Raw genomic sequence first — 72,089 nt, 5'->3', positions numbered from 1 at the left:
TAAGAAAAGAAAACAACATCTTACCTTTCCTAGCATTCCCAATACAGGCTGCAAGGCTGGTTCCTGGAGCAGCTAAGCCATCCCACGAAGAGTAAAAAAAAATACCACCCCAACCAAGAAAACAAACCCAATAAAAGACAGTATTTTGTGGCTGAAGCGAACTGTTTGGAGATGTCATCATCCCTGTGGACAGCTGGATCTCCGGGCCCTGTCGTCTGCATGGTGAGAGGACAGGATGCGGAGGGCACCGTCTCCAGAGCTGTGCCCGTCCGAACCCCGGAAGCCCTGGACCCCAGGCTCCAGCCTTCGCTCAGGGGTGGGCACATGGGAAGAGGATTCCACAACGGGCAGCTGCCACGTGCCCGTAGTCGAGGGCACGCACTGAGGACTTCTCAGAGGCAGGTTGAAAGCCTGATCTTTTGCCCTCTCCTTACTTCCAGGGCTGATACATAATGCATCAAAAGGTGGAGCCAGGCTTCATCCTTATTAATCCCTCAGGGATGGGAAATCGAAGATTAGTCTTGAATTGGAATGGTGCCGATGGTCTTTTGAGGAGTAAATCTATCCTGAGCAAACACATAGAAAGGGGAAACTTATTTTCCATCTTGCCAAGGGCCTAGTTTCAAGGAGGTTTCATTCTAGCTGTGCTCCATTCACAAAATTACAATTTTCAGCAGAATACATTTTTTGAAAGATTTATATGACAAAAAAGTCACATTTGGTTTGTATGTTTCCCTTTCATACTGGGGAAGAAACTGCTCCATACAATTTCTCCAGCTAGCAGTACTCTTTCTATAACACTTACTATTTAAGTGCATGCCGAGACCCATGAAAAATAACCTATTTATTCCAACTTTCAACAAACTTGTTCCCTCATTTCTAAGTATATGTGGCCCCAGGATTGTAAACTCCTCTTTGTGGATGTAGGGATCTGTGCAAAGCAGCTTGCAGGTTCCCAGCTCACATTGGAAATTTGCTGCCACAAGGTAAACCAAATTACAAGATTGATGGACTCTGAAGTATATTTTCTGTTGTCGTTGCTATTATTATTGAAGAGTGCTCACAGGAGTGCCATTCTACAAATAAGCAGTAATGCCTGCCCTGAGGAATGTATACTTAAGCCTTTGCCTGTATAGCAACTTTCATTCTAGGAACTCAGTCCTTCAAGCATTCACAGGTTTCCTATTGCAGTCATAAATACATAGGTGAGGAAATCAAGCCATGGAGAGCTGAAGCCTCTTCCACAAACCTTACCACAGGGCTCCACAAGGCTGCCTTCAGGAAGCTCTAGTCCTAGGCACGCAGGTGCTGCTACTGCTCGGGAAGAACAGAGTCCGGCATGTTGGCAGAGCACAGCACAGCTCTGCATCACAACCTGCTGAGATCCCAGGGCATGGGGCAGCAAACCCTGTTCAGGCTGGAGAGTCACGCTTTTGTATGGCACTGCCTCACTGCCAGACTCAAAGGACCTGCAGATCCTGCACACCTCAGCAGCCCTGGACAGCTCTAGTGTCCAGAAGCCTTCTGTAAGTGATGTAAAAAGTCACACTTCTTTGACAACGATCTTTATAATGTTCAGATTTTGTACATTTGAAATATATCCCTAGGCAGTTTGTATTGGGTTTACATGGCAAAGTTTTAGTAGCGGGGGGGTGCAGAAGTGGCTTCTGTGAGAAAACACCAGAAGCTGCCCCCATGTCAGACAGAGCCAGTTCCAGCAGGCTCCAAGATGGACCCACTGCTGGCCGAAGCTGAGCCCATCAGCAACACTGAGATGATATAGTTAAGAAAGAGTGAAAAATGCTGCACAGGAGCTGTGTGAGAGACGATTGGGAAAAATGTGAGAGGAACAACTCTGCAGACACCAAGGTCAGTGCAGGAGGTGCTCCAGGCACCGGAGCAGAGATTCCCCTGCATCCTGTGGAGAAGACCATGGTTGAGGCAGGCTGTCCCCCTGCAGCCCATGGAGAACCATAGTGGAGCAGATATTCACACTGCAGCCCATGGAGAGCCCATGCTGGAGCAGGCTCCTGGCAGGACCTGTGGCCCCATGGGGAAGTCATGCTGGAGCAGTCTGTTCCTGAAGGACTGTACCCTGTGGAAGGGACCCATGCTGGAGCAGTTCTTGAAGAACTGAAGGTTCCAAAAGTGTTCTGATGCTGCTCCATCAGCTGCACTAGCATACAATGCAAACAGAACATTGAGCACTAGATACATAAAATCTATCCGCACCATAACTCATGAACTGTGAAAAATATGTGGGTGGAGAAGGAATCCTACTAATTTGTTTCAGCCATGCTCAGTAAATTCACTCTTAGTGAGTCCTAGAAGCTTTGGTCAATGTATGTACTCTTGCAGTTTTCTTCTCTTTCTGCGTGTGTGCATACAATGCACTCATTGGCCAAGCCAAGCATCCTTAAAGCATCTGAGCTGTAAGATTTTTATTTGATTCTTGAGTGGGACACAAAAGCCTTTGCTGACCGTCTCACTGGCATTTCCACACCTAAACAAAGCCAGGAGCATGACAGGCACTTGTCTGGTTTTCTGTTACTGACTGCCTCTTCCAAACCTGCTTCTGTGCATCAGAAGCTCCTTGTATTCTCTCTGGGCCAGAAACAGATGAATTCTCTGAAGGCGGGGCTGGAATTTGCAACTCCCTGGACTGTCATACTGTTAAAACTGCCACTGTCCAAAGTGGTCTTACTCTTCCCATGGCATCTCCTCACCTCAGCAAACAAGCCAGATCTGTGAGCTTTCATCTGGGAGCCTTGCTCCAAAAAAAACCCCTTGCTGTCAAAGCTCTCCAAGCAAGTTTCACAAGTATAAGTTATAAATAACATTGCTTGCTGTGATCTTAACAAGTAAAAGAAAGAACAGCTATAAACTTTCCCTGAAAGAAAGCACAGTGTGTTTCTGCAAGCTGATCCTGAACAGAACAGCACAAAGCAACTTCCTCCTGCAGCCTTGTGAGAACATGAAGGTGAAGGTCACAGATACTGGTTAAGAAACTCACGGGGATCGTGCAATGACAATATAGACTAATTCTATATCTGCACCACACAGGATTAAAATGGAGCTCCTGAGGCACTGTTTCCAGTTGTTAACTGCCACAGGAAACCATGATACCACAAGCCTTATTTGCAAGTATATGTAGTTCAGTCTTAGAACTTGTTCATTGCCCGCATGACTCTTAGAAGGAGGTTCCTCTAAAGTCAGACTGCTCTGGCAGTTAAAAATCATCTTATAATTTCCTGCAGTTGATATTCTTTTGCTCTTTTGCCAGCATTATCCCCCAGCTCAGACAGCTCTCCCCTCTCCTGTCAGGTTTATAGAAAACAATTATATCTTGCTGCAAGTCAGAAGGAAGCTGCTTCTCTCCTCCTTCTCCTGCTCCTCCTCTAGCAGTGAGTGAAGATTAGTGACAAAAAAAGTCAAGGCCACATCAAGCATCCCATCTTGTTTCCCCTCATAATCATAGATTCATCACAAACTGTCGGCACAAGGACTAGGCAGAAGCATACTCTGCTCACAGATCTACCAACATCCCAGAAGGAATGACAGGCATATGAGGGTCAGCTGAAAGATCACCCCACAGAGCAGATGTTGGCAAAATAAGGAAAGAGGGCCAACAACTGACAACTAAATGGTATGGATGATCACAGGGTAGTGCTCAAGCCAGTTCGCAGGTGCTGTTAAATTTGCTAATACAGCTTCTGGGATCTAGTGGAAGGTCATACCTTAAAATGAATCATCTTTCTTGGGATGTTATTCTTTATCAATAGAAATGTGTTTTTACAAGAATTGCAGAGGGTCTATTTCCTGTATAATGTCTACTTCTGCTCTTACTACCTTTCTGTAAATCCAGAGCAATGGGGGCATTTACTGGCTACTTACTGCTGATTGCACCCAAAGATCTCTTTGAATGGAAGAGAGAAGGCTCTGCTAAAGGGCAAAGTGCAGCCCAAGTGACATATGGACTGCAGCAGTGTGTGTCAGCCATCATCTACACAGAACTATCAAAGTGTGTGACTTTTAAGGGAAAGCTAAGAGCATCTGACTCCCAGTTCTTTTGCTTGAAAAATGTGAGCCCGTGATCAATACTATTGATGAATAGGTTCGTTATTTTAACTAATAGAGAAAGTTGCTACAGCTCATGTGAAGAGGTCAATATTTTGCACCTGACAAGCAAAAAAAAATATTAAAAGTATATTATTAAAAATGTTTTGGAAGTGGTTGAGTGAGAAATGAAGTTTTTTGCTATTTTAGCATCTGTGTAGTACTTTTTTTTTAGTACTTTTTCTTCTAAGAGAATTTAGTACTTATAGAAGAGAGAGGTTGACAGCCAAGGAAAGATAGCTATTCTCTTCATTCACAGACCAGGAACACTGGGAGCATCTGGCTTGCTCTGAGCTTTTGAAGATTACTATCCACTTTGAAGTTTGTCTTTTCTGTCAATGAAGCCAGCAGTTTTTCATTTCTGTCAGTGGAAACCATGAGGTACTTTGAAGTTTTCTTTTTCTGACATTATTAGCAGCACTTTAAATCTACATATTATAAAAGATACTTTTTTGGGAAACATTATCATGACCGTCTATGGCAATATTCAGTGTGTGTGTTTATTTTATTTCTGCGTTTCAGAGTAATGGCCTATTTTGCCTGTAAAGCATAGTCTGAAAGATAGATACAGTCTGACAAGTAATTCTGAGTCTTAGCTGTTGGAAGGCAAACATCATTTTAAATCTATGTAAGAGACTAATAAAGGAATTAATTATAACAATTAGCAAAGGAAAGAAAGGAACATTAATGAATATTAAAATTATAAGTAAATAGAACATCTTATCATGTGTTTTTATTCTTGTATTCCCACATATGTTATGAAAATGGAGAGAATGGTGATGTATGACCGCATTGATCTAAATTAGACAAAGCAGACAGTAATGTCAATGACTAAACCTAAGGTATCATGGCATCTGAGAATTAACTAGAAAAACAAATAGGGAAAAAAAAGAGAACATGAAGTTCTAAATAATTTTACTAGTTCAAATGTTGCATATTGCCGAACTGTAAGATGATGACTGTCATATCCCTCTGTTTAATCTAAGCCTCTTTACTTAACTGCAATACATCAGATTACTGCCATGTATTCTGTTTTAACATGGAACAGGAACACAGAAGTTTATCTTGGCTTCTAATGATATTTAGAAGCGTATTGAAATGCATTTTAGCTAAGTCAAAGGGAAAGCCATTCATCTAAGAACAAATAGTTCATGTAAGCGATGAGAGAATGAGAATACAGGAAATTTCATTTAAACACATGAAAACCCTTTTCATACTGGAGTATGTTTAAACACTGGAACTGGTTGCTCAGAGAAGATGAGGAATCTCCATCCCTGGAGATACTCAAAACCCTGGACATGTCCCTGAACAACCTGCTGGAGTTGACCCTGCTTTAATCAGGGAGGTTGAACTAGACAATCTCCAGAGGTGCCTTCCAACCACAGCTTTTCTGTGATTCTGTGAATAATGGCAATTTACTGTCTCACAGTAGGTCCCAATGTGATGCTGTTGCTAATGTAAATGTGGCTGGATGCAAAAGCAATAAAATACCATGAATAAGTAAGGAAATATGTAGGGCACTGATGAAATAAGTACCTGAATTCTTAGCTCTGTTCTGAATCCCAACCTCAAAAGCAATGTTCAAAAACTGGAATGGATTCAGAAAGAGGTACACAGATGATTAGTCACTTGGAAAAAAAACCCCAAACCCCACCATATTTCATAATCAGAACTCTTTCTGCTTGGTTTACTGATAAGATGGCTTGCTCACAATCCTACAAGTTTATGAAGCAAAGTTTTCCAGCAGATGACAGCTTTATAGTAGAATATAAAAAAAAGAAAACTGAATAGCTGACTCAAAAAAGCCAGAGTAGCAATAAGCTGCACTGTTTAACAAAAAGAATGACTTAGCATTTGAATAAGTTAAATCCTGGGAGAGTGCTATGGTTTGTGTAATGCAGAAGATAACCTCGAATGATCAAAATAATTTCTGGTCTTAAAATACGCTATATCTAACAGCATACACTGACACTGAAGAGTCTGGACTCTTTCTTTCTTGGCATATCTATCCGAACAGTTGACAATCATGGCCCTGCTTTATTGGGAAATCTATATTGCAGAAGTCAATTAGAAGTGTTGTATGGTAGACTACAGATAGATTGTATTTAGAATACAGAAGGTCTATAGACTATAGGTACTCTATGGACAGACGGTCTTTGTATCTTTAAAAGAAAATACCGAACCTCTGAGGGTACTGCAGGCTCAGAGCAGAGTATGTCTGACTACACGTGTGATCACATTACGGTATGCTCCATTTCAAAAGCTGTGATTGTTATTACCAGATCACGTTTGCTTTGTATTATGACTTACACACAAAATTAGCCCAAGGATATTACAGGGTGTTGAGCTATTTGTGGAGGGGAAAAATGGGATGACCAGTAATGCCAAGACATGAATAAAAACGGAAGGAGTAGTTCAATGTATAGGGGCAGAAATTTAATGGCATATCAGGGTCACTCAAATTCTCTAGATAAGATCAGAGCAGGAAATGAATGCAAGGCTTATGCCTGCACAAAGAGGCCATTCTTTGTAGAGATACAAGTATTACACAAAGTGAGTGGGCAAAGTTTGCCTCCCACATTTCTTTCATTACTCATACCTAACACCTGCTAGTTAACTAACATCCATTTTTCATAGTTGCCTGCTCCGATTCCACTGAACATTAATGTCAGTAAAACAATCTCTCACTTCATGTTACCTTGAAGATAAAAATGGTAGTGCTGCCAAAGCCATGCAAACTGAATTCAGAGGTAATCAATGAGCTTTAAAGCAGGATGTACCCTATTCTCAACCCCTGATGGGAGGAAAAGTTGCCATCAAATTAGGGGAAAAAGAAAGCAGCTGTCTAACTACACCCAGCAACAATGTGTGACTGCGTAGGGCTCAAAATGAACTGTGCACTGGAAGCAAACAAACCTTCAAGCAGGCAGAGTAGCAATTTTCTAGTTTGGGATCTAAGTAGGACACCAGACTTCACTACCATTACACTTCCTCATGGAACAGTTATTGTAAATGCAAAATCACAGTTTTATGTCTTGCCTGGAAAACATCATACATAACACCTGAGGACACCTTCACACTGAAATGACCCTTGACAGACCAGTGACTCAGAGGGACTGTTGTCTAGCTAATTATCACCACCAGTATCTATAGCAGAAGAATATTCTCAAAATCACCTGCACACTTATTGAGCCAGCTTGCAAGAGCTTGGCACATTGCAGCATGACTACATGTGGCTTTGGTCTGGAGACCTAACACTCTAAATCAACACTACTCTGATGACTTCAGGGAGGCTGCAGTGACTTACACTGCCTGAGAGTATAAATATGTCAATCTAGAGGGTCAGAAAATGGATCAATTACTGTACCTTTTACTATATGGTATGGCATCATGTACTATACAGCAGAAAGGAAATTGCTGATGAGGTAGAGAAAAGGGTCCTATACACATCTGCATCTACTGAATAGAAAGAAATGGAGGATACCCTCATAACCTTTGCTTTCTAGTGTGGCCAAACAAAACGTGGTTAGACACATTTATTCTGTAGTCTCTAACCATACTGACAAGACTCAGATGAATGAGATTTGCCCCAAGCACAGTATTCTCTCTTTTTCATTGTCAGTGACTCTCCACATAAGCTGTCTTTCATGCCCTAATTCTTTATGCCGGTCTGTATGCATTCTGGGCTGTGGTGCTTTGACATGTTAATGAATTTTGCTGGGCTGTTAGTAACTCAAAGCTCCAGGACACTCAATGATATCATCATTACCAGCCTGTGTATGATTGTTTTGTCTTCTTGCCAAATTTTAGTCTAGCATTTGCAGCTGGGAAAAAATAACATGCCCATCTGGGAGGACAGGTAAGGGGTATTTAGCATGATCCCGTCATTACACCGACCTACATTGCTTGTGAGAGCTAAGGCACATGGCCTGTATGTTGGGAGTACAAGTTTAGCAAAGGCATTCACTTGCAGGGAAGGGACTTTCCATTGACTTTTTTTTATTGTTTTCCAGGTGAACTTTGTGCTGGGAAGAAGGGAGTGGAAACAAACCCCAAACAACAGTGTTTGCTGAATGTGGGTAAAGCAGGAACATTTAACACAGGTATTCCCAGGTAGCACCACCAGCTTGCCCCTGACCTGACAGGGAGCTGAAGCAGTGGGGCAGCTTTCATGACAGCCTACGCCTTTCCTTCAGAAACTGCCAGTGGCTCCTGGGTAAGTTTTTATTGTTCCCCTCTGGCAGTGAGACTGAGAGCCTAATTTCATTTTGCATCGGCCCAGACCCCCGTATCAGTGCTTTTATAGCAAGTCTGAACTTTCGAAACAGTGTATAATCATTAACATCACACCCTGCCATAGCCCATTGAGATGTTATCACCACACTTTTCTAATAGGAAGGATATGCAAGAGGTGGTATCCGGTGCCACGCAGTGACTTTGGCAGTCACAGCTCCCAGGCAGTATTATTAATGTATTAACTTTATGGTTGACTGTGACTTTGGAATAATATAAAATATATTTAACACAAAAACCCCCAGAGAACTCATTGAAATGCCTTGCTTTTACCTGGTGGTCATAATTCTCAAAGAGCTTTCTGATGGAGATGAGAAGTTTTATGCCCATTACAAGAGTGGGTAAAAAAGAAGCACTTGAAGGGGAAGAGATTTTCCCACCCATATTCAGTCATTCAGTGACGACGTGGGATGCATCCAGGTCCCCTGGGTCCTGTTCAGTGCACTTTCCCAGGTCTTGTGTTGCTTTGCACTAGCAGTCTTACAAGCTTGCCTCAATACTGCGAGACCATGACACACTGAGGTGCCTCCTAAGATCCACCACCCCACGGAACTGTGTGATATTCAGCATCATACAGAATTAGGTAATTAGTTTTAGATTCAGAGTTTAGTTTGTGTTTGCTGTTCAGATTACTGTGTAAGGAGCATTAAAGTCTCTCCCTGTATTTCCTGCAGAGCTAAGAGCCAGTCCAGGGTTCCTCAGCTGCACAACAAAAAGTGATTTTTTTCTGCCCCAAGTACTAGAGGAAAATAACTCTCTGATATCTCCTTTCTCTTCTTATATCTCTCCATTTTCCAAAAATACAATATACCATTGCTTCTTACCTCCCAAGATACAGTCACATGTTACACCGATGCAGCCCAGCTCCATGCCATCTCACACCAGTTCCCGTGAGAAGCCTCATCCCTTCCCTCGCCAGTAAGTGGTCCCTACTTTCCAGCCAGCATTGCTGTCACGAGTGAAGAGGAGCACCCTCACAGGGAAGAATTTCTTCCTAATATCTAATCTAAATCTACCCTCCTTCAGCTTAAAGCCATTACCCCATGCCCTTGTAAGCCAGCCCTCACCATCTTTCCTGTAGGCCCCTTCAGGTACTGGAAGGCTGCTCTAAGGTCTCCCCGGAGCCTTCTCTTCTCCAGGCTGAACAATCCCAACTCTCTCAGCCTGTCCTTACAGGAGAGGTGCTCCAGCCCTCTGATCAGCTTCATGGCCCTCCTCTGGACTTGCTGCAACAGCTCCATGTCTTTCTTATGTTGGGGTCCCCAGAGCTGGATGCAGTACTCCAGGTGGGGTCTCACAAGAGCAGAGTAGAGGGGCAGGATCACCTCCCTGGACCTGCTGGTCACGCCTCTTTTGATGCAGCCCGGGACATGGTTGGCTTTCCAGGCTGCAGGTGAACATTGCCGGCTCATGTTGAGCTTCTCATCCACCAACACCCCCAAGTCCTTCTCCTCAGGGCTGCCCTCAATCCATTCCTCGCCCAGCCTATAGTCGTGCTTGGGATTGTGCTGACCCACATGCAGGACCTTGCATTTGGCCTTGTTGAACTTCATGCATTTCACACGGGCCCACCTCTCCAGCCTGCCAAGGTGCTTCTGGATGGCATCCCTTCCCTCCAGCGTGTTGACCACACCACACAGCTTGGTGTCATTGGCAAACTTGCTGAGGGTGCACTCGATCCCACTGTCCATATTGCCGACAAAGATGTTAAATGGCACCGGTCCCAGTACCGACCCCTGAGGAACAACCTAAGGAATCACAGTCATTGCCATGCCTTGGCCTGGCATCACAGCTGGAAACTAAAATATGATGTGGTAGTTTTCTTAAATATAACTTTTAGATGCTTCTAGATTCTGGTTTAGTTGGGGGTTTTTAATATGAAAACTGAAATCAGGTGAGGGCTACAGATCAAAAGAAGGAAAACATTACAGTTCTAAAATTAAAAATACAAAAAATTTTCAGGAATAATCTGAAAAGCTGGAGAAAAATAATTTCATTTTAAGCCATTGCAACTAAAGCAGGAGCTGCCACAGTAGTCTCACTAATAAATTGGCAGTCGGGTCACCTCCATATCTGAGTTACAACAGGGCCATGAAAACACTGATTTCTTGCCAGCCTTTGGTACTGTCCTTGACTGTAATACCAGTTCTTCCTACCTCTGTACTAGTTTTCAGTCCCAAGTAAAGAGTCCTTTGAGGTTTTTTACATTAGTGAAAACAGCATGGTTTTTATCAGTAATAGCAATGATAATAAAATCTATTTACACCACTGGAATGTAAGAATAAGTCTATTGATTCACAATAAAAATCCAGCTAGCTCTTAGAAGTCAGTGTTTAAGGGAGAGTGTAAGAATATGACATCCATTGTGCCTTCCAGGTTTCAGCAGTCCAGAGAAGCTCCTCATCAAGAAGTTGCAATAGTAGTTATTTCTGTGGTCAGTGGTTTTATCTTCTACAAACTCATGGAGTGAACTCATCATTCAGCATCCAAAATACTCTATAGCATGAGTTCCACCACTTGGCCGTGTGCTATACGAAAAGTACATAAATTTGACTGTTTGGAATTGAACAGTGTTGAACATAACAAGTTGATTTTATAGCTCTGATTTCTGAATGATGAGAAACAATGAATAACACTCCCTACTTACCCTTTTCCTGTCACTCAGACTTTATAGACCCATATATTTTGCCCTCCCTCCCCAAGTTGTCTCTCTTCTACTTTGAAGTCATTTGGATGATACACTCATTCCTAATAGAGATGCCTTTCCTTTGATCTCTTCTGCTTCTCTTCTTTGACTTCCATATCCTCATTGTGACAGAGGGGCTTGAAGAGCTTACAGTGTTCAAGGTGTAGGTGCATTGTGGATTTATTTGGCAATGTAATGATGCTTTTTGTGTTGTTTTCTATTTCTTTCCTAAGAATTCCTAATTTTCAATAGTTTCTCTGCCTTTCTGCAAAAGAAAAAATGGGAGTGTTATGGGAGTCTCTAAGAAGAACTCCGCTATGGTGAACACTGACACAAATAATACATTACAATAATACCATCCTGACGGATGGTGGGATGATGCGCTGTCTGAACTAATGATTAGAAGAGTTGCATTTCCCAATTTAATGAGACACAATGATGTAAGCAGATTTGACAGTTCTTTCCTTGAGAGGCTGCCTGCCCCTTGTTGAAAGGCTTCCTTGCCTAATGTTTTAGAAGAGAGAGACGTCATTTACGTGGGTGTTTTCTTGCTCTGCAGGCAGCCAATTATTGCCTATCACATCTTACACAGCTGCTATTTTGCACACACAAGCCCAGGCAGATGTCAGATCCTATTTTCCCAACTCCGACCAACCAATCAAGGCAAACATGGAAAATGCAATATTCCATGCAATATTCCAGGTCTTGCAGGTGGAGTCTGTGTTACTACCAATTAAAATATTCTCCCCTATGTTATGGAGAAGTCTAACCCTTAACAGTAACGTAAGCGTGTAGCTAATGTCCTTCCAAGCAACAAGGTAAGGACTACATTTGTAAATTCTTAACACTTTGAAGTTTTAGCCATATGTGGAGAACTGGGGTTTATTTCCAGACACTGAATGTAGAAATGGGCTCAGATCAATATCTTAAATTATTCTTAGAGATTAAAAAGTACCAGTTCAGATTTCTGATCTGGGGGTACTTTGGCTTATAATCACTGCACTGTACTCTGTAATCAAGTTCCTGCCACAGATATTTTCCTAAGGTCTTGATTATATGTTATCAGCTGCTCTCTAGCTGCTGGTGAAGTTCTCCCTGGTGCCAATAAATAAACTTTCTGCAATAGTATCTTTCAATGTTAAAGACATTATTCTCAAAGTTTGTAGAAATAAAGAACCAGTGGCACTACTGACAGTCTGCAATAATTGTCTGATAATTAACAAGAATCTCAAATCCCTTTTTTACCATGGTCAGTAGTTCAGCCTGAGACAAATACCCAAAGCTCAACTTTTATTGCCAGACTTCATGAGCAACTCTCTGAGGGTTTTTCTAGCTCAGCATTTGTGTGGCTCTGAGAGAGCTGATCCCTCTGTGCCTCAAAGACAGCCCCTGCCTCGCTGGACCTGCACTTGCACAATGGTTTGCACCCATGGGTGTTTCCACCCATAGCATCACTGCTGGAACGGGCAGTGGCATGTTCTGTGGAAACAGATGGAATTGGGGAAATCGAACTAGCAGCCTCCTGTGTGTACCGTGTCCCACACACTGACTCGAGTGCAGCACTTGCAGATACAGGGGCTTGGCACTCAAAAGAGAGCTGGGTGGATCAAGTCCTTACAGACTGAGTGCATACACGTTGAGAAACCAATTTGTCCATGAACTTGAACTTTTGATTGTTCCACAGGGACATCAATATAAATAAGAGCGGTTTAAGCTGTTGTAATACACCCCAGCTCGTACTGAATAAAGTACTCTCTCTGGAGGGCACTGGGATCCATTTAATATATGGGAACATCTGCCATACCTCAGATGGAGTAGCTACATCATTTTCTATTTTGAACCTCAATGGAAGTACAACCATCTACAGTGAAGAAAACAGTTTTATGATTGGATGGGTAGGAGAAGTCCATTAATATATTTCCTTAATGTCATGAGTGACTGCGTGGTTTTCTCAGGCAAAACCCAAAAGGTTTCTATCAAAGTTTTTACAGACATTTTTATAAATAATGTTTACATATTCTGATTTTATCCGGAAATGAAAGTTGGCACATAGATGGATTTTTAGGCATTATCATGATAGCATCAGCATACAGGGATTTTATTTCATTTTTTCAACAATATATATTCCTTCTGTGCAGGGATTTTGCCAAGTAGCACCAATGATTCCCATGGCAAAATTAAATTAAAAGGGAGACAGATTACTTTACTGTCTGGCCCCACTGGCTGAGTGGAATAAAAAAAGCATTAGTTCAATTGTTATAACTGATAACAATCATGTATTACATAAAAGGTCTCTCTGCTGAGAAAATGTGATTTGAAGCTTGTTTTTAAATACAGCAAAGAAGGGAAGATCATTCAATCCTACCTGTAGTCATGTGCAGAGCCAATGTATGTAAGGAAGAAGTGTGACTGAATTGTATTTGCAGTGCTGCCTACTCTGATTTCATAAACTCCCCTCTCCCCAACTCTAAGGGGATATATACATTCATTACCTTTAGATGTTTTTGTTCTATGAAAATTTGTATTACAGGATTACAAAACTTAGGGTTGTAAAATACACCCTGTAAAAAATACAGGGTGAAAGTCTCCACATCTCTGACCTAAGTTGTCTTTTTGATTACAAACCTTTTTTTTTTTCCTTAAATACTAGTTCAGGGTACCTCTCTAAAATCAGCTGGAAATCCAGTTGGTTCTCAGAACTTAGGATGGTATCAGCTTTTCAACAGCCTTTTCTCTTTCTTGCATGGTCAACAGACTGCTCAAACCATGGTGGTTATTTTTATAGCTTGTGTCATCATGATCCATTGCATCTTCATTAAAGCAAGTAACAGACAGATCTTTGTAAAATTAGTTGAATCATATTGTCATAACTCTGGAGTAAGTCAGTGATGAGTCAGGTTACATGTGCGGTGGGAAGGGGCAGCTCTGATCGTCAGCAGCCCTGAGATTGGGACAGGCAGAAGAATCACAGATGTTCTTCTCCCTTTCTGACAACTGACAGACACCTCACGAGTTATTATTTTGACTAGATTACTTAGGTCTTACATGGGTTACTAGAGGTATACAGGGTAAGACCACATTAGCTGTGGTTATTGTCACAGTTAATCACATGGGATTTGATCTCCAACTGGTGTCAATCTGCCCAGGCTCATTGAAGAAATTAAGAAACACGCATTGATAGCAGCTGAGAAGCAGAAGTGTGTTGTACAAGATAAATAACTTGTGGTGGAAACTATTACATAACTATCCCAAGCTATTTCCATGCCACAGGCATGAATAAAATTGGAAGAAATGAATGTTACAAAATAAAGGCAACACTGGCATGTTTTGCATTACATGCTTTTTTTTATATCCAGTGAAAAACAGAAATTACTTGGTCTCCTGAACGTGTTTACTGGAGACATATGAATCCTGTCTGTCAGACAAAAGCATATAGCTTGGCCCAGGGAGAACAGACTGTCCAGAGTTCATCATTCGCACAGGAAGGGCACACTGCAATGACACATTGCGCAACCAGAGCACTTGAGGAGCTCTAGCTAGAAAAAGGCACCTGGTTCTTCAGTAGTACTTACAGAAAGACGTCCTGGAGCAAGTCCTCCCTCTCGAAGTGAAGAGTGTGAGGTACATGGCTGAGGGGATAAACACTGTCGTCTATAGACATATTGCACTGGTTTTATACCATAGACAATCACACACTGTCAAAACCAGCATCTGGTTTGCATCATACAGGAGTGTTTCCAGGACTGTCCCCTTAAAGTGGTGGAAAAGAGTAGATAGAATGGCTTCAAATGTCTCTGAAGTGAGGGTGAAATGCAATGACATTCGCGAGGATACAGCAAAGCAAGGCAACTGGTTAGGTCAGACCTTGAAGGGCAGGACTTGTCATGCCAAAGCTCAGCAAGAATATTGACAGTCATGGCGGATAGTAAACCTTGAGAATATGGTCTAGTAACCATATGAAGCTATTATTGCAGAAGGGAACACAGACTCAGTAACAATGCCTCGTTCCTTGGCTTTTCTTTCTGCAATAACAGCCTCAATCAAACACACTTTGTCTCTTGGCATCACCGTGTCCTTTGATAGCTGACGCCCTGCTAAGCTATGGGTGAAGCTGACAAACTCACAGCCAGAGAGCTTCAAGGTGGAGTGAAACTGTTGTACATTCATCAGCTGGTGAATATTCCCACTGCAGACTCTCTGCGCTTTTCCCAAGCTTTAAAATGTCATCTTCACTGGGAGAAATGCTTGCAATATGAATAGATTTTTTTTTATTTAAAAGAAATGATCCTTGAAATTCAGTAAATGTTCACCATATTGGATATTTATATATACATGGACGTTTACAGAAATATGTTATCTTTTCTTATGGATGAGATGGAACACTAGTTTTCTGAAGATAATAGAGCAACATGATTTTTTCTGAAAGTGTGCTTGCATATCATAAGGTATATTTGGCTATTGATACTGCTTTCCACTAGGATGAAAGGTAGTTATACATTCACATTTACTGGAAGGACACCTGTCATACTTGATGCCACTGTTAAAAATGACACCTTTTTAAAAAATCTGCCTCTTTTTGGAACAAAAATATGATTTGAAACAAAAGCCTGTGGACAAAAAAGGCCCTAATTGTGCTTTACTGCTGCCATCTTCTGACACGCAGGTTAAATTGCAGACTTTTGCAAGAATGAAGTTAGCTCAGACTAGTTTTTCCTAACATGCTTTCCAGTAAATGTCATTACATCAGTGATAAAACAGAGTAGGATTATAGATACATGCCTTTGACTTGCACAGAATATTTAGCGAAGGGAACCATGGCTGGACAAGTACACTCACATGCTCCAGAGACTCCAAGATAGGAAAGGCAGAACTTGAATTTTGTTATGAATCTTGTTGGTTAGATGCACTACAATAGGATCATGAAGCTACAAAGAAAAAGACAGTCTAATGTCCTCTTTTTAAATAATTTTTTTTTAATCATTATGATCTAAAGTTACCTTCTTGGTCAAAGGGTTGGGCTGTTGAACATGTTTCTAAAAGAAACTGAGTTCTAGTTGCTGATCATCAACCTCTCTCATCAGCTTTTTCTCAACTGGGAGCATAACTACCCAGTAAAACCAGCTCACCAAACAAAGGATTTAAAAGAGGAGAAGAAAAAAACCAGAAAAGCTGAAGCCTTCCTACCACAGGAAGGGGAAAAGTCCATGGATTAACTACACATATTTACTAGAGTTTCCAAGTAGTATTGACTGTGTAGGGCTCAGATACCCTACCTCAGATAAGGGATGATAAAAAATCTTAAGATAGGCATAGTTGGTGTGAATTTCATATGAATGGCATTACATTGAAATGTCCTTCATGATTAGACACTGCAGCTATATAGCTGCAGACTTTCATTAATTTGTGCTGGAGACTTGGAAGAAAGAGTAGCGTGGGATTAATCCATGCTTCTCAGCAAACCAAAGCCCAAGGCACATTCAATCATAGCTGTGACCAAATACCTATGGAGCAGCTCATCTCATAACCTCGAAAATGTGTTTGCTTTTGCAAAGGTGGATGGAGATAAGTGGGGATGGTTTAGTTTTCACTCTTAAAAGAGTTACTGCAGTTCTCAAAAAAGTTATTCTGGCCTCAGCGATGAGACAAGGCAGCAGCACGTCTGACATCCAGCAAGGGAGGCTTCAATCAGCCCTCGCACTGATGTGGAGGGAGACAGGACTGGGCCACCTCTAATTTCTCTTCAGTCCTGTTCTCCATGACAAAACCCAGTCTTCCCACTGATTTGATGCTGTTGGGGATCATGATGTGTTTACTATGAGTTTGGCTTGCACAAATTCGTTTATTGGAGGATGCTGGTAAACATCTGTTTTCATATGGTACCAGCTATGAGCTGTGGATGGTTTCTAGCAAGTGGTTCAGCTTGGAGCCTCCCAGGTAATGTGGTCAAAGGGGGATGCTTCATCTGGACACCTGATTACAGCAAGCACTAGCTCTGTATCACTCATCATGCTCGTCAGCCAGGTTATTTTAGGGACTGTTCTGGCACTTCTGCTTCACTGTATTTTTAAGGCTGTCTTTTATATCCTATTTTTTTACCACGTGTTCCTTCCTCCTCACCTCTTCTGCCTTTCTCCTCTGACATACCAAATGCTTTCTTTCCTTTGTGTTCACATTTAGCATCTGTATAAACAGAAAAGGAAATTTTGTAGATAAGAAATCTATGCACATTGGATTATTTCCCACCCTTTGTATGTCATATTACAAACTGCATGGAGGAAATAATCCCTTATGGATTGACACAGCCCTTGTCAGAGCCCAATTTTGTTTGGAAACAGTGGGTTTAGAGTTTCATACGTTGTTAATTTTAGGGTTAAGAACTTGGTAGAGATTTTGTAGGACGAGGGGTTAGTTTGCTGGAGATTCCTCAACTCCTTTGTTTAGCAGAAATCAGTTTCTACTTTCTTTTCTTTCCACACCAGTAAAATCTCTAGCGAAGTAATAATCCCACGTGATTTACTGGCACTTTGGACTGATGCCAGCTTTGTTTTAATCCCAGCTGCTGTTTTATCCTCCGGGTATCTCAGTTCATAGTGAAGTGCACAGCACAGTCCCCAGAATCACGTGCAAGCGCAGATTTTAGTATTTGTATTCGGTCCCTTTGTTTTGTCCCTCATGGCAGAGCTCTGCTGGTCCTCAAACTTGACCAATTTTATTACATTTAAACTGTCTTTAAACAGATGCATCCCCTGGGTGAAACTTCTTCCCTGATTAGTCTGGATGGGAAGCATCTGTTTTCCCTCTGGTAACGAGAGTTCCTAAAAATCAAAGCACAAAGACAGGCACTGGTCATGACGCGTGGCGTTGGCTGAAGCCCAGCAAGCATGTGGTACAGCAGCGGAACTTGAATTTGGGCAGGTTGACCCAAAGACATTAGCACAACCATCCTAAAAATGAAAAAAAAACCCCAAACCCCCAACCCCAAAGCAGGGTAACACACCTACAAATACAGTGAGCTGAAGCTGCAGCAATGCTTTTATCCTTAGTGATGGGGAATGTATCAATATTCTGGTAAATGTCGCAATCCAAAACACATAAAATGCCAAAACCCAGCAGTATTATTAGCCAAGAGCTACTGCCACTGTATCCACAGCAGCCCTGTGCTCCCTTCTGTTCCCTTCCCTGCCCAGGGTCTGGCCCTGCTCTGTCTCGGCATCCACTCCCTCCCCTTCCAGTGCCAAAACGTGCCCTGCTTCTCTGCACCGCAGTGGGGATGGGGAGGGGATGCAGCCAGGTCCCCCACACCTCTTCCTGCCAACACTGTGCCTTGCAGGACTCTCTGGCACCCCTTCAAGGAAAGGCTGAAGAAGAGTAGAGGTGACTTGTGTCCTAGAGCCATGGGAACAGTGGGAAGGGGAGAGTTGGGGGTGTCCTGTCCTCCAAGAGGGGATGTAGAGGAAGAAAAGAAGACCCTGTGCTAGGTTTGCCACCATGGGATGATATTGCCCAAGAACTTGTCTTCTTCTGAGAGAAATGGATGAGTAGAGTAAGAGGAATGCCAGCCCTTGGCTGTGGGTTTAATCTTGGAGAGAATCAGTTGGATTGCTCTGGAGATGCATCTGAGATAAAAGTTATATATATTCAATGTGAACTGGGGCCCGTCATGGGGCTATATAAATGTACCCTGAACCTACACAAGCCAGTGAAGAGAGCACTGGACTGCATATGCTTCTCATTTGACTCCAACCTGTCCTTTCAAAATCATTTTCTTCTTCACCTCTGGAAATAAGCCAGTCTTCTCTCTTTTGTGACCCACAAAATTGGCTCTTTCCTCCTCAAACTCTCCTGCTGTCAGATGTGCACCCTCTCCCAGACCACACAGGCCAATTACCCATTAACTGGTGTGCTGCAAGCTGGTCCCTGGGGACATGGTGAGGGAAGGAGAGAGGTGGTCTTGCTGCTGGGCATCAGCAGCTGTGTTGCTTACGAGGCACGTGAGGTAAGCAGGCCATTAGAAGACTAACGTCAGGGTGCCCTAGTGCCATCCTAAGAACATGGACACCATGTGGCCTCACATGCGTGGGTGAGGGAGGGAGGCTCTGGATGGACCAGAGTTGTGTTTCTCTGCCACCAAGAAAAACTCAAATATTTATTGATAAAAAAAATCTTGCAAACTACAGGCCTGATTATAAACCTAATCCCTTGCTGGGTCTCGTAGCTAGGAAACTGTGAGCTGGGGATTATCCAGGGCAGATGGCTTCAAGGGCTGATTGCTCCCAGGAGGAATGGGCATTAGGAGAAGATGTCCCAATATGAAATTTCACCTGTTTTTCATTTTCCTTAATTGTCAGGTGTGTTTTGCTGTTGTTACTTAGTCCATGTAGAAGATCTACACCCATGTCCCTGTGATTCCTCAGAGGCTGCCTTTCCTTACAAGCTATTATTTCCTGGTGTTTGTCTCCTGTCCTAGTTCTTTTGGTCTCCTCTCACATCCATTTCGCTGCAATGTTGAAGCAGTCAGTGAAGAGACAAGGTTAGCACAGACCTTGATGATGCGCAAACCTGGGAACCAACCAGTAACGCCTGCTTCGGCAGGAGAGTGAGTTGCAAGGAAATTTTCAACACAAAACTGTCATTTCAATAACACAGAACAACTCCAGAGTGACTCCCAAGCAAAGACTTCAAAGCTCTTTTAGTGAGGCAGCATCATGCCCACTTGAGAAGAGAGAAAGCCTGGGGGCAAGGAGGTGAGCTGTTTGCACAGCTCGGTACACATTTGGTACACAGCTCGGCATCGGAATCCAACCCATCTCCTCAAAACATGAGATTGTGAAATTCTGGGTTATGCCTGCTGGCTCAAGCACAGTGTGCTGGAGACAATTTTGGGGGAAAAAAACCCATGTTTTGTCTTTGCTGGAAGAGTTTTAAAGCAGCAGCAACTGCCATAAAATGATAACAGGAAGCAAAAATAGTTTCAGTCAACTTATAATTGAACACGTCCTCTCTCTCTCTTTGTTCAGATTGCTGTTTACAGAGTACCCCTGTGGGTTGCATATTGGCAGGGGAAGCTTTCGGCTTGTCCAACAGGCATAATTGTACTGGGCATCTTTGTGCATCTTTCCCTAAGATCCAACATGCTGGGTGCTCTCGTGTTTTGCTGCTTGTCCCCAGCTTTCTGCCCTTCTACAGCCATGCCTACCTGAATGGAAACATCCAAAAATTTAAAAATATCCAAAAATTTTGCATTAAAAAAAATAAACCAGCAGCACCAGGCTCTGAGGAACATGGGGAGAGTTACCACTGTGCAAACACATCCACAGACACAAACACTGTAAGCATCCGATTAAATGCCTGCCCCAAGTGGGCCAGAGCCAGATGTTGCTATGGTGGTGATGGCGGATGTCAGCTCCTCTAGCCCATCTGGATCACATGCCACCGTTTTTTGCAGATTCTAAGTAAATCGAGATTATCTGAAAGAAAAAAGTAATAAACTGTACATAAAGAAGGCCATAAGACAACGACCATTTTTTCTGGTACTTAAGATGAGGTTTGATGTGAAAATCTGAGTGGGAGTCAGACCCGTGAACCAGAGCAGATCTGCTGGAGACTGCCGGTGCCCCCTTGGGCAGATCATTGAGGGCTGGATCCAGGACGTCTGCGTCAGTGTCCCTGCCCACAGCATCCCCACACGCACGACTGTCTGCCTTGGAGGTCTTCCTGTCTGAGCTGATGGTTCCTTCTGGTTTAGCTGCTGCTTAAGTCCTCAGGCTGAAGAAACCAGGTGCACTGGCACCCAAGGGCTGGACTCCACCCCATCCTCAGGGGCACAGAGGCACTGCATGTGGGTTTTGACCACACCAATAAACTATCACACTGCTTCAGATGAGATCCTGAGACGAACCGAGCACCTGTAACTCAATCTACTGATACCCATCACCTCTCAGAAACAGGCGCCATGGCTGAGAAGCCGGACATTAAACAGACACCCATTACATGATTCATACACAGAATTACATTAATTTAATCAGATGCTAAGAAAAAAAGCCAGAAATTATGCAAGGTTATTGTCCGTGCCTTTCAGAGCGGCGCACTGAGCCCATGCTCCCTGGCACCTAGGGCTGCACGCAGCCCTCAGATCGGGGGACAGATGGATTATGTAGATGAGGACAAATGAAATGCTGTGTAGCTGCAGGAAGACACAGATAGAATTTACCCTGGAGCTGCTAGAATTAATGGACCAATGACAACCATCACTGAAAACACACCAAGCAAGGTTTCGAGCTGAAAGAATCCAAAATATATGGGGAAAACAGCATAGGGCTGCAGGCATGTAATCCCTTTGCTGGAAAACAGCCCCAGAGTTAGATATTGTTGTGATTCCTTAAAATCAGCTTCCCTTTTATGGCACTAAAATATTATTCGCATACCGAGTACATGATGACTTGTGGAAAGCCCTGCTCGAGTATATGCTTACGTATGTATTTACCTTTATGTGAGAATGAATTAGTAGAGTGTGAATATCTTCCAAAATGCTCTTCAAGGCTGCTGCCCTGGATCAGGCGTTAGGACAGAAGAGGTAGCAGTGCTTATACAAAAGGGATGTGGATCTCCATCACATCCTGGGAGGAATTAATGTTTACATGTAATCTTTGACAGATGGGGATAATAATGCTTTCATTTTATGGATAAAGAAGATAGATATTAGATGATTGCTGTGTATTACACAGTAGTAAAAGCTCTGTGATGACGATAAAATTCTGTTCTTTTAGGAAGGAAATCTCTTTTCTCTAGTTCAAGTGGAGAGCCTTGTGAAAGGGATGATTTGCAGAGGGGAGGCAGTAACAACACTGGCAGCACTCATTTCTGAGGAAGGACACAGGAGTGAATTACAGGAGGAGTGTTAGAGAGAGCAGGTCGTAGGACACTGGTATTTTAGTGAGACTCATTATTTTTTTAAAAAAATAACTCTGTGTTTAGAGACAAGGGTTGGGAAGAGCAATAAAACTTCATCAGTGTCCCAAAACTACTTGAGATGGGTTTTTTGATGCAACAAAATCCTGAAACACATCCACACAAGCACATGCTGTTAAATTAATCACTGTCGTGACCTGTGCCTTGATCATCCTTCTTTCTCCGTCCCCATCATTCCCGACTTCCTATCTGAATACAGCTTGCCTCATGTTTAAATTACAAACTCTGCAGAAAATAGAGTATGTATGTGAGGGGAGTTTATACCCAGGATGTTTATTACTGTACTCAATGTCAATTTATTTGCCCATTCTGACCTCCTTTCCTGGAGTTATCAATCCTGCCAGAATGATTGACACCAAGTGGGTCTGGAGCCCTACCGTAACATGGGAGAAATATGGCGAATTTTCAGCCTCTGTAGCAAAAGGGAAGCCCTTTCCCAGGGCTTTTTAAAGAGCTTCAATTCCCCTCGAAATAAGAGGCAGGAATGTGCAGAAGAGGCAAGAAATACCAGGTAACGTCACTACTGCAGGCACTAAAGGTGCACAGGGGTATCGGAAACAGGAAATTTAAGAAAATGCTAAGAGGGAAAGAGAAGGGGGAAAAGTGCTTCTGGAGGTTAGTGTTCATGTACAGCAAATGCTGCCATGGCCAACACACCAGCAGTCCCGGGAAGTTTATAGGATTTGATGATGCTGCTCCAGAGTAATAAAGTATTCTTGAACGCAACGCTGGTAGCTGACCGGTTTGGTGGTGCTTCTCCTGCCCCTGTGGCAGTCCCGGTTGAGATAAATGAAGGCAAACCAGTCTCTGAGCTGAGCTTTGTCAACCTGGTTTTATTTGTGTGCTTTGAAAGGACTCCAAATCAGGTCAGGATTAGTAGCAGTTGCTGGGATTTCAAAAAACGCTCTGTTAGCAGCGACCTACCAAGGAAAACAAAAAAATTGGCTCGTGCTCTTGCTTGTGCTTTTATTTCTATATAAAAACAAGGCATAAGAGGATTGAGACTGCTTCTTATAGCTCTAAAAGAAAAATATCTATAAAATGTCAACTTTAGCTTTCCCTATGTTTGCTGAAGAATTTGCAGCATGTCTCAGATAGTGGCTGCCCAACTCTTACCTAAGCTGGCAGAATTATCCAATCATTTAACAAAAGTATATTTTTTCCTACGTGTTTTTAGGCATTTCAATGAAACAGAATAAAAATCCCCAAAGGACATTAATAGTCTTAATGAAAAATCGTTACTTCTCTCAGCAAAGCAGTTTTCGTATATATCTGTATTACTCTAGTTATCCAACAAGTCTATTAGGACAAGCCCTGGAGTTATTATAAAAAGAGAGCAAGAGAATATTATTTGATAAAGAGGGGAAAACCTTTTAGGCCTGCTCCATGCCGCATAAACAAGGGAAGAAAGCAAACATAATTCTCTTTTCCCCTTGACAGGACACCCTTAGATGGAGCTCGAGACATTTACTAGAGATGAGATATGGGGGAAAAAATGGGTCAGAGCCTGAGAAGAGAAAGAAAGGAAAAAGAAAGTCATTTCTATTATGGTCTGTCTTTAGATCTCTGTTGTCTTCACTCTTATACACGACTGACACAGACAGTCTTGTGGCCCGTTTGCAGCTATTGGTGAAACGAGACCTGGACCCATAACTGATGCACTGAGGTTGCTCCAAGGGAAATTCAACAGGATGTTGATCATGCTGACAAATGGCAAATAAGGCTGAATATTAAATGAAACGTCCATTTAAAAACTCCGAAAGCAAACAATAAATGCTCTATACATCTAGGCTGAATGTGATGAGAGCATGACAGCTGAAAGGACCACTACACAAAAGGCACGCTGTAAAATGCTGTGTAGCAATTGACTAACAAAAGCTCCCATGCAGAAGGCACAAAAGAAGAGAATTCGGAGGAAATCATAGATTTCAGTGTAAAATCTCTGTTCATGCATTTTAACTCTGAGAATTGTATCTCAAAACACGAAGTTAACGCGCTCACCCTGATGGAGCTACTTCCACAGCTTCCCCCTGTCTCCTGGCACAGGAGACAGAGGGCCAAATTCTGCCTGTGGGTATGGGACTTGGTTACATCACTGAAATACTGCCATGGTCTATGGTGCTCCTTTATAATGGAAATCAACAGATAATGGCCAGGCTACCCTTATTTGTCCACTGTTGGGTTTTTTTTTTGTTTTTCAGGCAAGTGTACAGCCCCTGAGCTCTGCACAGGGCACTCTGCCCACAGCAGGCTCCTGCAGCTCTTCACTGCTCCAAAACCAAATGACGCAGGAGCTGACGGGCAAAAGAAAAATCCCAGACAAGTGCAGCACTTCTCAGAAACCTGCGGAGATGACTAAAAAAAAAAAATAAAAAAAAAAATAATAAGGTGGTCTAGGAAATAATTGGACAAGAATGAACTAAGTCGAGAGAAGAATTTGGCCCAGCATGGACATTAAGTAAAATCTGTGCTCTTGCAAGCCAAGGAGGGGTAGTGCCTGGGGTACCACCAGAGAGCTGTATTCTGTTGCGTTTGCATTACAATTAATTGCTAAGCATAACCCACTGATTCAAGCAGACTCTTCTTGGACAGACATAACACTTGGGCAGACCTACTAGCAGAGGAGAGGTAAATAGTTGTATCTCCCCCACCCAACGGCCTCCCCTTCCCATCCTCCTGCTTCCTGCTCCTGCATTGCATCCTTGGCAATGCAGGCAGCTGCCTGCGGCATGGCAGGGCAAGATGGGGAGAAGCCACAGCCCTGCATAGCAACCAAGCAGAGTGAGCATCCCACTGGGGTCCACCACTTGGCCACCATTGCAAACCCCCCCCAGCGAAGCCTCTCCCACCCATAAGGTGCTGTTGGTAGGGGGGCTGGCATGGGGTAGGAGCTGCCCCCAGGAAGGGATTTAACCCCCTCTGTGCACCTAGGCTACCTATTCCTCTGCGTGGCTTGCAAAATACAAGCAGCCAGGCAGGATCGTGGCAAATCATCCCATCCGCTGCAGGCCAGACATCACAAGGTACAACTGAAGAGTATCATGAGTGATTCCAGACTGTTCCTCAATAGCAGCTGGAAGGTAATAGCAACTGTATTAAATTAAATTTAAAAAAAAAAAGGAAGATTCAGCTTGGAAGACTCAGCCTCTTTCCAGGCCCACGTTCAATACCTGGAGAAAGCAGTAATTCCTGATCCTAAACACAAAACACACTGTGTTGGACTGCTACCTGCATACAAACTGCAGGAGTGGGAATTTAGCCACCAAGCAAGCAGAAGAGCTCCAAACTGAGAAGGGTTTAACTTGATGAGCATTTTTTTCCACATTCAGAAATTCTTTTTCCCCATTGCGAAATCTATTATTAATTCCCCATCATGCCTCTTTCTGCATCCTCTGCTCAACAAGCCTTTGAACTCCTTCTCCCCCCACCCTCCAGCCCCTTGGAGCTGCAGAGGGACCAGAGCGCGTCTGGGTGCAGGATTGGTGCAGTGCTCTGGCAGCAGCAGGAGAAGGCAGCAGCATCGCCAGGTCCCTGGGAGGAGCGTGCATCAGGGAGCCGACCAGCTTAGCGAGGCGAGGAGACAGCAGCTTGCATGCAGAAGTCGGTCTGCCGGTGTCTGCCACCCCTCCTGCTGTGCCAGCTGCTGAGGGTCAGCTCCTGGGGTTCTGCTCCGGGGCTCACCGGCTGCAGGGGAGGAAGGGAAAGCCGCCAAAATCATTCCCTGGCACCTCCTCTTGGGTGATGGGTGCAGCCTGCACTCTGCAGGGACGCTTATTAAATAAGCCTTGCAGTGCTTGAAAGTGTTGGGCACATCAGCCACAGGTCAAAACAGTTTTATATGAAAGGATGTTTTTCCGCTTTTGACAAACGGGAGATGTGGTAACTTGTGTGCTCTTCTTCTGCGGCTCAGAGACAGGAGCTCAGCTCCCGAGCTGCCAGTGGGTGCCGGCAGCGTGGCAGGGCAGCGTGGCAGGGCAGCGTGGCAGGGCAGCGTGGCAGGGCAGCGGTGCGTTTAACCTGCATGGCATCATTGAGCGGCTGGGTGAGCTCTGCCGGCTCCACCAGCAGGACGGAGGCAGCCAAAGGGTGGTGGCAGAGCTGCAGCTCCCCCCTTAACTCCCACAGGCCCTGGCAAAGCCTCAGAGCGGTGGTTTCAGGGGAAACAGCGGACACACCGCAGACCGCAGTAGAAATCCCCACTGCAATCCTCTGGGCTACACAAGTTTTCAAGAATAATCTGAAATTCTCTCTCAAATGCACTTGAAATGCATCATGTCTTAAAAAGAGATGGGAGCACCAGTAGACACATGGATGTAGGACAAACTAGAGTTGTATCGGTGCAGGTCTAAGGGTTACCACTCCAAGCGGTGACACAAGGCGCGGTGATGCCAGGACTTAGCGTCATCTCCCTCAGGCTGTCCATGCTGGGAGCTCCTGTGCAGCTCCTGTGCCCAGCGGAGATTCTCCACGGGCCACCTCCAGCCAGATTTCTAATGCTGGTAAAATGGCTTTAGCATATAACAGGGTCCTAATACCTGTTTTTCATAGCCTTTACATCTAATGCAGACGCTCTTCAATGACTTGCAAGCTGGGTGAATGAAAGCTTTATGAAAAAAAGGAAAAAACAGTTAGTTTAGTGAAAATAAGAAATGAAAGTCATGGCTGACAAAGCAAGCAAGCACTGGATACCACAATTCCCTAGGTCCCTCCTGGGGCAGGCAGTGTGAAGTTTAATGGGAACATGCATTTTTGCATGGTAATATCAACCTTTTTGACCCAGGGCTTTTTGCCAGAGTCTCCTACGTGTTTTGTGGGGGGGTTTCTGGGGTGTTCAAGAGAATTGAGATCTGCTAAAGAAATAACTGTAATGTCTCAGGTGATGTTTGTGATCTCTGACTGGGGTTTGAATTACAGGTGATCAATCAGTAGATTAGAGAGAACAAATTAGACTGAGGCCTACCACCTTGGATGGTTGCTGGCAGCTGCCTTCCAACATGCAGCCCGCGTGCTGGGAACTGCTTGGACAGACAGTGCTACCTGTGAAACCAGCAGTAAAACCCTGAATGCAAGCTCCTTTGCATCAGCCATAGCGCTGAAGGGAAAACAGGTTTATACAGAGACCCAAGAATAATGTACGCGACAGAAGGGTGTTGAACACTATCCCCTCACCTGGCTGAGCAACACCTTCTCCTATGGTCTTAGGGATGGATGCCAAAGATTGGTGACAATTTGTCCAAGAAGAGGGGTCTTTGGAGAGGTATGGCAATCTTTTACAGTTGGCACCAATGTTAAGGAAAAGAACTATCAGAGAAGACTTCCCAAATCAGTGCACTGGTTCCTCTTTAGTCCTCCCACAGAGCAACTACAGAGGGAATGGCTCGCATCTCTCAAACAACTGCATCTAATTCAATCATAAACCTAATTTTAGCAGCAGAAGAATTTGTCCAGGTTTCCCCTCATTTGTGGGGCTTAGATGTGACTGCCATTAATGTATTATGTCCATGCACATATTTACCCAAACCACCTGTGAGGGATGAGAGTGAAGTGAGACATCGGAGGCGACGCTGGTCAGCATGGGACGCCTGGCTGCTTCCTCATGGATGAGTTGGCCCGTGACGGCGGCACGAGCTGACAGGAGTGCACAGCACTGGAGATTAATTGTTTGTAATGAGCAGCACTGCAGCCCTCAGAAAAGGATGAACTCAACTGCCTTGGAAATTACAGCACTTTAACCCTCTGTGGTGCGAGTGCCCTCGCTGGAAGCTTTTTGGGCACCACATCCCCGTGGAATGAGATGAGGAGAGAAGATTTCTGCAGAGGTCTGTTGCTGCAGCAAAGTGAGAGGCGGGATCCCAGCTTGGCTCACTCGGGAGGAATGGTCACAGCACTGTGCAAAACACTGGTCCTGTCACAAGCTCCCAAACCCAGCAGGAATTTGTATAAATCTCACCTTTCGGGACAGCCTTATTTTCTAATCCCGATGCAACCTCTCTGTTCCCTGAGCACTTATCCTGCATTACTGCAGCAGCTCTGCCAGCCAGGACTGCTTGCACATCAGTGTAAATCAATGCTGGATTTACACCTCCAGGAAGGAGCCTGGGCTTGGGTATCTGCCATCTGGAAGAGCTGTATGAAGTGACTCTCTCTCCCACCCTCCCCTTTTTTTTTCTTTTCCCTTTCTGTAGTTCTTTTTTTGTGTCAGTACATCTTTCATAACAAAGAAAAAAACAAAACCCAGAAACAGAGCGTTCCTGAGTCGTAGCAGCTATCTGGAGTAGCCATGAAAATAGCAGCAAATGCTGGGTAGCTCAGGGTTTAGATTGGGTCAATGGCTCAAGGTCAGCCACCGTTTCTCTTTTAGGCAATTTTTGCAGGGTTCATCAAGTTTGCCATCAGGTCCGTCGGGGTTCATCAGGTCAGTGCAAAGAAGCACACAAACTATTCCTGTGCCACCGTCCCATTGGAAAATCACCTTTAAGCTTCCAGCAAAAGCAGGGAGAGGAGACAGCATGGCTTCATACACACAGGAGGAAACCTGCAGGCTAGCAAGTATCAGATCGATCTGCGGTACCCCAACCCCTGGCACGTGTGTTCAGGCTGGGCTTGTGTCCTGGTTTCGGCTGGGATAAAGTTAATTTTCTTCCTAGTAGCTGGTATAGTGCTGTGTTTTGGATTTAGGATGAGAACAATGTTGCTAACACACTGACTTTTTACTTGTTGCTAAGCAGTGCTTATGCTAAGTCAAGAACTTTTCAGCTTCTCATGCCCTGCCAGCGAGAAGGCTGGGGGTGCACAAGAAGCTGGGAGGGGACACAGCCAGGACAGCTGACCCAAACTGGCCAAAGGCTTATTCCATGTCATATGACGTCATGCTCAGTACATAACTGGGGGGAATTGGTCTGGGGGTGGTGATTGCTGCTCAGGAACGGGCTGGGCATCGGTCAGTGGGTGGTGAGCAATTGCACTGTTCATCACTTGTTTTGTATATTCTTTTATCATTATTATTATTATTATTATTATTTCTCTTCCTTTGCTGTCCTGTTAAACTGTCTTTACCTCGACCCACATTTTTTACCTTTTTTTTCTGATTCTTTTCCCCATCCCACTGGGGGCAGGGGGGAGGAGTTAGCAAGCAGCTGTGCGGTGCTGGCTAGGGTTCAACCTGGGGTTCAACAGCTCAGCTGCCCGAGGGCTGGTGCCCCACCACCGTTCCAAGCAGAGCCAGGGGGAGAGCCCTGCTGGCATGTAGGTCCTGGTCTGGGACGACCAGTTCTCTCAGTGGCTGTCCACACTGGAACAAAATGGAGGGAGAGAAGCAAACAAGCTGTAAATTTTCAAAAAATGAATATTTGTGGTTTCAGGGGGCAGAGGAAGACCCAAGTGACTTGATTATTTGAGTTAAACCTCGTGAAGCTGGAAAAAGAAACTGGGGATGAAAAAAGCCAGCTATTGAGTTGTGACAGTTTGGTGGAAAATCACTATGGCTTTTCCGGGCTGTTTTCATGTCAGAACTGACCTACTTTTTTAAATGCTAAAGAGGTGGGGGTGTTACTGAGCTGCAGAAGAACCGAGCTATCCCAGGCTGAACAGAACCATAATTTGGGGTAATTTTTCTTGTTTAAGTCAACCCAGACTGAACTTGTTGGGAAACTGTAGCTGGTGGATCTTGTTTTGTCTTTAGGGATACGGGCAGAGGATCTTTTCTGGAGAGCCGAGCAGGAATGGGTGACGATAGGGAGCCCCGTGCTGCATGAGCCACCCAACAGCTGGTTCTGGGCAGATGTTGGTCACCTACAGACTGGTGACAACAGGGCCCACTAATTAGGGCACCGAATCACTAACCATAGAAAAGAGATCAATTCACTTTGTGATGTGAAAAAAACCTGAAGGTTTGTGCTGTGCTGGTTACTTGGACACATTCGCCTTTCTCTCTGATCAAAGACACAAGGCTAAGAAATGCTTTTCTAGAAACCCTCAAGCTACAACCGTTCCAAACAACTTTCACCAATTCAACAGTTGTTCCATAAATATTTCCTAAGGATTTTGATCTTCGGTAAGAGACTTGGAATTGTTGTTAATGTTTTTTTCTGAAAACAGGAGAAGATGTCTTATTCTACCTGGTTGGTTTTGTACTCTGAGACCACAGTCCATGGAATGACAGGAACTGTAGTTTTAGCTATTCCTTAAGTGTTTCTACTGAACATACTCTAATTCATATAAGCTAAAAAATATTCCATTTGGAACATTTATTGTTAAAATAATTTAAATTGCATTTAGATCATGAAACATGAAAAAATACATATTTTACTTATTTTATATAATTTTTTACAAATATAGTAATCATGTTCATACATAGATGAAAACAATATTTTAATCAATTTCAGTGCTTTCATGTTGAAGTAATTTGACTCCAAGCTGTAACATATATTTTTATAAAATAATATAATTTTCAATTATTCTTTACTCAAATAAAATTCTTTATAAAACTAATCTTTTAAAATAAAGTCCTTCCGCTAGCGATAAAAGCCACATATCTGTGACTAGATCAGTTTACAGGATGGTGTCTTTTTGTGTAAGAAACAGCGGCTCTAGAGCATCCTAAGCTCATCCTTATTTTAGAAGGTTGTAGTAAAAACAAACCAGACTATTGCATACCGTAATTTTCCTTAAATAATGTATCTTATAATACAGCCTCCAAGAAAAATACAGTAAAACCTTACATGCAAGAGGAGCTGTGTAACTGAGATTTGCTGGGTTTGGTTTGTTTTTCTTTTCTCCAATTATTACTGATAAAGAATGTGCTTTTAAGAAACTACAGGCTAATGTGTGGACATGGGAAAATGTCCTCCTACAGTAAACGAGAAGTCTCTCATTAGCAAACTGCTTGAGTGCTACTATAAGGCATTAGTGCAGCTGGCACAGTTCCTGAGAATAGAATTATTCATTGCCATGGTTACCCATGCTAGAAATATTACCCTCTGCAATCATTGTAAACAAAGATCTTTTCACAATGGTGTAAAAATTAGAACGCTTTAAGCAATTAAAGGAAATTATAAATTGTACAGAAGTTGAAGTTGTGCCTTGAAAGCACTGTAGCTTTTCTAACACGGAAGGGGTTTGAAAACGCTCGGCAAAGATCTGATCCTCTCCCAGCCTAAACAGCTCTCATCCACTGTCGAGAGCAGGGTCAGAGCCTAATGAGAGCCGGAGCACCTCAGCAGCGTGCAAGCCCTTCCGCAGGTGGTAGGTCCTCAGTACGCTGTTAAAACCACACAGGAGGGTGTGATAATAGCTGCAGCAAAGGAAAATAAGAGGTAGAGAGTTATTACATGTGTCGGTGATGGAACTCTCCCCGTGAAGAGTATCGTGGAGCTAATTTGCATCAGCTCTTCCAGACCTTCAAGTTGTAGGGGAGGATGGTCCCTGGAGCCAGCGCAGGCTTGGACAGAAACAGCAGCCACAAACTGGGCTCTTCTCCTGCACCCACACTTGAACAGCTGGAGCAGAAGATCCCCCCCCACCAAGTGACTTTGCGCTGTGCAAGCACCCAGCGAGGAGGTGGGCTCGTTCACACCCAGGCAGGCAGCAGGTGAGTGGGAGAAGCAGGACTAAAACACAGGTGTCCTTTGGTCCTGCAAGTGCCTTTTACACTTGAATATATTTCCTCAGGGCAGACTCAGTTTCCCCAAATGTCTGTGCCTCCTGTCTGCTCTTTCGGTGCTGTAAAGCCATGGGAGCAGTGGCTCCAGCACAGCACCAGCCAGGAGACACTCTCATCCAGCTGGGGGTCCTCAGCAAAGTACAAAGACTTCTTTAATAAATCATTTGCTCTTCACAGTCGAGAGCTTGCTGTGCTAGTGCTTCACCTTTCATAAAGGAAATGATCTCTTTGTGGGAGTATCTAACAGGAAAAAGAAGGGTGATCTGGGGCTTGGGGAAAAGCAGCAGCGTTCACGTGCACTGCCAGCAGCAGTAGCTTTGCCGTACCTGTTGCGAGGAGATGCATGGAGCTCGTTCGGGCCATTATGCACCAGTTTGTGGCAGAACAAGCTGGTGCTGCTGCTTAGGAAGAAATCCTTCCACCCCTTCCACCCTCCTTCTGTCACCTCCTAGCCCTGAGCCACCATGCACAGTGTGATGGCTTGTGTGTCCCTTCTCTCCCTCTTGAGACAGTACATGATCCCAAAAGTTCTCCGAGTTCACTGGGCTCCAGGCAGACACCCTTGCATGCCTGCTGTGGGGCAAAGCATGGTGTGGGGCTGAGCAGAAACAGTCCCCAACCATGGCATGTTTCTCCAACATGGTTCTGGAAGTGCTGTGACCTTTGACACTTCTAGAAAACATCTCTCTTGTTCAGGCTGGAGAAGAGAAGGCTCAGGGGGATCTCATCAATGTATATAAACACCTGGAGGGAGGGTGCAAAGAGGACGGAGACAGAGTCTTCACGGTGGTGCCCAGTGAGAGGTCCAGAGGCAATGGGCACAAACTGAAACACAGGAAGTTCCCTCTGAATATCAGGAAACCTTCTACTGTGAGGGTGAGCGAGTACTGGCATAGGTTGACCAGAGAGGTTGTGGAGTCTCCATCCTTGGAGATACTCAAAACTCATCTGGACATGGTCCTGGGCAATCGGCTGTAGGTGGCCCTGCTTGAGCAGGGGGAGTTGGAGCAGGTGACTTCCAGAGGCCCCTTCCAACCTCAACCTCTTTGTGATTCTGTGTCTCTGTAAGGGACAATCCAAGGAGACGCAAGAGGAGGGGGCTCGCTGAGGCAGGAGCCACACTCAGGCAGATACGGGCTGGGCTGGGGACCCCTCAGGACACTGCTATGGGGCTGCACTGAAATAGAGCCCGCAGCAAAACCTTGTTAAATTAACCAACACGTCTCCCATGGGATATCACATCTAATGAGCACACCTTGGCACAGGGCGATTTACCAGAAAGCTACGGCAGCAGCTTTCCCCTGCTGAGACGCTGCCAGAGGCAGCTGCTTGATGTCCGAGCCATGGCAGTGCCCAGCTCTCCAATGCTGACCCTTGAAACACAGAAGGAGACTAAACCCAGCCAGGAGCTGGTTAAAAACTACCAGAGCACAAATAACCACATGATTTGGAAACAAATGCTTTCTGGATTAGGTTTCCCAGCACCTCCATTTCATAACGCCCTGCTCCTGCTGCCTGCTGGGCTGGAAGGGAAGGTGAAAGCCAGGGCGGCACGACACAGCCCTCTCTGCCCACCACTGGAGGGAACCTGTGTTGGGTCAGCATCATCCCCAGTCCTGGCCTGCTGGCTGAAGGTCTGGAGAGCCCTTTTGTCACCAGACCAATATCCCTAAAAAAAAAAAAAGACTTTCCTTTGTAAATGCATGAGTCATGCATGAGTAACAAGGCTGTTTCAAACAACCTCATGGCAATATAATACACCTCACCAGGATGTCCTCCTTCTCTTACCTTTCTTTCTTTTTTGAGTCTGCCCAATTAAAAATTGATTACCTAGCACCTAAAATTTCCCCAGCATTTCTCTTACATCTCATAAGGTGTTTTTATCTCTTTTAGTAAAGTGTAATGAATATGTGGAACTCATGGCCACAGGATATTACTGAAGCAAAGAACCTCAAAAGGTTCACTAAAAATGAATTTTTATGCAAGTGGGAATGATTTTCCTCTGTGGTAACAAGTGATACAAATAATTTTTATCAAAACAGAGACAAATCACTACCTGAAGTTACAAAGGTACCTCTTCTACCGAACCAATACTGCATAGTTATCCACAGTAGCATCTTCATGTATCTTTATAAAATATCTCCTCTGCTGGTGTCTGTGAGCTGCAATAGACTGCTGGATCAGGTGGGTGACCAGTTCAACCAATATATCAGTTCCTACGTCGCCCTTTTCCAGAGTCATTGCACCACATCACTCTGCAAGGCTCAACAACTGGCTCATCAAATCCCAAGGATGGCTGTCGCCTAGCTGCATGGTGGGAGCAATGAATAAATAACTCCTGCTGCCATCCCTAGTGGAAGACTGGAAGTGAGGGAGGCAGCAGAACATCCCTGTATGACTGGTATTACTTCCTAGTCTGGTGTTTCTTCAATTAGTTTAATGAAATTGGAGAGTCTGTGGCCATCAAGTCAAAGTTGTGCAAGCAGGACACAGCAGAAGGGCCATCTGGTTGCAAGAACATCTGTATGCAGGTCTAAGGGCAGATATATCAAGAGGCTCAAGACATTTTAGCCCCCGCATCTCTCCTTCTCTCTCCCTGGTAGGGGAAGAGTCCCCTCTGTGGGGCTTCAGCTGAGGAAGGACTGTGATACCCCTCTCCCGCGGCTCCATGATGCTGCCGATTCCCCTTGACACCCTCCCTCTCCAGCTCTTTAATCCCACATTTGCCCTGGGGGCACCAACACCATCGTCAGGGAGAGGGGAAGGCAGCTCCACAGCACCTCTTCAGCCAAATCCACACCCTTGGGATTTACCACTGCCATCCCATGCGAAAAATATGGGAAAGAGGGTTTCTTCTCCCCTCTTCTCATTCAGGTTATGGGCACATCTGCCTCTGGTGAATCTGGGCAGGATGGGGGAATGAAAGAGTGTTGCTGTTGCACCATACCCCTACGCACATCTCAAATCACTTCCCAGACAGTGGGGTAAAACGTGAAAGATCTGGCACATGAAACCTTACCTGTAGAAGGATCATGATCCCCATTGAGAGGTGGAAAAAGCAAAGAGGTGGAGTTTTGCACTGAAGGTCACAGAGGACACATGTGAAAGGATATCACAGCCTGACTCCAATTCCCTGCCCTGTTCTCCTGTCGTTCTCCTCCTTCCCGAGCCATGTTAGACAGCCCCGTAACAGCACCGGGGAGCCTCGAGAATCCCTGTGGAAAAACTCTAGGGAGCAAAGATCAAGTTCAGTGATGCAGAACGAGACAAGGAAACAAGCAGCCTGCAAACCTCAACAAAGTAGTCCCTACCTCTGCTCGGCAGCTGGGGCAGGGACTGTTACTGGCACACTAGAACATCCTCATTGCACGGGGGCACTTCTGGGGCAGGGAGGTCTGAAACAGCCACGGGAGCTGCAGGTTGGTAACCTCCTGAAGAAGCATTAGATCTCGTGCTCCTGCACATCATCCGACTAGAGAAAAACAGATGTGACAAGATAACGTTGAAATGAAATCCCGAGGGGGAAAGAGAAATCAGGGAGCTTGTTAAGGAGCCTGCTGCCGTCTGGAAGGCAGGAAGAGGCACGCATCTGTGAGAACGTGGCATCTCTGGGGAAGGGCAGTGTGCTTGCAGCTGGCACAGCAACATGAAAGGATGGGGACTAGCTTATGGGCCTGCCCTGCCCTGGAAATGGGATCAGAGGGTGAGGGGAGGGTTGGTTTTCATTTTCACAAGACTTCAGGGTATGTAGCAGAATCTAAAATAATCACCTCATGCTGATTGTTGTCCTTGGCAGGAACAGTAACTTTGTGGCCCAAAGGGTTTAATTGAAGATACAAGGGGGGAAATGAGAGCACATTGGGCTCTTGATTTGCTAATAGGAGTCTTTTGTGCTGTTTATTGGTTCAGAGCCATCTCCTAGGTCTTAACCCTTTACTCCTTAGTTGCCATGAAAACACGTGGTCTTCCTTGACTATGCATTTTATTTTTCAGAGGTAAGAAGCGTTCTTTTTGAGCTTTCACTAAGCTCCCATCATCAGTGCTAAATCTGGGGCATGGAGAGGGAAGAGGAGACCTATGCCATGGTAACAGATGCCTTTGAATTAGTAACAGGTTTTCTAGTAACTGATATTTTCTGTAATTCAGCCCAGTGAACACCAGCTTCACATTGGCCTTCTCTTATGGAAACGAAGTACAAAAGGCTTTTGCTTTTGGTTAGTCATGTAAATCCTCTGATGAAGCCTATTCTAACAGAAGGGTAGTAAAAGGCTGCGCTATAAATAGTGCTGTGTGTTTGCCTGCACCGAGGCAGAAATGTAAGGTTTCATAGCTCAGATTGAAGGTCCCGGTTGCTTCAGAGCCAGGGACTGACATTTGCCTTTATACTTGTGCTCTGATGTCTGTTTTGTTTTCCGATACAGTCATTTATTTTAAATCGGTCTGAATACACGTTACATCTTGAGAGAGAATTAAGATCTGGCATAGACAAGTTAACTTAACCGTGTAATCTGGTCCAAATGTTTTTTTCATAAAACTTGCAGATTTAAGGGGGTTTCTATCAGACCCTAGGAAAAAAAAAATACAGGCAAATTCAACATCATGTAGTGATGACAGACATAAATATTCTAAGCCCCTGAGAAAGCAGCGATAGGCAGCTCTGTGAAGGATGCAAGCACCATTTATGCAGTTGCTGCATATGAGCATTTCTTACTGATTTGAATGAAGCTGTTCAGACACAGCGGCTGCGTAATCAGACCCCAACTGTGGCATGATACTGACTGGATATGGTCTAACTGGAAGGATCAAAAGCTTAATTTGTTAATATGGGGAAAAAGAAGACATCTATAAGCAAAAGAGTAGTGGGACTGATTTTTTCACTGCAAGTTCTGCATTTTTGTACCATTTGTTATCTGTCAGTAAACAAAATCTATTAGTGCAAAACATGAAGGGTAGCAACTCAGAGAAAGACAGATGTGGATGTAATAAATCCCTACTGTAAAGACAGACCAAGACTAGTTGAATTCTTATCTGTCTCTATTTTCCTTAAGAAATACTCAGAACAATCCATTTGATGTTTGTTACCATCATTTTTCTGATTCTCTGCATCATTTTAGCAGAACAGATTTTTTTTTATGTCCACTTTAGATTGTGGCCAGTATCTTCACAGCCATGATCAGGAGTAGGTTTTTCACTACTCATATTTACTAAGACACATTTGCCTTTATTTATTCAGACCTATTTGGTTGCAAAATTAGGTTGTGTTTTCATCTTTACAGGTGAAAAAATGGAGCTGGCCAGGAATGGAACAGATTTGCTTTACATGACATAGAGATTTAGCATAATTTCTGTCCTTAAAATACCGTTCAGTGATAGGAATTTTATTTACTTTGCATTCTGCATGTCACCCTGCATGTTCTCAGCCCCATGCAAGGAGCTCAGCACCATTTGTTCCCATGCTGCGGAAGCCTACAGCTGAATATGTTCTTGAAGCACCTTGAGCCACATAGGTGCCCTGGAGGCAACCATCTCCCTGTGAAGCAGGAGAGGACACTGCTGCCCGCAGGGCTTCTGGCTGCCCTAGGTTTAGCTGCCTCAACCTCTCCCACCACCTCCGTGATGCTGCTGCACTTCTACGCAGTCAACCTCTGCTCATTTGTGACCTTCACCCAGAGGATCTTTAGTCAAGTCTCTCCTCTGCCCAAGGGACCTACAAATTTCATGTGACACCAAGAGTGAAGGCTGATGTGGCCAGAGAAAGAGCCTTGTCCATGACTTCCACCGTGACGCTCGGGGGAGCAGACCCAGCCACACAACTCTTTTGACTCTGCCCAGTGTAAGTGCTTAAGTGATAGCAAAATTTTATCATAAAACCTCAGACCACAAGTTCTGAGCATCACCACAGCTAGGTGCAGCTGATTGTGTGGATCAGACTTTAAAATGTGGTACCTGCAGCCTTCTGTAAATCAGGTCACAACTGCCTGGACAGGAAGCAGTGGAAGAGGGACTCAGACCTCCCTGGTCCAGACCAGCACTTTGTCAGAAGGCACAAGCCCTCCCTCCCCTGTGGTGGCAAACCCTTGGCTCTAGGTCACCTCACCTGGGATCCACGTGGGAGTGCTGCATAGAGCCACTTTGTGAAGGGTCTTTGCATAAGGACTAAGCTGGGAGGAGTGGCCAACACACCGGAAGGCTGCGCTGCCATTCAGCGAGACCTGGACAGGCTGGAGAGCTGGGCAGAGACAAACCATATGAAACTCAATAAGGGCGAGTGTAGGGTCCTGCACCTAGGGAGGAATAACCCCAGACACCAGTACAGGTTAGGGCTTGACCTGCTGGGAAGCAGCACTGTGGAGAAGGACCTGGGAGTCCTGGTGGACAATAAGCTCTCCATGAGCCAGCAATGTGCCGTTGTGGCCAAGGCGGCCAATGGTATCCTGGGGTGCATTAAGAAGAGCGTGGCCAGCAGGTTGAGGGAGGTTATCCTCCTCCTTTACTCTGCCCTGGTGAGGCCACATCTGGAGTTCTGTGTCCAGTTCTGGGCTCCCCAGTTCAAGAAAGACAGGGAACTACTGGAGAGAGTCCAGCGGAGGGCTACAAAGGTGATTAAGGGACTTGAGCATCTCTCCTATGAAGAAAGGCTGAGAGAGCTGGGTCTGTTTAGCCTGGCGAAGAGAAGACTGAGAGGGGATCTCATCAATGCTTATAAACATCTAAAGGGTGGATGTCTAGAGGAAGGGGCCAGACTCTTTTCAGTGGTGCCCAGTGACAGGACGAGGGGCAACGGGCACAAACTGGAACACAGGGAGTTCCATCTCAACATGGGGAAAAACGTCTTCACTCTGAGGGTGACCGAGCACTGGGACAGGCTGCCCAGAGAGATTGTGGAGTCTCCTTCTCCTGGAGATATTCAAACCCCGCCTGGACATGATCCTGTGCAACCTGCTCTGGGTGATCCTGCTCTAGCAGGGGGGTTGGACTGGATGATCTCCAGAGGTGCCTTCCAACCCCTACCAATCTGTGAATCTGTGACGCAGCATCGGAATGGGTTTGTTGTTAGTCTTTGGAGTAGCTGTGGGGAGTTGTACTTCAACAGACTCCTTGCATTTGCCTTGTTCTATTTAGAATAGTAGCTATGGGACTCCATCTATATCTTTAAAAAATTATTCCTTTTTCTTAAGCTGGAAAAAAATACGCATATTGGTCAAGGACAAGTCTCCTTCATTAGTCAGAACAGGAGATCCCATGTTTCCAGGGTCTAACTGAATATCTGAGCCAAGTGCTAAGGGTCTTTGCAGAGCAAAAGGAGTGATGTGTCATTAGAGATTAAGCAGGTTCTTAGTCCTCAGCTGCCACCGCAGCATCCAGGGCTGCTGAAACAAACCTTTGCAGAACCTTTGAGCCTCCCGCCCATCCCCCCCAGGGCACTCTGGAATGGTTTTAATTGGAAGCAGATGTGCAACGTGGTAGGTAGGAGCAGGCATCCGCTCAATGTGAGCTCCTAGTAAATAACTCCTGTACAATCACTTTGAAAGGGAAAAATACCATGATTCAAGGGAAAGGATTTAAAATGAGACTAGTACTCACATACAGTCAGTTGACTGGTCCTTTAGTCTTGCCAATATTCCTTACCAATTATTAGGAGTCAAGAATATTCTCTTCTCTTTCTTGCTTGATAGATTTGCAAATTGGATGGAGCATTCATCTTCAACGAACGGGTCACAGGGAGATTTCCAGGTCACCACTCCCATTGCAAACACTTTTCCAGTAAGGTGGCCATGAAAGTCATAGAGATGTACTGTTGGGAATGATTGATCTTGATTGTAATTGGGAAGGGACTTTTAGCTCAATATTAGAAACTCAGCCTCTTCATCTTGATTTCAAAAAGAATATTTGGGCCAAGTCTCCTGCTTTCAGGAGACTTTTCAATTTTTTTCTGTCACAGTCAATCTGCCAGGCTACTGTAGTCTGGTTTTGTGGAAGGTGTTAATAGCTGCATCACACAGATCTACAGTTATCAAGATTCATGAAGTTGCTGTACTTTTGCCCTGCATTTCATTGCAATCCATTTGCCCCAAAAAATCCTAGTAGCTATACGTGCAAGGTAATCACTAGCCAATCTTCTGCAGCAGGGAATAATTTAAGCCACAACTCTTCTGCTTCCCGATGCATAGGATAAAAGACACGAACATGCAAGAGGGGATATAGGCTGAGAAGGCCTGAATGTAAAATTGTTTGTGCAATAAATCACTGGGAAAACATTTCTTCAGCCTCATTCCAGCTATTGGAAAGAGGAGCTAAGCTTTTGCAAACATAGGATCAATTTATACTGTGTCACCATGTCCTGCTCCTTACTTGCATAATGAGCTTTCATACCTTTTGCTTTGTTGTTCCTTGAAAACTTTTGAGCAGATTTTATTCCAGTTCTTATTCTTGCTGGTTTAATATCTTCCATGGATAAGTAGTAACATGGAAGAACGCTTAGCAAGGCAGTGCTACTTAGCTAAGTGAAGTAAATAAACTTAAGGATTAAAACTAGACTGATGCAAATGCTTTATGCATCTGCTAAATGCAAGAAATTTAGAGAAGGTTGCAAAACAGAGGTTCTAATAAATGTCACTTCATAGTCATAGCAGTCAAGTCCCAGTTTTAAAGGTGGGAAATGTAGCTTACAGCAGACTGCTTTTTGTAGCTGTAACACCACAACTGCAGCTCCAAAGTCAATTTGTGCCAAGAGAACCAGCTTCCCTGCTGGCTTCCTGAGCAGGAGAACCAGGAAGCAAAGCTGATTTGAAAAAAAGAATGAAACTCAGTCCATTTCCATTGTCTAAGAGTTTAAAGGGAAAAAAAAAAAAAAAAAAAACCCACGCTGATGAAACAGAAGACCAAAACTCTCTCATTTACGAAAGCCCTCCTCTAAGTAATGAATTTAGTCTAGTTATTGTATGATGTTATCAGTAAAACTGCTAAAGGCATTTCTACATAAAAACGAAAGTGCACGCATTCCCAAGTATTTTCTCTTATGCTGTTTTGGGGACATAATTCCCTAATGTCTTGCTTTCAAAAGCCTAGCATTTTCCAGTGCACTGAATAGATTGGCTCTATCTCTTGCTCAAACATCAAAAAGTAACCTTCACGTTCATCAATGAAAAGTGACAACTGATTTTATTAACTGTATTCATTATAACACATAATATGACAGTGGGAATATTTTTCACTGTAAGATTTTTGAATGGAAGAAAAGTGCAGTTAGTGTGAGTTCCTTACATTCATTAGAAGCAAGACTATTGAAACCATCAACATTTACAATGACACATAAGCAAACACCAGAATCAGTGCCAATAAATACACAGAGTACCAAAATAAATATTTACAGAATTAAAAATATAATAAACACTGATTAGTATATCCTTGTGAACTGCCAGGGAAGAAAGATATCTATTGCTATCAGTTAGGTTGTAAATACGTTAAGAATACAGTGATTCGAGGAGACACATACTCATCCAAGCTTGTAGAAGTGGAAAGGAGCAAAGTGTGTCTAACAGTCTGTTATAAAAACACCCCCTGGACTGTTGTGAGCTTTCACTCAGAAAAAGTTGGTGCACACAGACTCGCCAGATTATCAGCAACCCATTTAGATAAGAAGAGCGGGAAGTTCTGGCTTTACTCACTTGTTATCTTGAATAGGTCATATGCTACCTTACTGGAGGTGGCTGGCACAAAAAATACAAGGGAAAACTGTAATTAACAGTGATCTGTCAGCTATAACACGTCTTATAGAAACAGGTCAAGCGACTTCTAACAGGACACATCTGTCCCTTTCAGCACGTAGGAAACCCCAAGAGCATCGGTCTGACGGATGCAGTGTGGAGCAGTCCCTGCTACGTTTTCCTCAGCAACACCACGGTATTTAAGCAGAGTTGGGCTGCGATAAAAGACTGAAGCCGCGCTGTGTTTTCTGGACGTACTGAGGCTCCATTTTCCACCAACCACATTCATACCTCATCCCCCATTTCAACAGGGCCACAAGCCTCCACACTAGAGCTTTTCTGAGACAGACTCTGCTGACAAACACAGCAAGGAAAATTCAGATGGGGCCAAATTATGGGATCTTCACTCAATAACAATTGACACCGCTAACAGATCCACTGATTTCAGAGGGAATACTGGTGGACCGAGATATTGCCCAGCTGTTGCAATCTGTCCCATGGCAGAGGATTTACTTCAATTTTACACAAAAGCAACAGCTTTAATCTTGCTTGCTCTTTTGAAAAGCAGGATAACATTGCTTATATCAAGGCACGTTACTCCCAGAAAGTTACTCCCACTCTACCTAGGACTTGGTGCTGCTGCCGCACGGCGTGTCTCACACTCTCTCCCCAGTTGCGCTTGGGCTGCAAGGGTGCAGCCAGTGCTCACCACCCTGCCAAGGGCTTGGGTCTTTGCATCCCCCTGGCAAAATGAGGATGGAAGAGCAGTGAGATGCCACAGGCCGGTGCTGGGCTACAGGGGATTTGTGAAGTCTCTGTGCTAAAAGTGCCTTCAGAAACGAAAGGCACTGCTCAGGTGTTGATGAGAGCAGTCACACCGCAGTCCACCGGCAGGAGCACTGGCTTCAGCACCCCCAGACTCACACAGTCTGGCTCAGTGTGAGCAATCCGAGCAAGACAAACGTGAGCCAGGTTTTATAGGTGTATGTTTAACTCTCTTTTTCCACAAGGAAAGGAGGTCCAGCCCTTGCTTTCACCCCATCTCCCAGTCACTCTATCAACCCTCCCACCCCAGCACAGCACCACCACCACCCTGGCTTTTCCTGCTGCTGTCCAATCTGGCAGACACCTCCACATGGTGACACCCCACACCCCTCTGCCAGGACCACATGGCAGGGTCAGACACCCAATTCTCCTGGTGACAGTGCCTTGCTCCCCCAGTCCATGGGGCACAGGTGAGTTGGGGCAGACCTTCCCCTTTGCTGCCATTAACCAAGAAACATCACCAGATGTGTAGCTTTTACATTTTAAGGTCAGGATTAATTCAAAGCAGATGTAGCCAATTTTCTTTTACGAGCACATTATGTTCAAAGCTTCGAATGCATCTGCATAAAAAGCCCATGGAAACAACCTGATACTGAAATAGCAACTGTTTTGATGCAAGATCATCCAAAATAATAAAAATCTGTTGAAGATCTTACCATTCAGTCCCTACATACTGTTCTTCCCTAAAAATGGATTTAAAATGTGGCTGTGCAATAATTAAAGGAGGGCATCATTAGTTACCATATCAAAAAACATGAAAAATGACACAATAAGCAGGGGTTTTAGCACTCTGGAAAGGATCTGGTCCTGCTTTTGCCACCACAAGTTAAATTAAGGAAGGCAGTGATTGTGTTAGCTGTAATTTAGACATGCTGAGCACTGGAGTTATGTGCGGGAGTGGCTGCTTGTTAAGATGGAAAAACAATGGAAAGACATGTTTTGCATTCAGATCAGTGAACATACTACTACAGTAATATAAAAGACTGCACAATCACCTGAATAATGTTAATCTTTGAAAAAAAGGGAAGACTTATTCAAGAAACACTTCCTATTTCCTTAAATTTAAGAGATTAAGGTCCTTTGCCAGTTCTTACCGGTGTCAGTGGAAGCTTTGCAACAGCAGAACTGGACCTTGGAAAGAGATTGTCATGTTGGCAAATGCCAGTTTTCTAACTTTGTGGCCATAGCTGGATTAGCTTCTATTGCAGAGCATTGCTTGGATGCAATGTTAAAGTAGGCAAAGCAATCTTCTTCTTTCAGCCATTGCTACAAGAAGCCTTTCAGCCTAGCAGTTTAAACTGCTCGCCCTGTCAAATACATAACCTTTTCCTCTCTCCATTACAACTTTGGTTCTAGTTGTTTAAGTATGTACAGAAAGGAAAAAGAAAAGCCGTTCCTACCAAAGATAATCTGGGCACAGTCTCCATAACAAACAGCTTCTGGGCCTTCCTACAAGGGTGACATACTTCCCTGCCAGATTTGCTAAATTGTCCACAACAGGAAATTGGAGGGATACATTCCACTCCATGCAAAATATCACTCAACATCCTCGCCCACATGTATGAGATCACACAGCGGAGATCTCCATTTTAAGTATCTTTGCCGCTTGCTCTGAAGGTGAATTGATTTTTTCAAGGCCAAGAAGTAGGAGCAAAGACCTCCTGAAGAACACACTGGCAGCAGCTTCTCTTTCTAGTCCTGGAAGGCTAGATCAAAAATCTGTTTCCCAAGCAACTGCAATATGGCTGAGAGGGAATGAGAGACAGAGAGAAAAAAAAAGGGGGGTCCCAGGGAATAGTACTCACTGTTTTGGATGGAGAAGCCCTCTAAGGCAAGAAGAGCTTTACCAACCTGCTTTTGCAGGAATAAAGGCCCCCAGGATGTGGCTCGAGTGGTTATAGCACTTATTCCTTTGCATATGACAAATTCTTGCATTTCTCTCTACATGAAATGGACCTAGGATACACCAAATCAATGCTGACCATTCCCAGCTGAGATGCTCACAAGGAAGACAAGATGTGAGCTAATGATGAGCTAAAAAATGCCTGTGAATCAAATTGAAAATAAACTGTCCCCTGAACACAAACAGCAAGACTGATTCAGATACCTCCTGCTCACCGTAAACAGCACATGGACTCATGACAAGGGAATCCCGTCATCCCATCCCTCCCATCCCTCAGTGGAAGGGAGGGATGTTCAGCGGGAACCAGTCCCAGGCCACTGAAGAAAACTGACAGTGTGTTCTCAACATTGAATCTCAGAAAAGTCAGTTGCTGTGCAATTCCGCTCGGACACGTGGGGTTATGTCATCGCAATGAAAACATAAACAAAGCAAAAGAAAAAAAACAACAAAAAACCAGCCAAAATAATAAAAAAAACCCCAAGCAACAAACCCTGCAGAAGCTGTCACATGTAAACTCTGCCAAGACTCATTTCTGCAGCATCTCTGAGCCGGTGTCAATTTGTTTTTCAAGACAGAAGCCTCAGCCTTTCATATCAATAACCATGAAAATAAATTTTCAGGCCACCTTGCTTAGAGTCCCCCATTGTGGCTGTTAGATAACCATCTGCCTTGTAAGTGGCTATTGTTACTGTGAACTGTCTCTTTCATACCATTATCTTGCTGAAAAGCCTTTTCTGAAAGTAGTCCATTAGAGCAGGGAAAAAAAAACCTCCGAGCATGGCCATGTAGCAGAATCAATGGCTCCCTTTGATCTGCAAGCTCAGTCAGTACTACAAAATTAAGAAACAACAAGGTTTTGCTTTGCTAAGCAAAGCCTGTTAATTTGGCTCATCCGCACTTATAGCATCTTACTGAAAATGCCATCTGTATCAGACGTTTTGAAGACTTTGGTGCAATATTCACTTAGCTTAGATAAATAATTGAGTAAGATTCATTAAAAAATAATCAGTGAATTAATTTTCATAGTGTACATCTATGTAATTTTTAAAATTCAGTCCTCTACTACCCTGAATGGCGGTGAGGATATTCACAGTGGATGAAGAAAATGCTGGTGATTGATGGAGTAAGACTGAACATAGATTTTTCTTATTCTAGTCATGGAATTTCTTCTGAAATCTACTACGTGTGTTTGAGTCCTATTACTGGCAAGAGCAAAATGCATACGCACTACAGAGAAAATAAGTCCCTTTATGTCTGTTGCAGGCCACACATATAGTACAGGAAACTTAACTCCTATCATGACAAAAGGAGTCCACAAAAACATCACTTCATGCTACCGAAAGGAAATCTTTTGTGCTGATATATAGGACAGGAATGTATACCACTGAAATCACTGTAGATAGCTATAAAACACTACGCAATATATAGAAATAGCCTAAGAACATACAAAATTTACCAGTAGTGACCTGAAAGCACAAAGAGTACACATAACTAAATGCCAAGTCCTGACCTATAAAATCCTTTATGAACGACATACAAGCTGGTAATTACAGAGCATCATTCAGACCACAAAATAACAAATAAAACAACGAAAGAAAAGTATTCTTTAAGAAAATCAAAATGATGACAGCATTGGGAATGTTACCTTTGGGACTCAGAACACCATTTCTACCTTGACACCTACCAAAGCCAAGGAAAATATATGCTGGAACAGGGTAACATAAATAAGAATGCAAACCCCCACAGAATGCCTCAGGACTATTACCTCTTTCTGTCTCAGCCTTTAAATCCAGCAAGCCATTAACTGTTTGTTCTTAGGCATCTCACAGTATTTTACAGGGATCTTTAAGGAATTAAATATAGGTCTAAAGAAAGCCTTTGAACCTCCTTCCAATGATTGTTTTAGGCATTGTGTGGAGTTATACAAATATATTTCTATGAAAATTGAAAGCCCTAGTAAATATTAAATATTCTGTTACCTTTCGAAATAAAAAACATAGATGGCTTAAAGACGAAAGTGAGTTTTATAAATACAAAGTTAATTTGAGCATTAAATTGTATTTTTACTCTCACACAACCATTACCCTGAATCAACGTCAGTATGTCGCAATGATTCAAAATACTGACGCCCTACTACAAGCTACTTTCCCATTTTCCTTTTAAGGATATGATTGTCCTTAAAATATGTACATAGCAAGCAGCCAAACGAACCACCAAGAGATTTGCAAAATGTACTTACGCTGGGTATGCGATAGAAAGCTCGAGAGAGTGACCGGGGAGCACCTGGCCTCAGCAGGCAGCGCGGCCACCCTCCCAACCCGCGCTCGGCTGCCGGCCCGGGGCTCCCCGCTCCGCACCGGGGGTTAGCACCGAGGAGGGAGAGCCCACCAGCATGCAGAGGACGGAGGAAAAACGGGGCAGAAAACAAAGGAGAGAGAGAAAAATGAAGGGAAGCCAAAGCATTTTAATGATGATTCGTGTTAGTCATTACGTGAGAGGGAGCTAGTCTAACGTCACGCTATTGGTTTCTCAATACAGACATGCCACAATGCAAACAAAACGCGTATGATGAATAATTGGCCACACGAGTCCTATAGAGATGGTAGCTGACATCTTCTAGTGGCTTACTCCTACTACCTGTACTCACTACTTCCAGTTTTTATGGTACTGCCCCAAGCTCACCACATCCTCCCTCCCTCTCAACTTCCAGTACCCTATAGAATCTCTCTGCACAATTTGTCCTTACAACAAAAATGGGGAACTATGATTTTCCTGCAGAGCTGTCATGCAAGGAAAGATGTGTCCCTTACAATCAAATGAAAACAAAAGAACACAAAAAGGAATGTTATGTTTAGGGCTGAGGACCAGGATAATATTCCATGTTCTATACATTCATCCTTTTGAGGGTATTTCAGCTTTAACTTTCTAAAATGCACAAGCAGAGTCAGGCCAAATGCAAATCCCTTTCTCAGGCAAAGGAAATCACCGCCAGATCTACAGCACATCCCCTCAGCCTGTACGTGGGAGCACGCGCACACGGCCGTGTTCACAAGTGCGAGTGTGCACGGGTGTGCACCTTCGCCCGGCTGCGTGGACTCTAGGAGGAGGTACGTTCTGACTACACATGCATATGTACAACACGTCTCTGTGAGCAAGCATGTAGAAAACCACACACATATATGTTAGAAATGAAACATATAAAATAATCTTCTTTGAAGTGTATTAAGGTTCTTATGCAAACCATGAAAACAGGGACTGATCAGGAAAACTAACACTTTCTCCCTATTCACTGGGGCGTTGCAGTTCGGTATTAAATCCTGCAGTAATTTCAGAACTAGATGCCAATTTTACCCTTGTGACTGTAAGGTCATTTCCCCGGTGAACGACACGTATTATACATATATACAATTCTTATTATTGAATCTCCTGGCTTTTTATGGTTTATCTATAACCTTAATATCCTTCAAATGTATATTCTGTATATTTATTTTCCTTTTTTCTTTCAATTTAAGAGACAATAAAACCAACTGCTATGTAAGATCAGACCCATTAGCTTCCGTGATGTGAATTTAGGATTCTCTGCATAATATAGACATGTATATTTTCAAAATGTATATTATTTTTCAGATACACTGGAGCATATATTTTATATTAACTGTGGTCTGATGATTAAATACTTATACCAAAATATTTTGTAAATACATAACATATACCTTTAGACTTCAGTGATTTTTTGGAGCTTTTTCAGTGTATCATAAAAATATGTCCTCAGGCACATTAAAACCCTATTAAATTTCTTTGAAATGTTGTCAATGCCCATGTACAGTAGCCACTATTCAAAAATGTCCTGGCCATTAATACATAATCTCATAAGATCCAAGCTCATCAGACCATTTTATGTACCACTAGCTTACCATATTTCTCTCTTAAAGTAAAATTATTCTGACGTTATTAAGAATGAAAATAAAAAGCAACAAGAACCCAAACTTTCTTTAAATAGTCAAAAACTAATTTTATATATTTTAAAAAATAATAATTAAAAAACATGTTTCTTTCCTGGGTTCCTTCTCTGTAAGGTTTAAGCCCAGAGCAACTTTGTCTAAACCCCTGAAAATAGGGGTTTGCAGTGGCAATGCTGTCAGAACCTCAGCTCTGACACACGGAATGTGCCACCGGAATAAAATCAGCACTTCAGACTTACTTATCTGGGGATGCATGAGCCCATACAAAACAGAGTTTTGCTCTAATTTAAGGTACTTACACAAAGTTCTATCATTTTAGAACTCTAAAATTATCTACCTATAAAAACTAACTCTTGCTTAAACTTTAGATAATACAGACAGGTGATTTTTTTTTTTTTATAAAAAATCTGTAGCATTGAGTAAATCTGCTAAAATATGTATATATTTACACATGGCAAGCAAGTTATTGTATAAATGTGAACTGTGTGTATATATTGGCAGTTAGTAAAATGTTTCCCTGAACCTGATTGTATGCATTATCGGACAAGTATTGATGTAAACACCTGAACCTATGCCAGGTGTCTCCGTTACCCATTTACATTAGACCAGATCAAAACCAACCAGACAGACAGGCAGACAAACAAACATATGTTTTCCTGTTAGACAAGTCCACCTAACTCCTTAGTTAGCTACTGCACACAAGTCAATCAAGTCTCCTGCTGAGCAGTGCTCTCGTTCCTACGGCAGGTAAAATACCTGTTAGGTTGGTTGTTTTTTGCTTGGTTTTTTTTCCAACATCTTGCAGAGCAAACAGCATTTTCGGAGCCAGACACCCACCCTCCACTCCTCCCCCAGAAATGATTAGAAGATAAGTGTATTGGAGAACCTCTCATGTCGCTCCTTTTGTAACTCTGTTCCCTTGAAGAACTCATGGCACTGCTTTGCATGAGGAAGGATGCTCATTTAGGTTCATGATCCAAGTCCTGCTTCCAAAAAGGCATGTAAAAATGAACCTCCCCAGTGTTTAGTGCTGCAGAAAAAAGGTACAAATGTAAAAAAAAAGTGCTCAAAAAGAAGTCGACTTTCTATATTCACCATACAGTCTAGTAAGAAGGGATTCAGAAGTGCAGGCCCATAGAGTACAGTGAAGTAAGCCTTTCAGGTGCCTTTCTTCAGGTGATGCAAAACTAATTCATTATCTGTGGTCTCCTTTCGCATACTGACCCTGCTGTCCGTCTTTGTCTCCACCTCTTATTCAACTACTTTTTGGCACTGTCCTGGTACATGGCAGCTTTCACCGTTGTCCCTGCTAAGCCCCTGTTACTGACACGGCGTACCAGCACTTTAGAGACAGGGATTTTTGTTCTGTGCATCTCGCTTTTGGCCAGGTGATGGTGTGCGACGTGATGGCTGTTACTGGCGTCTGCTCCATGGCTGGCAGGATGCGACGAAAGGTGTTTAATGCTGATGGGTATCTTGGAGTCCTTCACTGTGCTTGAGGGTGTTTTCAGTGAGTATGTGGTCGTTACTGGAGACACAGGCTTGGAGCGTGGCACGCAGGTGACCTCTTCATCTGCAGGCCCCGCTGGTGGGTTCTCATCTGGCTCAGTGTAGAGGTCATAGAGAGCATCCCCGCTGTAGCTGTCCCTAGGAATGGTCTCCTTCTGGATGCTCGTGGAACTATCTTCCTCAGGACCAGGGGTGGTGGAATCCCAGTAGCCCTCGTCGCTGTTTGGGACTCCTTCATGCTGCTCCTTCTCCCTGCCCTTCTGCTCCTCTTTGTGGTTGAGGTGAATGGGGATTTGGTGGAGGCCACCACGTTTCACCGCCGCCCTGTTCTGGGCCCCCTCGGTACCTCGGTTCTCCTTCAACCCCTCGGGCTTCTTTATCCCTCCTCCTCCTTCTGTCTGGGTCTCCTCCGTCTGCGACAGCATATCCCAGAACTCCTGCAGGTAGGTGTCGTCCACCTGGTCTGGGCTGGCCATCTCCTCCCCTCCTCCCTGGTAGGCCACCATGGTGGGGTGCTTCTTGGAGGCACCCAGCTTGCCAGCCCCGGGGGTGCTCTTCTCGCGGCCGCCACTCCCGCTGCCCACATCCTCCTCATGGTCCGCAATAATATCTCCGCAGCCTGTAAGAGAGTCAAAGCTTTTCAGTGAAGTCACGTCAGCAAACATCAAACAAATACGATCAATCGATTGCTCTGAGGGTGGATCAATAGAGGAGGGGTCAGGGGCGGCTGCCGTCTCTTGACCGCTATCACAGTGAGGTTCAACAGGGGGGATAGTCGTTATTGGAATGTCACCTGTTATGGCCGCATCCTTCGCAGTCCCAACCTCTCCGGCGCCCGGGTCCAGTCGCTCGTGGCTGAGCTCCTCGGGTCGCCTTCCAGCAGCGGCAGGGTCCTCCCGGGGCGGGGGGCTGCTGTCCCGAGGCTCCCCACCTCCCGCTTCGGGCTTCTCGGCCAAGGCGTGCGCCTCGCCGCTGCGCTTCTCCCGCGGCGATTCCAGCCCGATGTCTCCTGCGCTGTTGGGAGTTTCAGACAAAGGTTTTGGCGTCTCCTCTTTGATGCACTCCAGGCTGGCAGTCAGAGACCCCGGCATAATAAGCCCGGACTGGATCTCCGAGGTTTCCCCCCTCTCCTCCTTGCCATTTTTGTCCTTTTTATGCCATCGCATGCTGCTGAAGATCCCTTTCAGCCCCTTCTTTTGTCTGCCGCCAGCCCGCTGATCCGCGCTCTCCGCCTTGCCGTTCTCCGGCCTGCCGTTTTTCCGCAGCAGGGAGAAGAAGCTGTGAGACTTGGCCACCGAGCTGCCGGCGGAGACGCCGAGGCTGCCGGCCGGCCGGCCCTGCGCCTCCTTGCTCTGCGGGTCGCCGCCGCCCGGTTCCTCCTTCTTGCTGCTCTCCAGCACGGCGTCGGCCAAGCCGTCGTGCGTCCGACTCCGCACCATCCCCGCTTTGCTGGCGCCCTTCCCCTCCCCGCCTTTGCTCCTCACCCCGAAGATGCTCGGCATGGTGCCCCCGGATTTCCTCCTCTTGAACAGTTTGAAGGCGGTTTTGTTAATCTTCCCCGACGGCTGCTCGGCGGCCGGAGGCTCGGCACAGTCGCAGTGCGAGTCCATGTCTGCCGCTGCCGCCGCCGCCGCTGCCGCCGCCGCGGCCTCCCCTCCGCCGCCGCCGCCGCCCCGGTGCCCGGTGCGATCCCTCACTGACAGCCCCGCCGCCGCCGCCGCCGCCCGCCCGTCTCCATGGCAACCCGGAGGGGGGATAAGCCGCTTTTCCTCCGCCGCGGGCCTGCGCCAGGCCGCCGTCGCCCACTCTGAATCAACCTGAGCCGCCGCAGCTCCGCCGGCAGCGCCCCTGCCTCCACCCCTCCCCGGAGGGGCTTATATAACTTAACCCCTCTCCTCCTGCGGCCGCTCCCCCACGCCCCACGCGTGGGCAGGGCCGTGTCAGCGCGCGCTGCCTGCTGCCTGCCGCCGGGGGAGGCGCCCCGCGTGGGGGGCGAGCGCCGCGCCGTCCCGACGCCCGCCGAGCGTCCCCGCGGGGGCCCGGCCGTGGTGGCGGCGAGCGAGTCCGCTCTCCTCGCCCGGCTGCAGCCCGGCCCAGAGCCCCGCCGCCGCTTCGCGCCGCCTCTTCTTCCCCTCTCCCACCCAAGCCCGGGTCCTCGGGTGCCCCGCGAGGGTGTCGCGGCTCCGCACACGGGAACCCGGGCAAGCAGAGCTCAGCTTTTATTTACAGCAGGGGCTCGCTTCGCTTCTGTGTCCTCCCGGCACAGTCACACAGCGCTTTAGCCCACGGACGTTGCGTGATTAAAACCATGCGATGCGAAATGCAGTGAAGCACCAGCAGCGCCGAGGGAACGCGGGGGGCGGTGGGGTGGGGGGACACACGACATTCGGCAGGTGACGATGCACAGGGACGGACGGGTGGAAACATGGGACACCCAGGCTGACCCCGGGAGGTCCATACCCCCGGGGGCAGGGGTGAGGGATGCCAGCCTCTCTCCCCTTCCTCACTTCCCCCTCTCCCGCCTCACCAGGATGACTCACACGGTCCCCGTGTCCCTGTTTCTCCCCAGTGCTCGAGGCCTCATGTCCCCATCCGTGACCAGAGGGGATCAGTGGCACGAGCTGGGGCACAGCCGAGCCCTCATTCCGCTCGCCAGGGAGGGGGAGCGTGGTGGCAGCCCGCACACAAGCCTTTTCCCAGGCCCTGCATCCCCTGCACGCCATCATGGCACCCCAAGCATGGCCATGATGCACTGCCACTGGGGATGATGGCCAGCACCACTGCCATGTTGGGGTGGCCAGCGGCACCCTGTCCACAAATGCCCTCACTGGCTGCAAATGTATCCCAGATGCAAAATAGAATGGAATGGAATGGAATGGAATGGAGCAGTTCAGCTGGGAGGGACCTACAACCATCATCTGACCACTCCACGGCTGACGGAAAGTTAAATCATGTTCTTAAGAGCATTGTCCAAATGCCCCTTAAACACTGACAGGCTTGAGGCATTGACCACCTCTCTAGGAAGCCTGTTCCAGTGTTTGACCATCCTCTCAGTAAAGAAATGCTTCCTAATGTCCAGTCTGAACCTCCCCTGGTGCAGCTTTGCACCATTCCCACGCGTCCTGTCACTGGGTACCAGGGAGAAGAGCTCAGCACCTCTTTTTGCAGTTCCCCTCCTCAGGAAGCTGTAGAGAACCATGAGGTTGCCCCTCAACCTCCTTTTCTCCAAACGAGCCAAACCTGGCTAAATTAACCTGCCCTGAGCTCCACACTTGCTAGACAACACCTTTACCGTGGCTCTCTTGGGGCCAGGTTATTTCGGCTGCAGACCTGCTTTCAACCGGAGCTGTAGTAATGCATGTACCCTGGCAGCCTGACTCTGCTATACAGCATTAGTCTGGGCTCCTCAAAACAGAAACGCTTGTCTGGGTTTTAGCTCTAAATGCAAGTGAGAACCACTAAAGAGAAGTCATATGTGGGCCCTCTGGCTTGGGGCTAGGTTCTGCTCCCTTTGAAGTCAGTAAAAGGTTTTGCCATCGACTTCACTGGTTGGAAGAATTAGTTGTGGGAATTTTTTTTAACATCATCAGACATTCATTGCACTCTCCCATGAGAGCAGGTTGAATTATCTGTTGTGAATAATTTATCCAGTGAATTTAGTCCTTTTTCTGTTCGTGTATAAAAAGTGCCATTTGCATTCACAATTACAAGCGTTCAATAAGAGCAGTATGAGCACATCATCCAACTTACAGGTCTCTCCTGCCTTCTGCAAGAGACAGAGGAAAGGCCAGACAAGACAGGAGCCAAGACTTTGGCTGGAGGAGGAGGGAGTTACATTGCACAGAGTGCACTCCATAATCATGCCCAGCACCCAGAAGCCATGGAGACAGGAGGTCAGAGCAGAACCTCAACCCATAGGTGTAAGTTGCTCACCTTGACTGTGCCTCCGTCTATTGTGCCACGTCATGAGTTCCCTCATCACTTGGTAGTATTTCTGCTCTTTTAGACAGATGAAGGAAATTTGATAAAAAGGAGAAAATACCAAATGCTCTTGTGCAAATGCAAATACACAGAGGCGGGCATCCTTTGGAAATTTGAAAGAACAAAACTTGGTCATGTTATCTTGGGAAAAAGTGGGCAAAAATGCCAATAAGTAAGACTTGGCCACATGGCTGAACTTACCGATCTTTGCACTTTCATTCTGGTGCTTTGCTGCATTTCACCAATTCTTCTCACAAGCCTTGAGTCCAAAGGAAGGAGATACAGAGGTACAAAAGGCAGAGGGCAGATGACTTAATGTTTCACAGCTGTATGGAGAAGACAAGCTATTGTACTCTCTTTCTTTTTGTGTGAATACCTGCAGCCATGACGGAAAGGGTAGACTTTCAGCTTGTTTTTCAGTCAACTTAAACTCCAGGTGTTAATGGAGGAAAGTGACTTGAGGTCAACCTGAAATTACTACTTTAGAAATGTTTTGACAAATTGATTTTTTTTTCTACACATTTGGTTTCGATCTTTTTTGCACATATTAAAATATTATTTAAATAACCTTGAAGTACCTCCAGAAATGGATAGTCATTCTAAAATGAAATATTAAAGCACTGAATTTTGAAAGTGACAAATGAAACATTCCCATATTTTCTTTTCTTTTTTATTTTATTATTTTGTTTTAACCTGAAGACATCTATGGATTCATCATGAATTCATGACATGCTTTGGTCAACCTGCCCTTGCAGGGCTCAACAGGCTTTAGACAAAACGTTCACCAACTTCTAAGTGAAGAAGAGCAATGCTGAGAGGTGGTTATATTCATGCAAAATAGCTCTTACAGCTAGGGATGTTTGGACATTGGAGTGCTGTACGATCAAGGAGGTTGGGAGAAAACGTTCTCTGCCACATCTGTTGTGCCCATGTCGTCACATGCAATGGGAACTTCACACTGTGAGTTGAGTGGTGTTCCCTTGGCATTTTGGTTCCCCGTGCTTTCGGATGGGATTTCTCCTGGAAGCAAGTGGCATGGTGTTATTTTTTTAACACTGCCAAGGGATACGGGATCAGCTGTGTGAACCACCTTCCGAGGTGAGCGAGGGTGGTTTCTGGGAAAGGATGGTGAGGAGCTGGATGAAAAGGAGCCAGAGATATTTTCTTCCATGCGGTCCTTTTTAATTCTTTCTGGTTTTACATTGTAGGAAGCTTGTGCAAAGCCTGTGTAAGCAGTACCTCCTACTTACTGTTTTTCTCAGAAGTTTAAAACTCAGTTCCCTGAATTATGGTAGGGATTTCTTTCTGGCTTCCCTTCATCTCTGTAGGTCTGAAATGGAAGTCAGCTTCTGACAGTGAAAAAATGTCATAACTCTGCCTTCCTGGCAAGGGGGAAGAAAGACTGACAGACACCTTGCAAAGTGAAAACAAGCGAGGAGCTCTGATTTAAAAGCACAGAGAGACTCCAGAGTCAGCTGGGAGCTCCTGGTGACCTGCAGGCAACGGGCAGCTGAGCAGCTGTGGTGGGAGAGCTGTTTCTACCGCATCCCCCCGAACCTGGCTTAGCCCGAGGGGCATCTGGCACGGTGGAAGAGATCCCGTGCCGAGCTGCATGGCACAGCCACACCAGCGGGTTTATTCCAGCTGAAGGGGATATCAAAAAGGGTCTGTGGAAGAAATGTTTTCAAAAGTCATTTTTTTTCATCTTTAGAATAATATGAATGAAGAAAAACAGACAAGAAACACTATGTAACAAAATTATTCAGAAAAGGTAATTTAAAATACATGTATCATTTATAGGTATACACTTTTTAATAGAAATTAAGGACTTTGAATTGTTGGCTACCCTCTCCTTGTTCCCTGGACACACCCTACACCATTTTGGGGCTGCTTGCTGAAGGTTACTGTCACAGACTGCTGGTCCAGCTCCCAGCCTTGGCTCCACCACTGACCTGTGCTGTGATCCTCAGGAAGCCACTGCTTTGCTTCATTTCAGCCGAGGGTGCCTTCTCCAGTGACCCACAGGCGCCGCAGTCCTGTCCCAGCCTCACTCCCTACAGAGTGCTGGAGCCACGGGGCATCCCCGCAGCTGGAGCGTCCGGTGAAACAGCAGCAGCAGCAGCAATAATTACAAACCAGCCGGCAGAGCCTCACCCTGCTTTTCCCCAGCGACACACCAGGCAGACGCTCTCAGCTTCCCCGGAGACTGCAGTATATGGCACAGAATGAATACGGAATAAAAATCCTAGGATTCACCGAGTGTGAATTAGTAATGGAAGTGACAGCTAGCAAACCATCTTGTCCCTCATTTTGACAGAAGCCCCAGAGTTTTTGGTGTTTCAAGGATCCATCACGTGCTGAATGGGAGCACCAAGCACAGGGTGACAGGACAGCAGTGTCTGAAAATCTCTGCAGGAATTTTTCACTTCATGCTTCATTTCTAAGTAGCTTCAGTGACTCCAGAGAGTCGGGAGCAGCCCTCTCAATATAGTACCCAGGATATGTTCAGTTTTAAGCCAGAGTTTACCCATTTTCTGCTGCAGTTCTTTACCTTTTTTTTTGTTGTTGTTGTTAGCATTCTCTATAGCTGTGTTTCTACCATCACATATACTATAATGTATATATAATTCATGGGGCTCGAAGATGCTACATCAATTTAAAACTAGTAGCTCTTCCTAATGATAAGCAGTGAATCTAAATTGCAGAAAGTGAATTGCAACACTTTGGCCGGCACAGTGTCTGCATCTAGACCCCAGCTGATGATGGGAGAAAGTCAGTAGGCTTTTAAAAAGCCATAGATAATTACCATGCCAGGGTCTAGAATTTAAGGATGAGTAGAGGGAGGCCCAGAGGGAAAACAGACCCACTGCCTGAAAAGTTACTTCAAACACCGCAGTTTCTTCTTACATAGTTAAGTGTGCTACTGCACAGATAAATTCTTCAATGCGTTACAGTATCAGGAAATGGAAGAGATGCTGTTTGCTGGATTACAAAATCAATGGCTCATTAAGGAAGACATAAGTAATGTCAGATCTCTGTTGATACCTTAAGATCTGCTTAGGGAACCACTGGGACTTAAAAAAAGAGAACAGCTAAAAACAGCAAAAGAAAACTCAGAAAAAGAAATGGGAGATTAAAGAATCCCTCTTATTTTCCATATGAGCCTTCTTGCTGTAACACGTATCAGTGGGAAGTGTCTGCTCGTACAGGTAGAGGGGAAAAGCATCTGGATTCCTAACTTTTGCCACTTGTTTGCATTTGCCTCCCAACAAACAGATCCGTGTCCTCCAATACTGCATGTTTCCTTTTTCCCTCTCCAGCCCATGCTGCAGCAGCTAGGACCAAGTGGGGGGCATTTGCTTTGTTACTCCTCCCTCTGTTTTCCCAGGTCAGATCATTTTCCACATCCTTTTCTGCAAACCAAACTCTCCCCAGCTGCAGAGACATAAAGAGCGTAAATGTGCAGTTCAGCGTGCCCAGAGCCTGCTGACGCTCACTCCCAGGCAGCTCCAACTTGGGGATGTCTCAGGGAAAAGGTTCTTAAAAGAATCTAAAAAATGCGATATATGGATGGAAAAATAAAGAGTGGCAAGTAGAAGATGAGAGATAAAGTGAGTTTCCTACACTCTGTCAGACTGCCATCTCCGCACAGGCTTTGTGCTCACCGGAAGCTGCCCGATTAGCACGTGAAAAACTCACTGGGAAAATCTGGTATCAGTGCAATGTACAGATAGCAAAGATCATCATGACTGGGAGATGCGCATGTCTCTGTAAGGTATATCTCCAATCTCCTGGGAGATAATAAACTGTCATTACTTTGTTTTATTGGCTGAAGAGCTGCAGTACTGGGAAGTATACAGTGAGCAGAACAAGACCTGTTTCTCAAAAGAGAGACCTGAACTCTATTCTCAGAAAATCATGTCTGAACCCCACAAACTTATAGAGTTTGGAAGTGCTCGCTGCAGAACGGTGTGATTGAAGTAACCAGAATATCTTCTAAATCTCCAAGAAATCACACCAAATGAGAGCAGAGGTGCAGGTTCTTGAACAGGTAAATCATCATGCCCTTCTGCAGCATAAATGTGAAGGAAACACAAAACAGCCACTGACTTGTCACGTATTTAAATACTGGTCCAGTCTAGCCAAAATGCGAAGAAGTCCCATTTCGTGAGCCTGGAAGACTGTATCAGAGCAGAGACCTGCTAGTGAGGAGTTCCTGAGGAGGAATACTTCTTGTTCTCACCGGTAATATCCTTGCAGCAAAGGCCAGCTACACCTTTGCATGTGAAAGAAATCCTGTCACCACTGTGAGGTTTTCTTTTATTACTCTCGCTCAGCCCCAGCTGGGTGCAATTTTATGGGGTGGGGGGGGAAGTTCAGGAAGAAATGGACGTTCAGGTTGAGCAAACAAATTGTGGAGCTTCTGAAACCGAGTAATCAATCTAAGCTGAGAAAGGATGAAGTTACAGTATTTCCTTCAAGATTTTTGTAGGGTTTTTTTGTTGTTGAAACAACTTTTCTGTATAAATGGCTTGGTTTACTGTTTCAAAGAACAAAATAGGAAAGTAACGGTAACCCTCCCAAAATGAAGCAAAACACCGAGTTCGGCCCAAAAGAAAATTATTGAATGTTTTCCAGTTCAGCCATGTTTTCTTGTCTGCGTACTATCTCTGCGTTATCCAACTGTTCTTCCCAATACAAAATAAAAGAATTACAGAGAAATAAGGAAGCAACTGAGGAACTGAAAGGGGGAAAATATCCATCATTTGTCTTAAAGCTAAATCCGAATTAAAAATGCAGGCAGTGCATGTAGTCCCCCAAGGGACAGATTTACTTCTAATTAATAATATGTTAGTGCCCTAGCCCTCTGCATTAAAAAAACCCAAACCCTCTAGATTAATCCTGCTGTAACATTGTAGCTAGAACCTCTAAGAATTAACCCAGCCCAATCCCAGATTTACTTGCACCGTAATTACTGGAAATGTGGAGAGTTTGTTTTCTTTCATATATTGAACTGAAAAGAGAAATGTTAAAAAAAATCCTGTAAATATCGGGGATTTATGTGGATATACAGCCATTCACTTTCTTCTTTTGATGTTTGCAATACCTTAGACATAATAAAAACTTTTTTTAATTTCTAATTGTACTAGTTAAGTATTTTTTACTGTGAAAACAAATGAAAATAAAATCCTGGCTGTGCAGTGCCAGCAGACCTGACAGGAGGGAAGGGTCTTCTCCACTACCTTTAATGAAAAGCCCAAACAAGAGTATAAGCAGATTAGGGGGGACAATGGGGAATACTGGGTGAGAATGTGTTTTTCAAATAGTTGAGAATGATTTTTGGAGGATAAGGACATTTTTACTGAGAGGCAAGCATTCAAAAAACTTTCATCGTATTGGGAATGCCTGAGTTTTTCCTCCCCCTTGTACTATCTCAGACCTTTCGGTTGACTTCAGCAGAAATATTTCTAATTAGTGGATGTAAAAGTTAGAATCGATCTTAACTAAAGATTCAGCCTCCCTAAATAGGATATCTAGATAGATGTGATCATATTACTTGTGCTTTTTTTTTTTAAATAAGAAATACTTCTCCAATTCACCAGCAAGGCTATTGCTAGATTCAGCTGCTGCAGGTTAAAAAAAAAAAAAAGTCCTTTCATTACAATTACTGATAGATACATTATTAATTTGATTTCAGGAGTGCTCTGTCTCACTTTCCTTCTTTCCCCTCATTTCACTGTGTATAAAGCAGCCAGCTCCTGGGCAGAACATCAGTCGGAGCGGTTGGGTGCCAGCACCTTGGCAGCACGTGGGAATCTTTGGGCTCAGGTGAAAGGATTCAGAGGCCAAATGCGAAAGAGGGAAAATAAACCTGAGCACAGGCTGCAAGGGAATTACTGAAAAGCTTTGGGGCTAAATCTGGGCCATGATGGGAGAAGAGAGAAATAATCATGCTTTTTATTATGACAAGTTTCCAAAACTAATGACAGAATTCACTGTCAGGATTTTTTTTCAGGAGCCCCAAAACTACAGCTACTCCTATATGAGCTGCTCTTAAGCAGACAGACACTATATAATTTGTATTTGAAATAGGGTATGTCCCAGCAGCTCCCAAAAGGGTTAAATAGAAGATGCTGTACAAAACTAGGCCATGCCTTGCAAACCTGCAGGAACCACTGGTTTCCATCTGTTTCAAACCGAAGGCTAGGTTTCGTCTCCCCGGGCTTTAACCAGCTGCGGGGTTAACAGCAGCATCTCAGCTGGTTAGCTTAAATCCCCTTTCGCTCATGTGGCAAAAGACAGGTATTCTTAGGGTGCAGGTTGTTTGACCTGTCAGCTTAAGGGTGGATGGGATAAATCTTATCCTAAAAGCTCTGAGCCCAAGTTCAATGTTCAGAGAAAAACAGGTAAGTTTGCTCAAAACAGCCCCTCTCCAAATGTTTCAGCATTCGTGGATTTTAAGTTATTTCCTCCCTTTCCCAAATATACCAGCCAACATTTTTCAGCTTTCGATTTTTCCATTTGGGGAAAACATTGTTACACAGAAATAAAACATTTGCCATCATCTCTAACGCAAGCATGCGCATTGCTCAATGTATGTGCACGTGGCGATGCCTATTTCTTGCACCAGGGGAGCTACTAAGATGGTTGGGATTTTGCAGGGCTTGGACTTACACCATGGGAAAGGCTTGGTGCAGCCTGGATTTTGGTTGTATCAGTCCCTCAGAGCTGTGGGAGTTTCTAAAGGAACCTGACTCCGCTTGTTCTTTCTAAAAATGATGCCTCGATACACGTCGGTGAGCTCATTAGTTGGAGGCAGTCATAGGGATGCTGGTAGCTTGTAGAGAAGCACGCGATTCATTTCCCACACGGCACTTCCACTGATCTCTTTTTAATATTGGTTTCTGACGCCCTGCTCTCACGAAAGAGCATTGTGTGGTACATGTGATACAAATGACACCAGAGGGGTTTTTTTTTTTCCAGAGGGCTATTTTTGACAAGAGCTGTTGCTCTGACAGCAGATCGCTTGATCAATTCTAACTGAATGTCAGCTAAAGGACAGCTTTTCAGTTTTATCTTTTTCCTTTTTTTTTCATCACTAAGAAAAACGAAGCAGTGGGTGTTGATTTATGACAGTTTTACTAAAATATCGAAAGTGTACAGTTCAGTTTAAGAATAGATTAGTACCAAGAGGAATAATCACTGGGGCTTCCACTCCTGCTCTTCTTCTTGCTCGGACAAAACAGGTTTCCAGAGAAGCGTGATTTGCACAAGGAGCGTGTAAGAAATGTAGGGTTAGGCCCTTTGAGTTGGCTGGTAGGGTACCTGGGATGCAGAGCAAGCATCCCACGGCCCCTTGGGACCCGGAGGTCTCTCCTGAGCGGTGTTTCCACACACCATAGCCGAATTCAGCGTCTACCGAGGACAACTGCAAAACTCCCGCCAAGCTCCATGGTGCTGGATTGGGGCCAGGGGTGAGCAAACTGGAAACCAGCAGCACAGGTTTGTCGGGTGTCACTGGCTGGTTGGGGAAAGCCCATTTCTCTTCACTCCTGGCCAGGCTACATCATCCCCCGCTTCCAGCAAAACCCAATGGAAAAACCATGCGCCAATCCAAAAGACGTCATATGTATCAAATGGGATAGTCAAGACCATCCTGCCCTCTTCGTGGAGTTTCTCCATGGAGCTTCACGAAAATAGGCTGACAGGTGGTCGCAGAGCTTTGCCTGAACTCGTGGATTACCAGGCCAGAAGGAAGCATCCTGTGACTGTCAGATCTGCAGTCTTGGAAGACACAAGCTGGAGAAAATGACCTGATTTTTTTCAAAAACACATGGCTATGGCCCGTCTCTCTTTTTACTTGGTCTCTTCGTGACACACATGCACACGCACACGTACATATCTAAACACATAGAAGTCCCAAAGCATTTATTTCAGAGAGATTCTTCTCCTTTTCACACTCTGGTCTACCTTAAACATGCCTAAGAGTTTCCTTTCTCTCCGAATAACTCTCTGTATTAGTTTTTTTGAAGTGCAATTCTATCTATGAAATAGTAAAGGGTATAAATGGACAACAAACTGCATCCTTCACTAACACTTATCTCAGATCAATTGATAATCCCTTGTCAGGCTGATTGCTGTCAAAACCAGGACAGGCAAAGGCATTTTTCATTCCCACCATTGCAGCTGTTGTCTTTTTCTGTTAGCCCAATTAAGCAAAACGAAAAGGAGTAGCACCGTATCAGAGCCAGTTTGCCTTGGGATATAAATTGTCATCTTGTATTTGTCCATAGCCAACACTGCAAGAATAACAAGGCGATGCCATAAAACTCAGCCACTGTGCTGAAGACACAAAGGAACCATTTTTTCCCCTCCAACTCCACATGGCATCCAGCCATGATGCCCCACGACAGGCACCGGCCCTCCCTCAGCCCGGCGGATTGCAGGGCTGTGCACAGCCACCCTGCGTCGCCCGTGCTGCCGGGGGCCGGGGCTCAGCCTCACTCAGCCTGAGCCCAGCAGAATTGGGCTCCTTCCCCCCACCACTCCAGAGCCGAGGGGTTTTGCTGGGTGCCGTCACGAAAGCTGTTTTCCCTCCTCCGCCTCTCCTCCACAGTTGGCAGGAGAGAGCCCTACACCTTTCAGCTTGGAAAGCAAGAGGGAATCAGTAATCTTCTCTGGCGCTGTTAGCCAAAGCCCTCCTGGAAATGAGCTGATGCTATTATTGTGGAAGTGTAGCTGACTTCTGGCAATAAACGCCAAAGAAGTGCATCACCCTTGTGTCTCGTTGTCTACATGGCAGGACACCCTGTTGTGTGCTGGATTGTCACATGTAATCTATGCAAATGCAGGCATTAACTTCAGCAGATGTTTTTTTATCGTGCTGCTTCACGTCTGAAAAGGCATCAGCAGGGATTTTTTGTTTTCTTACCTAGATTTTGAGGAACAGAATAAATTGCAACAACCTGTTGTTAGTGTGGTACATAAGGCTGTGCACCTACTTCCACTCTATATAAGAACATTTTATTTACTGCTTTTCATTTTCTTGATCTATATTTAAAAAAAAATCCTTGTAACAGCCTTAGGAAAGTAGGTTTGTGTTTATTGTCTGCCTGTGACACATGGAGACAAACAGATACCTTACTGAGATATTGAAGAGGAGAATCAATGTTAGCAGCAGATTTAGGTTCTTCATGCCTGGTCTTTGCTGCCAGGCAGTGCCCCTCGTTACAAAATGCCCTTTTTGCTCTCCTTAGGCTAGTTCATCCCGATTAGGTGGCTCTGATAGACATCAGAGCAGCGGGCAAGGTAGTTTGGACGCAGCCACTTGGGTTTGGGGAGCAAGAGGGTTTAATGGCAGGAATGCAGGCCATTTAATGCCCGTTGCCTCGCCACCAGGCAGGACCCTGTGCAGAGAGCAGACGTAACTGCAATGTCCTGTCCTTGAGCCGTGGTCGGGCCGTCAGAGCTCCGGGGGCACAACCACCGTCAGACCGCGAAAGCTTGCGGTGGGAATTGAGGCTGGAACAGGGACCAAGGCAAAACCGACATCAAAGAGGCGAGAAAGAGGGTGAAGCTGAACTAAGAGGATTTGCTGGGGGCTGTGCCAGGGAGCCCCTGGAGCAGCCATATGGCCGCAGGCAGTGCCGGGCACCGCCAGCCTCCCCTGCCCCTGCGACCATACAGGCAGCTTCTTCTCAGCGGCACGGCAGTGGCCCTGCTGGGGTGGCAGCGGGCTCCCCGCCTGCCTTCCCTACGCTCTGCAGCTGCTCACTCGGGGCCGCCGAGCCTCAGCAAGGTGCGGGGAGAGGGCGGGGAGGGCTGGGGAGCGGCGGATGAGGGGAGAAGGGAGCGGAGGGCTCAAGCAGTCCGGCAGAACTCTGCACCCCACAGCCCTCCTCGTCACCCTCCGAACATGAGCCCACCACCCGTAAGCATGGAAGAGGACATTAGGCTGTCTTACGGTAATTAAGTGTGGATTCCGCATGTACCTCCTGGGTGTTTAAACCTGAATCAGTTTAACTGAGTTTTAATTAAAGCTGCTCTGAATTGACTTAAATCTGTGCTGCTTTGGTTCTCTAGAAAGATTTTAACTGCAGAGGTAGGATACTATCTCATGGAGGCAGGAGGGTTTGAGCTATTTAATTGTTAGGTTCATGTGAAAACCTAAATATGCTGACCCAAATGCAGCTCTTGGAAAGGGCTCGACTCAGTGTCCTGGGAAGTCAGAGAGACCAATTGCTCCAGGAATAGAGTCCCACAGGGACTGGAGACGTTCAGCCTCACAACTCTCTGCCCCAAGTGCAAGGTACACTTTCTCTCCCTCTTTTCTCCAATGTAAATACATAGTTTTGTGTATCCTAAAGAAAACCAACCCAACCAAAATACTCCATTGCACAAATAAAAGGGAAAGGGTAAGAAAAAACAAATCACATCCATTAGCTCCCTTACTGAACAACTGGAAAGCAATTAGAGAGTGACAGGAGTGCGTATAAAATAAGATAGAGCAGAACACAGTAGCACCAAACACTAATGTAAATTTTGTGTGACTCCAAAATCTAACTTGCCTTTTGCACTGCAAATATGGTGAAGCATTTTAAGGGAGTGATGCTTTCCTATTAATCATTTTTAGTATTGATAGGGTTGATAGGGTATTTTTTGTACAGTCTTTTTTTTTTTTGTACACTGAACAATATGGATGCTCAATTATAATAAAGCATTGCAAAGTATTTGCTTCTAGCTAGTGAGAAAGATTTCCAGAGAAGTTTCTCTTAACATCAGAAGTGAAAAGTGTTTTACCCTAAGGAAATACATTAAGCTGCTACCAGTTAAGAAAGTATAATATTCTCAAGAGTTTTCTGAAATTTTTAAGAATCTTAGCATCAGATGGTAAATTATTATCTTGTAATACGGTGTTTGTGGATAGTTTCTTTTATACTGAATAAGAATTAACAAGAACAAGCATGACACAGGACACTCCCAAAATGCCAGGAAGCAATAATCAAACACTTCCATCCGCCTTCATTTCACACCGGTAACGTTTGTCACTCTCCTTGTTTGAAGGAGAGAAGACTAGAGCATGCCACTACGAATCTCTGTTCAGTGTGGGTTTTTTGACTGAGGGTTTCCTGCTATAAGCCATAGCTGGACAATCAGGCTAGTGGGCTAAATTACAAAGGCAGGGCTTTAAAATGTAGTTATTTTTATACCACATCTGGAACACCAGGCTTAAGCAGAACCCTGGGGACCTGGTTGTGTAAGGCAGTGCTATCAGAGATGTAGAAAGCTGCACTTGCCAGTGATTTGCATCAACGCATTTTTCAAGTGAGAAGTACAGATCTAGACAATGTGTAAGCATAACTTGAGCGCCTACATTTGCATTAAGTGTCTTAATAAACAGCTGAATGAGAGCACCAAAAAATCAAAGTCGTAATATAAAAATACCTGCTGACTTAATTCGGAGCTCAGCCAGGCCCTGCAAAGCCTAAGCCAAAGACCGAGCAGGGCAGCAAGGCTACGCATTTTGGTGTGGGGATGCTGGACAGGGCGGCTGGATGGACTGTGGCCAGCCCTGGCTTGACTCAGGAGGTGGTTCCCAAAATCCTGGTTCCCCATGGCTGGAGACCACTGAGGAACACCAAGGAGATTCCTCTTGCACAGAGTCGGGGAAATATGGGGTTGGAGGTGCCACATGGAGCCAGGAGAGGATTTCCCTTTCCTGCAGGTCTCATGAGAACTGCAGGAGAAGCGAACACCTCTAATCCCAGCCCCTCAGCCCTCTCCACGGGGAGATGAGCACTTCCAGGGGAAGCAGCCAAGGGAAAAGGAGAGCCCTGGATGGCATGGAGGGAGATGCCAAATGCGTCCTTCCTAGTAAGGCACATTGTGCCCAGGTTACACATGACACCTCTGGGAGCCTCCTGGGCCATGTGTGATACACCTCACACTTAGCAGCTTTGGGTCTTCGCCCCAGGCTGATACTTTCTGTCAGTAACAAAGAGGAAGAATGGGTTTATCTCACACATAAAAAAGATTGGATATTAGTGAATTATAGAAAGTACAGGCCTCATCCTCATATGTCTTACATCATTTTTTCTCTTAATGTGTGCAAAGACATCACTATTAGAGATGAACTTTATTGAACCCTAGGACAGAAACTGTAATCTCTCCTGACATCTTGCAAAGCACAAGGAGACGGTATATGCTGGGGTTGGTCCATGTGACTGGATACAGCCCCACACTCCCGGAGGCTCTGCAGGACCCACCTTGCCATCAACATTTTCACTTTTGCAGATCTTAATTTTATTTGCAGCAAACACCACTTAGTCAGTTCTGCTCTAGGGAGAAACAACTCTCACAGGCAGCTCTCATATTTAGCATGATATCTTTTCGATTTTTTTTCCATGTTCTCCTTGAAAGCTGAACAAAGCCATAGATTTTAGTATGAGAGGTAACTGCAGTAGCCATCTTCCCCATTTCAGTAGCAGAATGGTCACCAGTCACCTTGAAGTTGCTACACGTACATTAAGAGCACTGGTTTACGCCAGTCTTACCGGCATCACTGCAAAGGAACATTTGTGGCTGATTCTGCAAAACTTTGCTATTGAAATTAAAAATGCACAAACTCTGCTTAATTAGGAAGGCACCTGATCATTGTAGTCATGGAAAGTGGGACCAGAGTGGTGGTGGCTTTGTAGTCAACTGGGGATAAACTGCAAAAGAAGCTGGAGGTAGCAAAGAAGGTCCTGGGGAGACAGAGCTCAGTCAGTGTTACTCATGAGACTCCACCAAACTGAGATGAGAGAGCAGAGAGCAAGTGGGCTAAGAAATAAAGATATTTTTTTTTTTAAAGCAGCAAAGGATGAGGACAGAGAAATTATAAGGCCATGCCATACAGAAAATACAGTATGCAGAAGTAACCCCTTGTCTTCTGTCTCCAACATATAACATAGACTTCAGTTAGCTGGGATACCCTAGGCTGCTGTAGCGCAAGCTGACACAGAGGCTGATACACACACGAGCGATGCCCCAGAAGGACAGATCATAGGTGCAGACAGACCCTGCCCAAGCCCCAGCATTTGCGGTTTTGTGATGGTGTCAGCATATCTGTTGTACTGAAGAGCAGTCTACTGCAAAGCAAAGCTGGAAACACGGCTGGAGTGCAGGCTACATGGACTGGCAGAGTCCAAAATAACTTTTTAAGGGCAAGGAACAGCAGTGGGTGCTGCAATAGAAAGTCATTCCCAATCCTGGCCACTTTGGAGGTGTCTCACCAGCACTAACACAGATGTGACCTGGTGGAACCGACAAGGAGTGAACCCTCGCAGGTGTTCACACGGGCACCTCCTGGCTGCAAATACTGCCCACCCTCTGCTGCTTTCCAGAGAGAGGAGGCACCTTGCTGCCATGGCTGGAGCCGGAGGAGAGCACCCCTCGGGCTACTTTGTCCCATGAGAAGTGACTGAGACCCTCACTCCACACTGCTTTCCATGCGTGGCTGAAAAGCAAGGAAATTAAATATCCCTGAACTTAAGGGCAAACCAATCTGGTCAGAATAGTTGTTTTAGCACTGAATTAACCTTGAAAAAAATACCTATCTCTGCATGAACTAAGACTATTTGAGTTCTCTCTAAGGCCCAAAGGGCTTCTGGGTTTGCCTGCCATGAGCTAAATTCCAGCTGTTGTCCTTATTGCCCTGTCTGACTGCAATGGCATCGTTACTGGTGTGAGCTAGTTCAGCTCACCAGTTCCTGATCACCTGGCCCTTCCAGATCTTTATCTCATAGTTTCCTCTTGCTGTTAAAAGACAACACCATCAAGAGAGGAATCTGGCAGCGTGGGAAGTGGCTGAGCTTCACAAGAAGTCCCAGGTAAAACCCCTTCATCTGGTTTCTGTTTCTGATCACTTCCTTATTTACGGCCATTTCTCGGCTGTATCCTTTAAAAATTCCTTGAGGGAAAAGTATCCCTTGTAAAATAGAGTTATCCTTGATATTCTTCAAAGGTTGAGTGTAACACCGGTGATTTGTTCACTTCTTTTCTTCCCACACATCCAGATGAGAGACATTGTGTTCGGTATTACTTTGAAACACAGACGCTTCATATTCTTGTCCTCAAAACTAGTGCACATCTTTATTTCTTTGAGGCAGAAAAGAAAAAACGGGAAAGGACAAGGTTTTTTGAGGACCACCTCCAGGAGCAGAAGATAAAAAGCGGTGCCCAAAATGGACCAGTTACAAAAAAGGAACAGGAGCAAGAGAAAAACCAGGAGTAACAAGCAAAGGGCAAGGGACAACAACCCAGTGTGCAACACAAGTCTGAGTAATGGCTGGACCCGACGAAAGGCACAGACATTCATCAGATGGGCTGGAAAGCCAAGTGAAGGGCCACCACGGCCGCGCTGCAGTGCTGCATCCCGAGACGGTCCCCCCCATACCTCGGGCGACGCAAAGGAGAGGAGCAGGGACATCTGTAACCAAAGCCAGCAGCTTCTCCAGCACACGCGCTGATGGAAAAGTCATCACCACCATGCCCATACTGCAACGGTAGCCACACCATTTCTCTCCGGAGCTGAAAAGGACATCAGAAACACTTTGAAATTAAACAGCTACTGTGTAATGCACACGCACACATATATGTGTATGTCTCTTGCTTGAGGATGTGATTGATTCAATGGCCATGTATGATCTGAGTAACTGCAGAATTCAGAGGGCCAAATGGATGTGTCTGTGACAGGCAATTTCATTAAAAAATTAAAAAATACTTAATTGCTAGTTTTTCTAAGTGATGAAGACTTGGAGAGTCAACGAGGAATTCACAAGAGCTCAGTGAAAAACACAACCTCAAACCCAAAAGCTGCCAGCTGACAAGAGCAGCCTGGAATTATTTGTCTCAATTAGTTAGATTTGTGATTTCCCTTTCCCCAGGGTAGTTTTTTGTATGTTTACAATGTAACTTCCTTAAATCCTTACATCCTGACAGAATAGCTGAATGTCAAGACTCTCAATTTATATTACTTTTTCTTTCACCAATTTTGTGGAAGAACACCGGCACATCATTTCAGTACTCAGGTTTCTGTTTGTCCAGGTATTCAACAGATTAGTAATAAGGTGAATTAATGTTTTTATGGTAATTTAGGTTCCTTAAATTGATGATGCTGTGCAAGTGGAAAAATAATTAGTATGAGACCTCCTGGTACACAAAAAACTCACTGCAGTTGTGGCTGTGGAAGGTCATTAGTTTTACTTTACCATAGACTTTATAGGTTAATGTATTGAAACCTTTTTTTCTTGCTGTTATTGGCTTCATCTATGTGAGAGCTGTAAAAGGCTGTGGCTGTTTCTTGCTCTCCAAGTACAGAAATACAATCTGTTCCAGCACAACAGTTTTTATGTTTCTGTTAGTTGGTGTAAGGCTGTGCCTATTTGCCCTTGATTATGTGTTTAATTAGATCTACAATATTCCATAATTAATCTCTTAAACAAGATCTGAAATGGAGATTAGTTCTTGTTAGGATTCTCAGCTTACTCATCTCTTTTTACTACATGAAAGAGCCAATACATTTATCTCAGATACTCTATTAACTCTTTGTGCTGTTGCCCTAGTCCAAATATTCCTTCCAACACTTCCAATCGATATTTACTCAAAGTTTGGCAATCACCATAAAAAAGCGGCTAACGGCATTCTGAGATGGGCTGGATTTTCTCTCTGGCCAGGCTCACACCTATAAAATTGCTTCCACCAGCAGGTCTCCTACACACCCTTCACTCCCATTGAAGCAAAATAAAAACCACCCTGCATGATCGCTCTGCTGCAAATTTTCCCTCTTTCCACCCCAGCTCCCAGCCTGAATGTGCTTTGTCTGGGCTGCTGCTTTGATGTTGCATCAAGCAGCTTTGAAACAATAACTTGAAGACAGCGTTAAAACCAGCCAAGGGTAAAACGTCCAGCCGCTACTGTGCAGTTGTGCTGATGCACGCCATGGCTTTGCAGGGAAGCTGGAGATGGCCGCATAAGCCCCCAAATTTGAGACCACGGGCTGCTTAGCTGCCTCTTGCAAGGAGCTCTGTGAAAGCTGGGCAGGAGCAAGGCTCCGTCCTCCCATTTTGAACTGTTTGCTACTTTGAGTGCAAACAGGATGCATGCAGCCTTGCCAGGGCTGTCGTCATATGTTGGTTTGGAACAATGGAGGATTGAGAGAGGGGGGGAAAAAAACGTTGTTTATGTGTGTGCATCTGTCAGTAAGGGAGCTTAAGTTGGGGAAGAGAGACGAGTGCTGGAGAGGTACTCAGGGAGATTAAGTGCAGCAGATTTATAGGTGAAATCTGGTTAGTGTTGATGCAAAAGGTTGTGGGGGAGATTTTCAAAAGCACATGTGGGAGTAGACTGCTTGCATACTATTCATTTTCTATTTTGGGGCCCAGCTCACATCACTGTATTGCAGTCTGGTGAAGCATTGGAGCTCCTGGAGATAGTGGAAGATGCCCATGAAGCAAGCAGGTTGATGGGTCAACACACGCCATCATCCACTGCAGAAAGGGAGGACAATGGAACCATGGGAAAGACCCCCCATTCCCCCCCATATTGCAAAGTGAATGCAATGGTCCCTACTCCCCACAGATTTTCCAGAGAAGTGGTAGCCAAGATGTTCAAGAGCTGTGGGCATGTTTCCAGCTTTGGGAGCAGGAGTCATCGCTGCATCAGGGAGCACTAACAGGGGATTGCAGCCCCCAAGTCCACTTTCCCTGTAATTAACCCACCCTCAGCTGCAGGCAATCCCTTCTTCTCCTCTGTTTTGTCCACACCTGGGTGATGGCACCCAAGCACTAGAGACAGGGCTGCAGCAAGTGCCCACACACACACACACGGAGTGGGGAGACGGGGATGTCAAAGCAGGAATCTGTTTAGCAAAGCTCTGAACCGGGGGCACTACAGCTCTGTGCTTGCTGTCAGGAAACAGCAGCTGCTGCTCCACCACGTGCACTTTGTTGTTTGGTTTGTTGGTTTGTTTTTTTTTTTCCTGAAGGCAGAAAAATAAAGTAGGTCACTATTTTATTTGCCAGAAGCAGAGATTAAGGATATTAGGGAACGCCGCAGTATCATGTAAGCTGCTGCTGAAAACACTAGAGATCCAACCTGCGTGGGTTTATACATGAGATGAATGAGAAACTCAGTTGCTGATATCTGAAAAACAGAGATCGTGTTTAGATACTACATGAAGAAGTAATGCTAGGTGTGCTTGGTAATACAGAAGATATGCATTAATTAGAGGCTATTAAAGCAGAGATCTACGGTTTCTGTCTCTTGAAAAAACAGGAGACAAAGTAAAAAAAGATTAGCTGAAGAGTGGTACTCAAGTCCTTTATTTTCCTTAAGAGGTCTCAGTTTCTAAAACACTGCACACCTACAAAGCCTCTTCAGGTTGGTGAGAGCTATGGGTAACCAACAGCATTTAAGATGACTAACCTAGTGCAGAGAGCAGCAGAACATCACCTGTAGGACCACCGCTATAAATCCATAGTGTTAGGCACAACAAGCATTGTCGCATGCAAAGGACTCGGGTGTTTTGCCATTAAATCTTCACACACACAGAGATAATTGTTCATGCTCCCTGTTTAGGCATGTCCCATCGAGCAAGAAACAGGGAACATTATATCCAAGACAAGTCCAATTATAAACAATTAGCAAAGTCTAGGAAAATGAGAGAACAGAAAAACTTTATTTCTTAATAAGAAAAAATAAAAGACATTAAGTGTGGAACTATAGGAGATCATATGCACCAATTATACAATGCAACAAGAATTTGTACACAATTCTCATACGTATGAGTTATACATTTCAGTGAAGTGTATAATTTGAAACTTTGAAGTCGTCTGTCCCTTAGACTCCTCTCTTGCAACTATGTCCACACCGACTTGTCCTTACGCAAGCAAGGAGGCAGGAGCACTAGTTAAAAACAGTGAAGGTGTTCAGAAAACACCCCACCAGCATTTCACTATTGGGACCTCTGCCAAGCAAGTGTGTCAGAGAGGAACCGAAGCTTTGGCAAGTGGTCAGAAGGCTGTAAGACCACCACGCTCATTTCCATTTGTGAAAAAGTAAGGATTTTAAGATTAGGCATTATTAAAATGTGTAATGCCTTGGAAACAGACAACAGCCCAAAGGAGGTGAGGACAGAGACTGAGCAGATTTATCCATAAGTCATTATTTCAGTGGTGTGTTTTAATTTTTTTTTTTTTCCCATTTCTAAATCCCCTTTCTTTCATGATTTGTGGAAGGGCTCCTGGGAAACAGCTAGCTCTGCAGTCTCAGCCTGCATCCCTGTGCATGTTTCTGCCTAAACCCTCCCGCTGCAGATACAGGCTTATTTGCCATGTAAACCCAAACCAGGGCTTTCACGTTGTTCAGGGCTCACCTACACAGCAGCGAGGATCTGGTTCCCCAAAGCTCAGAGCCCCCTCGCCCTTCCCGCAAAGAC

At 44.9% G+C, this 72,089-nt stretch overlaps 1 protein-coding gene across 1 annotated transcript; it reads right to left on the bottom strand.

The window, feature by feature from the left end:
• Window positions 1–40,879: 40,879 nt before the first annotated feature.
• On the bottom strand, window positions 40,880–51,657 carry AMER2 (APC membrane recruitment protein 2). Its single transcript, XM_054828652.1, has 2 exons — window positions 50,424–51,657; window positions 40,880–50,249 (listed from the first exon to the last, which is right to left on the bottom strand). Exons 1-2 carry the CDS (start codon window positions 51,238–51,240, stop codon window positions 49,381–49,383), a joined length of 1,686 nt encoding a protein of 561 aa, XP_054684627.1. The 5' UTR covers window positions 51,241–51,657; the 3' UTR covers window positions 40,880–49,380.
• Between the last annotated feature and the right edge of the window lie 20,432 nt (window positions 51,658–72,089).

The sequence above is a fragment of the Grus americana genome, chromosome 1 (genome assembly GCF_028858705.1).
Source record: "Grus americana isolate bGruAme1 chromosome 1, bGruAme1.mat, whole genome shotgun sequence".
Taxonomy (NCBI): domain Eukaryota; kingdom Metazoa; phylum Chordata; class Aves; order Gruiformes; family Gruidae; genus Grus; species Grus americana.
The sequence above is the reverse complement of the archived record's forward strand: the minus strand, read 5'-3'. Positions and strand labels throughout refer to the sequence as shown.

What these genes read in the sequence shown, in the direction of transcription:
- AMER2 (XM_054828652.1), bottom strand. Translation starts at nt 51,240, where the DNA reads ATGGACTCGCACTGCGACTGTGCCGAGCCTCCGGCCGCCGAGCAGCCG. An exon ending in GAAGGATGCGGCCATAACAG is followed by an intron (nt 50,250 to 50,423) that starts GTGACATTCCAA and finishes ACTCTCTTACAG; the next exon opens with GCTGCGGAGATATTATTGCG.